Genomic DNA, 70,177 nt, shown 5'->3' with positions numbered 1-70,177 from the left:
TGGGCCAGGCAAGGTGGCACACGCCTGCAATCTGAGCACTTTGGGGGCCCAAGGTGGCTGGATTGTTGAGCCCAGGAGTTTCAAACCAACCTGGGCAACATAATGAAACCCCATCTCTACTAAAAAAAAAAAAAAAATTGGCCGGGCACAGTGGCTCACACCTGTAATCTCAGCACTTTGGGAGGCCAAGACGGGTGGATAATGAGGTCAGGTGTTCGAGATCAGCCTGACCAACATGGTGAAACCCTGTCTCTACTAAAAATACAAAAATTACGTGGGCGTGGTGATGCATGCCTGTAATCCCAGCAACTCAGGAGGCTGAGGCAGGAGACTAGCTTAAACTCGGGAGGTGGAGGTTGCGGTCAGCCGAGATGGTGCCACTGCACTCCAGCCGCGGTGACGGAGTGAGACTCCATCTCAAAACAAAACAAAAGTTAGCCAGGCATGATGGCATGCACCTGTAGTCCCAGCTACTTGGGAGGCTGAGGTGGGAGGATTGCTTGAGCCCAGGAGGTTGCAGTGAGCTATGATCGCACCACTGCACTCCAGCTCTGTCGCCCAGGCTGGAGAGCAGTGGCAAGGTCTCGGCTCACTGCAACCTCCACCTCCTGGGTTATGTATGTAAATATCTTTATAAATCTATATACAACTTTTACATGTGTATAAGCCCTTACATAAGTATATATTTTATATGTATATATATGCATATTTTACTTTATTGATTTCCTTTTTATTTGGATGTGAAGTCTTGCTTTATCACCCAGACTGGAGTGCAGTGGCACCATCTCGGCTCACTGCAAGCTCTGCCTCCCGGGTTCAAGTGATTCTCCCGCCTCAGCCTCCTAAGTAGCTGGGATTACAGGCGCCCGCCACCTCGCCTAGGTAATTCTTGTATTTTTAGTAGACACAGGGTTTCTCCATGTTGGACAGGCTGGTCTCGAACTTCTGACCTCGTGATCCGCCTGCCTCAGCCTCCCAAGGTGCTGGGAGTACAGGCGTGAGACAACCTAAGACAGAGTGAGCCTCTGCTAAAAATCAATCAATCAATTCATTAATATCAGCCAAGAAAAGAGGTGTCTAAGACAGAGTGAGACCCTGCCTCACAATCAATGAAACAATTAATTAAATTAAATTAAATAATATCAGCCAAGAGATGGATAAGAGAGTGAGACCCTACCTCAGAATCAAGCAATCAATTAATTAAATTAAATTAAATAATATCAGTCAAAAAAACAGATGTATAAGAGAGGGAAACTTTGCCTCAAAATCAATTAATCAATCAATGAGCATCAGTCAAGAAAAGAGACACCTAAGACAGAGGAGACTGTGCCTCAAAACCAATCAATCAATTAAATTAAATAATATCAGCCAAGAAAACATATGCCTAAGAGAGTGTGAGACTCGGCCTCAAAAGCTATCAATCAATTGACTTAACTCAATAATATCAGCCAAGCAAAGAGATGTATAAGAGAGTAAGGCTTTGTCTCAAAACCAATCAATCAATTGATTAATTAAATAATATCGCCAAGAAAAGAGATGCATAAACAGAGACCCTACCTCGAAGTCAATCAATTAATTAAATTAAGTAATATCAGCTAAGAAAAGAGGTGCATAAAACAGAGGCCCTACCTCAAAATCAATGAGTCATTAATTATATTAAATAATTAAATAATATCGGCCAAGAAAACAGATGCCTAAGACAGTGTGAGGCTCTGACTCAAAACCTATCAATCAGTTAATTTAACTAAATAGTATCAGCCAAGCAAAGAGACATATAAGAAAGAACTTGCCTCAAAACTAATCAATCAATTGATTAATTAAATAGTATCCTCCAAGAAAAGAGATGCATGAGATGCTACCTCAAAATCAATCATTAATTAAATTAAATAATAAATCATAGCCAAGAAAAGAGGAGCGTAAAACAGAGACCCTACCTCCATCAATCATTAATTAAATGAAATAATAAATTAAATAGTATCAGCCAAGAAAAGAAGTGCATACAACAGAGACCCTACGTGAAAATCGATCATTAATTAAATAATATCAGTCAAGAAAAGGGGGCATAAAACAGAGAACCAGCCTCAGAATCAATCAACGATTAATTAAATTAAATGATAAATAATAGCCAAGAAAAGAGGAGCGTAAAACAGAGACCCCATCTCAAAATCAATCATTAATTAATTAATATCAGCCAAGAAAAGAGGTGCCTACCACAGAGCCTACGAATAATATCAGCCAAGCTGAATTAAAATCAATTCAGTCATTGAAAAATCAAGGAATCCATTGATTGCCAATCAACAATCAATCAAGCCATTAATTAAATAATAAATTAATGAAAATCAATCAATCCATTAATTAAATAATAGCCAAGAAAAGAGATTCCTAAGACAGTGGGAGACCCTGCCTGAAGAGCAATCAATCAATTAATTCAATTAAATGACATCAGCCTAGCGAAGAGCTGAGACTCAGGCCTTCCACGGTCCCTGAGCTTTAGTCTCCAGCCCCTCCTGGAGTTGAAACTGATACTACCTGTCCCAAGAACCCCCCTTCCCCGCCGCCCCCGCCATAAATCACACAGTCAGACTCTCCAGGTGCCAACCCCCCGTGCAAACCAGAACACTCTTCTCCGTTAGAAGGTTCCAGGGGTCTTAACAGGACCACACCTGGATAACTTTTTTTTTTTTTGTAGAGACAGAGTCTTGGTATGTTGCCCAGACTGGTCCTGAATTCCTGAGCTCCAGTAATCCTTCCAGTTAAAGAGGTAGATCTCTGTTACTTTTTTTTTTTTTTCCTTTTGAGACAGGGTACAGTTCTGTTGCCCAGGTTGGAGTGCAGTGGCATAAAATCCTTGTTCACTGCAGCCTGGAACTGCTGGGCTTAAGAGATCCTAATGCCTCAGCCTCCTGAGTAGCTGGGACTGCAGGTGCACTGCCAGCAAGCCCGGCTAATTTTTTAATTTTTAGTAAAGATGGGGTTTCTCCAGGTTGCTCAGGCTAGTCTCGAACTCCTGACCTCCGATGATCCACCCACCTACAGGTGAGAGCCACCTCGCTCGGCCAGCTAATTTTTTTCTTTCTTTCTTTCTTTTTTTTTTGTAGAGACAGGATTGGGGATGGGGGGATCTCCCCATGTTGCCCAGACTGGCCTTGAACTTCTGGCTTCAAGCCATCCTCCCACCTCAGCCTCCCAAAGTGCTGCGATGCCAGGCATGAGACACTGCACCTGGCTAACCGAATGCTTCAACCTTCACTGCAAAAAAGCAAACCGCAAAACTGCTTCAGCTGACGATAAGCCGTTTGCAGAAAAACGCTGAATTAATAAGAAATGACTCGGGCAAGGGTGTGGTGTCCTGAGGATGACAGAGAGGGAATATTAAGTGGGGCAGATGAGAGTTTGTGGAAAGCAGTTAAGAAAGGCTGGGCCTACACAGTCGCGGTGGCTCACACCTGTGCGGATCACAAGGTCAGGAGTTCGAGACCCGCCTGACCAACATGGTGAAACCCCACCTCCACCAAAAATACAAAACTTAGCCGGGCGTGGTGGTGGGTGCATGTAATCCCAGCTACTCAGGAGGCTGAGGCAGAGAATTGCTTGAAACCAGGAGGTGGAGGTTGCAGGGAGGAGAGATAGGGGCACGGCACTCTAGCCTGGGCAACAAGAGCTAGACTCTGTCTCAAAAAAAAAAAAAAAAAAAAAAAAAAAAAAAAAAAAAAGCTGGGCTCTTGGAGCGGGGTTGAAAGTGTGCTTGGTGCAGTTTTCACGGAAGAGATTGTAGAAACCCTCTGTGCTGTAGAAGAATGGCATTGCCCTGGGTCTAGAGTAGTCTGTGAGTCAGACGTCGGCTCACAGCATTCAGGTACAGCCTGTGCTTGTGTTGCGCTGAGTTAAAAATCTGTTTTTATCTTTCATTTGCCTCTTGCTTGCATGGCCTGACACGTGATGGTGGAGAGAAATACCTGGTTTCAGGCCGGGTGTGATGACTCACGCCTGTAATCCCAGCACTTTGGGAGGCCGAGGCGGGTGGATCACGAGGTCAGGAGTTCAAGACCAGCCTGGTCAACATGGAGAAACCCTGCCTCTACTACGAAAAATACAAAAAGTAGCCAGGTGTGGTGGCCGGTGCCTGTGGTCCCAGGTACTGAGGACGCTGAGGCAGGAGGATCTCTTGAACCCAGGAAGCGGACGTTGCAGTGAGCAAAGATCATGCCACTGCACTCCAGCCTGGGTGACAGCAAAACTCCGTCTCAAAAAAAAAAAAGAAAAAAAGAAAAAAAATCAGCACTGACCCTGAGGATCCCTCAGCAACGCAGTTTTTACCTCCTGGGCTGCAGGGAGGGGACCCTCGCCGGCCATCGAGCCCCGAGAGCGCAATGAACAAAGGAAAACACGCACACGGATCCCTGACGCGTGTGGGGTCGTCCTTCCTGCCGTGTCTGAGCTCCGTGGGCCGGACCCAGACCTCAGCATCTAAACTCACACCCGACCGGCCGACAGCTGAAAACGTTTCTGAACAGGTGACGGCCACGGAGAGCGGGGACACGCCTGTGAGCACGTCCGGCGCGGGTGTCTCGGGGACAGTCCAGGGACACAGAATGTTCCACGTGCCTGTGAGCACGGTGGGTGTCACAGCTGCAGAGGACGGGGCCTCACAGAGTTATGGGCACAGTTATTCTTCAACAAGAAAGGACACTTTAGAAAGGGACTTTTCTACTTCCCACAGACCCGAGGCCCCGAGATGCCTGAATTTCTTCCCAGTGGGCACCGAGGGACTGGCGTGTGTCAGGAAGAAAGGAGGCTGGAGGAGAGGAAGGGAAGGGACGCTGCTGGCAGAGGGTGGATTTCCTGAGCTGGTCCTTCTCAAGTCACCACCATCTGGGGCTTAAACAGCAGGAATGTATGTTTCACCAGTCCTGATGCCAGGAGTCTGAGACCAAGGTGTGTCAGGAATGCGTTCCCTCCAGAAGCTCTAGGGGAAGGTCCTTCCTGCGTCTCCCAGCTCTGGGGGCTCCAGGTGTCCTGCCTTGTGGCCCCATCACTCCAGTGTCTGCCTCTGTCTCCCTGTGACCTTCTCCACTGTGCCTGTGGCCGCTTCTGTTTCTTATAGAGACAGCAATGATTGGATGCATGGTCCGTCTAATGCAGGATGATCTCCTCTTGAAATATTTCACTAATTGCATCTGCAAAGATCTTCTTTCAAAATAAACTCCCCTTCACAGGTTCTGGTGGTGAGGGTGTGGACCTATCTTTTTGGGGGAACATAGTTTAATTCATTATAATTGCAGGAAATCCCTCTGCTGCTTTCTCCAGAAGCTCTAGGGGAGAATCCCTCCTGGCTCTCCCAGCTCCTGGGGGCTCCAGCATCCCTGGGCTTGTGGCCCCATCCCTCCAGCCTCTGCCTGTGCCTCCACGTGGCCTTCTCCTCTGAGTCTGTGTCTTTGCTTCTGTGTGTTCCAATGACACTGTCATTGGATTTAGGACACACCCTAATCGAGGAAGATCTTGAGATTCTTAACTTGTTAAATCTGCAAAGTTCTTTATTTCCAATTAAGGTCTCATTTCAGGCTCTGGGCTCTAGGATGTGCATGTGTGTTTCCAGGAGCCAATCCCCAATGCATTACAATTGTACCCAGTTCCCTTTGGACGCTCCTTCCTGCCTCTCCCAGCTCCCCGGGGGCTCCAGCATCCCTGGGCTTGCGGCCCCATCATGGCAGCCTCCGCCTCCATTCACAGGTTCTTGGGTTAGAATATGAATATATCTTGGGAAGTGCCACAGTTCAACCCACTTCAGTTGTATCCAGTTCCTTCTGGAGGGTCTAGGGGAGGCTCCTTCCTGCGTCTCAAGCTCCTGGGGGCTCCAGCATCCCTGGGCTTGTGGCCCCACCACTCCAGCTTCCACCTCCGTCTTCACATGGCCTTCTCTTTTGCATCTCTGTCCCCTCGTCTGTCTCTTAGAAGGACACCCGCCATTGCATTTAGGGTCTATCTTTTCCTGTATGTCGTCATTTTAACCAATTAAATCTGAAAAGGCCGTACTTTCAAGGAGCTTCCTGGTGGACAAGAATGTTCAGGATACCCCGCTGGAGTCCCTACAGTTGGTCCGTGGAGAACCTGATTTGAGTGTGCCGTATTCTACCTAGAAGACAAGCCACGTTCAGAGCCGCTCACGGGAAGGGAGGGCGCTCATCACGGTGGCAGCATCCCGGACAATCAACCTCTCTGTGCGCTGCAGAACCTACCCTTCTGTGGGCTAAAGAGCAGACCCAGTGTCCTCTCTAGTCTCTCTCTTTCTTTTTTTGAGATGGAGTCTGCCTGTGTCACCGAGGCTGGAGTGCGGTGGCACAATCTTGGCTCACTGCAGCCTCCGCCTCCCAGGTTCAAGCAATTCTCCCACCTCAACCTCTGGAGCAGCTGGGATTACAGGCATGCAATGCCAGGCCAGCCTAATTTATATATATATATATATATTATTAGTAGAGACGGGGTTTCTCCATGTTGGCCAGGCTGCTCTTGAACTCCTGACCTCAGGTGATCCGCCTGCCTTGGCCTCCCAAAGTGCTGGGATTACAGGTGTGAGCCACCGTGCCCGGCTAATTTTTTGTATTTTTATAGAGACGAGGGTCTCACCATATTCACCAGGCTGGTCGAAAGCTCTTGACCTCAAGTGATCCACCAGCCTCACCCTCCCAAAGTGCTGGGATGACAGACGTGAGCCACCTTGCCTGGCCATCTCAGTTTTTTGAGATGGGGTCTCACTCTGTTGCCCAGACTGGAGAGCCGTGCTGTGCTCCCCACTCACTGCAGGCTTCACCCCTGAGGCACTACCAATCCTCGCACTTCAGCCTCCTGAGTAGGTGGGGTCACAGACACCTGGGACCGCATCAGGCAAATTTTTGCATTGTTAGTAGAGACAGGGGTGTTGCCATGTTGCCCAGGCTGGTCTTGAACTCCTGACCTCAAGTGATCCACCCATTTCAGCCTCAGAAAGTGCGTTATCTAGTCCGGTTTCTATCTGGGAGACCATGATGGCCAGGCTGGTCTTGAACTCCTGACCTCAGGTGATCCACCTACCTCAGCCTCCCAAAGTGCTGGGATGAGGCGTGAGCCACCGCGCCCGGCCGACAGGTGATTCTTATTAACACACAGGTGCTCTGTGTTTACTTGTCACGCAGGAGTGTATCAGGTAGGTAGCTGTTACCCACCTGCCGCTAATTACACACTAAAACGCATCCTCCACCAAGGAGCCACAGGGGCTGGGTGAGGTTCGTGTTTCTCAACATCAACCCACGCCCACCATCCACCCGACACCCGCCTTCAATCATCGGATCTACGCTTCCAGACCTTCCACCCCTACAGACGCTCTTCCTGCATCCTCACGAAGAAGAAACAGGGGTTCAGAGAGGTTGACTCACTTGCCCGGGAACCATGGAGCAGGGGTGTCCACCCAGTCCCATCTTTCACCACGGCCTGGCCTTGAGCTTCCGGGGTGAGCCATGTAGCCTGAGGCTGTCGGCTGAGAAGGATGAGGTCAGGGTGCAGTAGGGTGTGCCCCTCATCAGCAGAGCAGGTACCCTCGTAAGAAGAGGGGCAGAGTGTCAGGCTCTTCAGTCTGCGCCACCCAATTACAGAAACAGCAACAAGGGCAAACACATTGCTGAGAGAGAAATAACAAAGCGGGGTGGGAGGCGTGAAATGAGAAGGGAGGGCCGGGCGCGGGGCTCACGCCTCTCATCCCAGCACTTTGGGAGGCCGAGGCGGGCGGATCGCCTGAGGTCGGGAGTTTGAGACCAGCCTGACCAACAAGGAGAAACCCCGTCTCTACTATAAATACAAAGTTAGCTGGACGTGGTGGCTCATGCCTGTCATCCCAGTTACTCGGGAGGCTGAGGCAGGAGAATCACTTGAACCTGGGACATGGAGGTTGCAGTGAGCGGAGATCACGCCGTCGCACTACAGCCTGGGCGACAGGAGCGAAGCTGCGTCTCAAACAAAGAAAGAACAACAGAAACTACGAAAGAGAATAAACATACAACAAATACAGGAAAATATACATTAAAAAAAAGACGGCAGGTGGAGAGGCGGGTGGGGGATGCGGGAGAGGGAAGGGAAAAAGGGAGGGAGGGGTGCGGTGGCTCACACCTGTCATCCCAGCACTTTGGGAGGCCGAGGCAGGCGGGTCACCTGCGGTCAGCAGTTCGAGACCAGCCTGGCCAACGTGATGAAACCCTGTCTCCACTAAAACTACTAAAATGAGCCAGGCGTGGTGGCGGCCGCTGTAGTCCAAGCTACTCGGGAGGCTGAGGCAGGACAATCGCTTGAACCCGGGGGGCGGAGGTTGCGGGGAGCCGAGACTGTGCCACTGCACTCGAGCCTGGCGACAGAGTGAGACTCCGTCTCACAAAAAAGGGGGAAAAATTGTTAGTTATGTAAGCAGAGGAGGGAAGACATCTTCTGTGAGTCTAAAGACACATCGTCTCATGCAGTTAATTAGGGAGGAGGGTGTGTGTGCGTGTTCCAGGCGTACTAGCCAGTTATGACCGTATAACAAACTGCTCCAAGAACACTTTTAAAGAAGGTCTGGATTGTCTCACGCCTGCAATCCCAGCACTTTAGGTGGCGAAGGCAGAGAGAGCCCAAGAGTTGAACGGCCTGGACAACACAGCGAGACCCCACCTCTAAAAAAACATTTTAAACTAGCCGGGCTGTGGTTCTGGGTGCTTGGGAGGCTGAGGCGAGAGGATCCCTTGAGCACAAGAGTTGGAGGCTGCAGTGAGCTGCGATCATGCTGCTACATTGCCGTCTGGGTGACTGAGGGAGACTCTAAACAGATAAAAAGTAGAACTAGGCCAGGCTGGCCGGCCGCGGTGGCTCACGCCTGTCGTCCCAGCACTTTGAGGGGCCGAGGCGGGCGGATCATGAGGTCAGGAGATCGAGACCAGCCTGGCCAACATGGCGAAACCCCGTCTCTACTAAAAATACAAAAAAATGACCCCGGCATGGTGGTGAGCGCCTGTGATCCCAGCTCCTCGGGAAGCGGAGGCAGGAGAATCGCTCGAATGCAGGAGGCGGAGGCTGCAGTGAGCCGAGATCGCGCCACTGCGCTCCAGCCTGAGTGACGGTACGAGACTCTGTCTCAAAAACAAGAACAACAAATAAACAAACAGACAAAAGAAAGCAGGCCAGGCCATAAACAGTACTAACTTCTGACCCCCCCGCTAAGTCAGGCCTGGGTGAGCCTGCTTCGCCACTCTGAGTCTCACCAGCCTAAAATGAAGGTGTCGCCTGCAGTGGTCTCTGAAGCTTCGGACTCTCTTTCAAGCTCACTGCTAGTGGGAGTAACTCAGCCCCTCATGGCTGCAGAATTTCCTTTTTACTCTCCTGGGATTCATCCTCCTGAAACTGGCCTTTTCTGCAACAAGGCTGTTTGATCTCTCCAGGTAAACAGAAACTGTCCGTGCGGCCTGAAATCTCCCTGACCTCTTAAGTCTGCCTTCTAGACTTTCTCTGATTTAGTTTCAATTTTTTTTTTTTTTTTTTGAGATGGACTTTCTCTCTTGTCACCCAGGCTGGAGTGCAGTGGTGCGATCTTACCTCACTGCAACCTCCGTCTCCTGGTTCAAGCGATTGTCCTGCCTCAGCCTCCTGAGTAGCTGGCATGACAGGCGCCCGCCACCACGCTCAGCTGATTTTTGTAGTTTTAGTGGAGACGGGGTTTCACCATGTCGGCCAGGCTGGTCTCGAACTCCTGACCTCAGGGGATCCACCCGCCTCGGATTCCCAAAGTGCTGGGATGACAGGTGCCTGCCACCACACCTGGCTAATTTTTGAATTTTTAGTAGAGATGAGGTTTCACCGTGTTGGCCAGGCTGGTCTCGAACTCCTGACCTCAGGAGATCCACCCGCCTCGGATTCTGAAAGTGCTGGGGTGACAGGCGTGAGCTGCCGCACCCGACCAGGCCTGCCCAGTTTCAGTTTTTATCTTTATAGACAGAGTCTCCCTCTGCCACCCGGTCTGCAGTGCAATGGTGTGATCACAGCTCACTGCCGCCTTGAACTCCTGAATTCAAGTGATGCTCCCACCTCAGCCTCCCAAGTAGTGGGGACCACAGTCATGTGCCACCACGCCTGGGTAGTTTTAAATTTTTTTTAGACGTAGGTCTGGCTATGTTGTCCAGGCTGGTCTTGAACTGGAGGGCTCTTTCTGCCTTGAGCGCCTGAAGGGCTGGCATTGCAGGCATGAGACAAGCCAGACGTGCTTTAAACGTGCTCACCTGATAAAGCCAGGCCTACCCAGAGCACACGCTCCTGTTTGAGTACCTCGAAGTCAATTGGTTAGAGACCTTAATTCCACCTGGAAAGTTCCTGCACCTTTGCCATCATGGGAGTCATATCCCATAATATTTTTGTTGTGCTTTCATGTTCAATGCATGGAAATTATACTTGGGTGTACCCACCAAGAATCACGGATACCCCCCTGTGACGAAGAACTAGAGCTGCCGATATCAGAGAATGTTGTTTTTCGATTTCTGGGGTCCACTCAGGAGAGGGATGGTTTGCTCAAAAATGCTTCGTGAGGCCAAGCATTTTCCTTCAACATTTTCTAAATGATCATTAGCCTCCCTTGGTGTCTGCTGGCTCTCAAGGAGGGGGTGTCTCCTTCCGAATCTGGTTTGCAAACACCTTCAGGGAGCTAGCTGAGGGGCGAAGGGGTTTCCAAATCTAACAGCTCCCCAGGGAGACACACAGCCATGATATGCAAAGCAGCCGTTGGAGAATAATGTTAAATAGAACCCCGAATGCTGGGTGTCCCTAAGGAGGGCGCGCGGGAAGGCAGCAAAGGGGTGTGTCTCTCTGAGAAGCCCGCCTGGGTTCACAGAATGCTCCCCCTTCCTGGGGCACCTGGGACTTCATTTTCACCTTTGTCAAGTAAAGACTCCTGATCCCCAACACTAACCGTCACCCTTTATGGACACCCTGGCTCACACAGACCAAACGCCCCCCAAGAACCCACAAGCCCCTTTCTTTTCTTCTCTCTCCTTCTCTCCCCTCTCCTTTTCTCTTTTCCTTTTCTTTTTTTTTGAGACGGAGTTTCGCTCTTGTTACCCAGGCTGGGAGTGCAATGGCGCGATCTCGGCTCACCGCAACCTCCGCCTCCTGGGTTCAGGCAATTCTCCTGCCTCAGCCTCCTGAGTAGCTGGGATGACGGGCGACTGTCACCACGCCCGGCTAATTTTTTTTGTATTTTTAGAAGAGACGGGCTTTCACCACGTTGGCCAGGATGGTCTGGAATCCCTGACCTCAAGGGATCCACCTGCCTCGGCCTCCCAAAGTGTCGGGATTGTAGGCGTCAGCCACCTGTCCTGGTTACCCATTCCTCCCGTCCTCTCCCCTCCCCTTCCCTTCTATTCCGTCTCTCTCTATCTCTCGCTCTCTTTTTTTTTTTGAGATGGAGTTTTTCTCTTGCTGCCCAGGCTGGAGTGCAATGGCGCGGTCTCAGCTCACTGCAACCTACGCCTCCCAGGTTCAAGCGATTCCCGTGCCTCAGTCTCCCGAGTAGCTGGGACTACAGGTGACCGCCACCACGCCCGGTTAATTTTTCTATTTTTAGTAGAGACAGGTTTTCACCATGTTGGCCAGGATGGTCTCGATCTCCTGACCTCGTGATCCACCCTCCTTGGCCTCCCAAAGTGCTGGGATTATAGGCGTGAGCCATCGTGCCTGGCTACCTCTTTTCTTCTCTCTTTTATTTTCTTTTCCTTTCCTTTACTTAGACGGAGTTTTGCTTGTCACCCAGGCTGGACTACAGTGGCTCGATCTCAGCTCACTGTAACCTCCACCTCCCAGGTTCAAGTGATTCTCCCGCCTCAGCCTCCCAATACAGGTGCCTGCCACCATATCCAGGTAATTTTTGAATTTTTAGTAGAGCTAGCGGTTGGCCAGGCTGGTCTCGAACTCCTGATCTCAGGTGATCCAACCGCCTGGGCCTCCCAAAGTGCTGGGATGAGAGGCGTGAGCCACGGCGCCCAGCCTAAACCACGAAACTTTTCTGCCTGATGGTTCTGGGGGCTGGGATTGCAAGCTGAAGGCGTGGCAGGTTCAGTGTCTGCTGGGGACCTGCTTCCCGGTCACAGACCTTGCCTGTGTACTCACAGGATGGAAGGGATGAGGGAGCTCAGTGGGGCATCTCTTTTAAGGGCACAAATCCCACTCATGACTTTTACGAGGTGATTAACCTGCTAAAAGCCCCACCCCTGACACGATTTGCGGCGGGAACTGAGTTTGAACTTGACTTTTGGAGTAACACAAACATTGAAACCATAGCAACCCTCTCACACAGCCCGGCCCCTCTGAGCCCGCCTGGGTTCACAGAAGGGTCCCCCTTCCCGGGGACCCTGGTGGGTTCCTTTTCTCCTTTGTCACCAGATGATGTTGAGCAATGCAAGATTCCTGCTCTGATTCTCTGACCCTGGATTTCCAGTGTAGGGACTTGTGATATATTTGGGATGTCAGAAGTATGTGCCTCTCACAGAGAGCCTGGCATATTTAATAAATAATAAATGACAAGAAATAAAAAATGAATACTGCATTATAAATTGTCATTTATTATTTTATTCATTTTATTTATCTATTTATTATTTATTTATTTATTTATTTTGAGACAGAGTCTCGCTCTGTCGCCTAGGCTGGAGTGCAGTGGCGCGATCTCAGCTCACTGCAACCTCTGCCTCCTGCGTTCAAGCGATTCCCCTGCCTCAGCCACGCGAGTAGCTGGGATTACAGGCGGCCTCGACCATGCCCGGCTAATTTTTTGTATTTTTAGTAGAGACGGGGTTTCACCATGCTGGCCAGGCTGGTCTCGAACTCCTGACCTCAGGTGACCTGCCTGCCTCAGCCTCCCAAAGTGCTGGGATTCCAGGCGTGAGCCCCCTTGCCCAGCCTCATTTATTAATTTATAATTACATGATAAATTGTCATTCATTATTTCATGATCACAATATAAATGATCATTTTATAATTACATTATAGATTATCATTCATTTCAAAATTACATTATGGATTGTCGTTTATTATTTCATAATTACATTATAAATTATTTTAGACTACATTATAGATTGTCATTTATTTCATGATTACCTTATAGACTATCATTTATTTTGTAATTACATTGTAAATTATCATTTGTTTTGTAATTACATTACAAATGACCATTTATTCATTTATTTTTTGAGACGAGGTCTCACTCTGTCGTCCAGCCTGGAGTGCAGTGGCACGATCTTGGCTCACTGCAACCTCCGCCTCCCAGGTTCAGGCAATTCTCCTGCCTCAGCCTCCTGAGTAGCCGGCATTACCGGCGTTGAGCCACCGCGCCAGGCCGATCGTTTATTATTTTATAGTTACTTTGCAAATTATCATTATTTTCTAATTACAATATAATCATCATTGACTTCATAGTGCCATTATAAATTATCATTTGTTATTTCCTACTTGCATTACGTAATGGTATGCATTAATTATTAATAATACAATTCGTAATTACTAACAATTCAATTAACAATTACCTAGCAATGCACAGTATACAATTCTATTATTATGTCATAGAATAGGATATCGAACTTATGCATAAGTTATGTAAGTATATGACACATAATGGTATAGAAGCCCGTTGTCGGATCCTATGACACTTTGGAATTTTATTACATATATTTATGACTGTAATTGGAATCTGGACCCCACGCCGGACCCCGTCCTTTTTGGCTTAAGGGCGACGTCCGCAGACCCCGGCCCACCTTTGTCCCCTGGGTACCTGCAGGCAGGTGGCGGCGTGGGGGCGGGGTGGGCTCGCGCACGCGCAGTGCAGAAGCCGGGCTCCAGGAAGTCCCGCCTCCCTGGGGCGGGGCCAGGGCAAGAAGGAGAAACCCGGAGCCGCCGCGCGGCCGCTTCCGCGAGCCCGCTCACCGGAAGCGGAAATGCGTCACAGAGGGCGGGCGGCGACGGCGGTGGCGGCGGGCGGTGTCGGAGGCGCCTCCGGAGGACGGTGGCGGCGCCGGGCGGGTAGGCCGCGCCTGCCCGGGAGTCGTCGGGGGACGGCGGGAGCTCGGGCCAGCGGCGGCGGCGGCCTGGGACGCAGGCGGAGCCCCGCGCCGGTGAGCGCCGCCCTGGCCTGGGTGCAGCACGCGAACGCGTCCCTCCGCGGGCCGGGCCTGGGGCGCCGGGGGCCTGGGGGGCGGGGCCTGGGTGGTCTCGGAGGTGAGGGGCCTGGGTTGGGGGGCGTCGGGCGGCAGCAGGGCGTCGGGAGCGCCCGGGGCGGTACAGGGGAGCCGGGGGCTGGGGAGGGCTGGGGTCGGGGTCCGGGGGCCCCCGGAAGTAGGGGTGCGGGCTGGAGCTGTTCCTGGGACTCCACCGAAGGAGCCGAGAGGCCTGCAGAGGGCTGGGAGCTCGGGGGGCCGGATGGGGATCCCCAGAGTTCTGCGGGCGGCGGACTGGCCGGGCCTGGGGCTGGGGGACGGGGCGCTGGCGTGGTTTCTAGATCTACACCGGGCGGCAGGGGGTTCTAGGGGGTTTTGGAGCCTGGGGCAGTGCTGCGTAGGTTGGGGCACTGTGGCTCATCCAGGAGTGCGGCGCGTTGGGGGTGCTGCGGGAGCCTAGTGGCCCCGGGCCTGGGAAAGTGTGGGGCCCTTCAGGGCGTACGAGGGGCGGCCTGAGGCTGCGCTCGGGCGAGATGGGGCAGATGCAACCGGCAGGGACAGTGCTGGTCCCGGGGGCTGCGCAGCAGGGTGCACCGCGGTGGTCGCGGGGCGCAGGAGGCCAGAGTGGGGACGTTTCCTCGCTGGCGAAGTTGGCTGGGGCGGCCTGGGCTCTGGGGGAGGGCTCACAGGTCCCTACGCAGGCTGGATCCCCTCCCTTGTGCCCCACTGACCCTCTCCGGTGGCTTCTCCACGCTCCAGCACTTCTTTGACGCCACGCCCCTGGGGCCTGGGCGAGGAGGCGGTCTCCGGGGCCTGGCAGGAAGCCTCCAGGATGATGTGGTGGGCGGCGGGGCCGCAGGCGGTCACCTGGGATGTTGGGGTTTCTGTGAGTCAAGCTTCCTCTGCTCGCACTGGGCCTTCAGGAAGTGGCTGCTTGTCGGACCAGTAGGGAAGAGGTGGGTTGAGGAAGGCGCAGGTGTGCGAGCTCCAGGCCCCGACTTAAGGAAAGGCCCTTGTACTTTTTGGCTTGGAGTGGGTTAAAGCTAGGACGCGTTTGGCCGTCTCGGAGATTGTTGGGGTTCACGGTTCTGGGTGGTTTTTGTAGCCCGAGACTGCCTGTTTCCCCTTCGGTTCCCTTCCCCAGGGTCTTTCTGTGCACAGCCGAGGAGCTCGGCGTTTGTACCTTCTCTGTCCCTGTGTTACCCGCGCCAGGGGCCTGGTCGTGCCCAGCTTCCGGTCCCGCACGCCCTGGGAGCTGCTGGGTGTCGGGAGGGGCCCTGCGGCTTTGACACTGACCTGTTGTCTGAGGCTTTCTGTCAGCTCGGCTCTTTCCCCTGGAGTGTACTCAGTGGTTTCAAAAAGAAAACTCCGTTGCCACGGCTTTGGACCGTCTAGAAAGCAGTCTGGCGCGGCAGAGAGACACTGCAGTTTCTGTCCTCCGGGTCCAGAGTGCCGGTCTTCATGGGGTGCGGAGAGGGCGACGGGGAGGTGAGGGTGCTGGCACTCACCGTCCGCGCCTTACGTTTCAGGCCCCGGGTCCCAGAGGCTATGGCCGCGGCTACCATCGTGCACGACACGTCTGAGGCCGTGGAGCTGTGCCCCGCCTACGGCCTGTACCTGAAGCCCATCACCAAGATGACCATCAGCGTGGCGCTCCCGCAGCTGAAGCAGCCGGGGAAGTCCATCTCCAACTGGGAGGTGATGGAGCGGCTGAAGGGCATGGTGCACAACCACCAGTTCTCCACGCTGCGCATCTCCAAGAGCACCATGGACTTCATCCGCTTCGAGGGCGAGGTGGAGAACAAGAGCCTGGTGAAGTCGTTTCTGGCCTGCCTGGACGGCAAGACCATCAAGCTGAGCGGCTTCTCCGACATCCTGAAGGTGCGCGCGGCCGAGTTCAAGATCGACTTCCCCACGCGGCACGACTGGGACTCTTTCTTCCGCGACGCCAAGGACATGAACGAGACCCTGCCGGGCGAGAGGCCCGACACCATCCACCTGGAGGGGCTGCCGTGCAAGTGGTTCGCGCTGAAGGAGTCGGGCTCCGAGAAGCCCAGCGAGGAGGTGCTGGTGAAGGTGTTCGCCAAGTTCGGGGAGATCCGGAACGTGGACATCCCCATGCTGGACCCCTACCGCGAGGAGATGACGGGCCGCAACTTCCACACGTTCAGCTTCGGGGGGCACCTGAACTTCGAGGCCTACGTGCAGTACCGCGAGTACGCGGGCTTCATCCAGGCCATGAGCGCCCTGCGCGGCATGAAGCTCATGTTCAAGGGCGAGGACGGGAAGGCCGTGGCCTGCAACATCAAGGTGAGCCCCGGGCCCCTCGGCCCTCCCCTCCCAGGCTTCCTCCCGGGGGGCGGCCGGGCGCGCTCAGCTACACCCCCTAGGCTGCAGGGACTTCCCTAAGTAGAATGACAGCGGCCGCCCTGGACCCTGGAGAACTTCAGAGGCCCAGGCGTGAGGGCGAGGAGGGGGCTTGGGCTGTGCGTTTTCAAATTCTGCATCTCATCAAGATGAGGAGCAGCGACACCTCACGTAGTGGGTGAGGGGCGGGCCCTGGGGAGCCCTGTCACGACGTCGTGTGGCGGGTGAGGGGCGGGCCCTCGGGAGTCCTGTCACAATGTCGTGTGGCGGGTGAGGGGCGGGCCCTCGGGAGTCCTGGCAGGGATTTGAACCGGGACAGAACCAGGAGAACGTGGCCTTCCCTGAATGCGCCTTGAAACCAGGCCTTAATGTTCCCTTTAGCCTCGTGTGCTGTGCCCCGTGCTGGCTTCCGGGTGACACATGAGCCAGCCTCCAGGAGGGAGGTTTTGTGGCCTTAAGATGTGCCCCGTGGGTGTGGGCAGGGGGCCCTGTGAGCTCGTGTGTGTGCCTGTTTGCGTGTGTGCGCGCAGGCAGGCGTGTCTCTGCCTGTGAACTGGTGTGTGAACTCTGCATGTGGCGCGCTTGGTGACCGTGACCACGGGGAATGGTGGGGCCGGGTAGCGGAAGGGAAGGCGCATCTGGCAGTGATGGCGCGTCACTCGTGTTCAGTCACTGGTGAGGGCTGATTGCTATCCCTTGTGAGTTGTGGCTTTGTGGGACGAGCTAAGTCTTGGGCCCCTGACGGTGACTTGAGGCATGGGTCTCACTTCTGGGCCTGCCGTCTGGGTCTCCACAGGATGTCAGTGCTGAGCGGGTGCCGGCGGGAGCTCCCGGCCGTGTGTCTGGGGGGCTTTGGGGGCGGGAGAGGGCTCCCGGCCGTGTGTCTGGGGAGCTTTGGGGCGGGAGAGGGCTACCGGCCGTGTGTCTGGGGAGCTTTGGGGGCGGGAGAGGGCTCCCGGCCGTGTGTCTGGGGGGACTTTGGGGGAAGCCCATCTCACACTGTTTTTCGCTTTTAAAGGTTTCTTTTGATTCCACCAAACACCTGAGTGATGCCTCAATTAAGAAGCGGCAGCTGGAGAGGCAGAAGCTTCAGGAACTGGAGCAGCAAAGAGAAGAACAGAAGCGCAGAGAGAAGGAAGCGGAGGAGAGGCAGCGAGCGGAGGAAAGGTACGTGGACCCGAGTGTGTGTGCCTGTGCGTCCGTGCACATGCGCCTGTGTGCACCCCCATGAATGTGTGTGCCCGTGTGCATGTACGCATGTGTGCCCGCGGACCTGCGTGCCTGTGAAGCGGTGTGTGTGGTTTGCATGTATGCATGTGGACCCGAGTGTGTGTGCCTGTGTGTGTACATGTGTACCCCATGAACGTGTGCCTGTGTGTGTACATGTGTGTACCCCATGAACGTGTGTGTGCCTGTGTGTACATGTGTGTACCCCACGAACGTGTGTGCCTGTACATGTGTGTACCCCATGAACGTGTGTGCCTGTGTGTACATGTGTACCCCATGAACGTGTGTGCCTGTGTGTACATGTGTGTACCCCATGAACGTGTGTGCGCCTGTGTGTGTACGTGTGTACCCCATGAACGTGTGTGCCTGTGTGTACATGTGTGTACCCCATGAACGTGTGTGCCTGTGTGTACGTGTGTACCCCATGAACGTGTGTGTGCGCCTGTGTGTACATGTGTGTACCCCATGAACGTGTGTGCCTGTGTGTACATGTGTGTACCCCATGAACGTGTGTGCCTGTGCATCTGCACACGTGCCTGCGTGTGCGCGCGTGTGTGCCCACAGTGGTTGCCTGTGTCGGTGCACACATGAGCCTGTGAACCTGTGCGCGTCCTTGTGTCCACGTGCACGTGTGGGGGTGTGCGCGCGTGCACAGCTGTGTGCGTGAGGACCTGCGTGACAGCAGGTGTGTTTCTGTCTTCCCGTCGCACGTCGTGGTCTGACACGGTGTCCGCTGGCTTCCGCGACCGCGCCTTTCCCGAAGAGCCGGCGCTTCTCCCTGCACACGCTGCTCGCGGCTCCCGCTGAGACGAGCAGAACGCCTTGGCCGTTTGCAGTTTTGCATGTAGGAGGAGGCTGTGTTTACAAAAGGAAGTAGAGCATTGATGGTGTGGCCAGATTAGAAAAATGAAAAAAAGCAGCGATAGAGCCGTTTGTAGCCCGGTCCGTCTTAGCATTGCAGGTGGTGTGAGTGGGGGGTGCGGAGCCCTCCGTCTCCATCCCCCCTTCCCGCCCCGCCCCCTCCTGTGACGCCTGTGCGTCCCGCACGCTGGGCTCCATCTGACTTGGCCGGGGGACGGGGGGGGCTCCCGGACGGCCTCTGGGGTGGCCGACTTCGTTCGCGTCGTTCCGTTTCTCGTTGCTTTAACTGGCACTGTTTTGTGATACGAAACACGAAACGATGTGTTGACGCTCGTGGCTGATCTTTGCCGAGAGCCGCGGCACTGAACTCCGCATCCTGCAGGCGATTTGTTCTCCACACAGCCCCGGTGCCTCCACAGGGTGAGCTGGGCTGTTGGCTTCTGGAGCTGAACCCCAGAGGGCTCCTTAGAAGAGGCAGGCGCTGTGTGTGAGCGAGTGGCCGCGAATCGGCCGTGGATCGGGCCGGGGGTTGGGAGCCGGGACCCAAGGCAGGCAGTGCAGAGAGGCTGCCGCCCTGGGAGGGAGGGACGGGCTACTCCGTGGCCGCCCTGGGAGGGAGGGACGGGCTACTCCGTGGCCGCCCTGGGAGGGAGGGACGGGCTACTCCGTGGGCGCCCTGGGAGGAGGCCCGTCGGAGACAGTTTGATTGTGGGGTTGAGTCAGGTCCTCCGTGTCAGGCGCTGTCAGGCCGACAGGCACAGCGGGGTGGGAGGCTGTCCCGGGACATGACAGGGGCATCTTGCAGAGTGCACACATGGCGGGGCCGGTCCGCCTGCAGTGGGGCCTGGAGCCTCGGACCCCACAGCCTTTTGGAAAGCAGCTTGGGGGTCAGGAGCAGAAGCTGCATGGTGGCCTTGCCCTGCGGAGAGACGGACGTGGGAGCAGTGGAGTGTGTGTGACGGGAAGGGGCCCCGTCCGCCTGGCCAGAGCACAGAGGGTTTTTGTGGGCAGTGGGGTGAGGCCCTGTGGGCGGCGGGACGGGGTCTCACTGTGGCCGGAGCCCTGGCTTGGAGCAGGCCTGTGGTCTGGGGGTGCTGGCGGGAGGGCTCCAGGGGGGCCAGTGGGGCCACGCTTCCCCAGGCAGGCCCGTGCTGGCCGCACTGTCCTTCCTCAGGGCCTGAGCGTGGGGGAGGTCCAGGGCGGCCCCCCGCATTTTTACTGGTGGGTGGAGATGGTGCGTGTTTGCTTGTGGGGTCCCCACATGTAACTTGGAGTTGGTGAGAGCTGTCCTCGGAGGGCTGCCCGGCCTCGACGTATGAGTGTGAGTCCCGCCTACGGGCACACTTCTGTGCTGAGGTGAGTGTGGGCCGAGACAGCTCACAGGGCAGTTAAACCTTCAGCACACGCCCCACCCGAGGGCCTTCGTCCCCGCTGCCCACGGCTCCCGTTCCGTGTGGATCTCCGCCTGGGCCTCGCGCCTGGCCGGATCCCTTCCTGGGGAGGCGGAGCTCGGGGTGCCTTTCCTCCAGGCCCGCTGCTCCTCGTCCCCGCGTGTCCTCTCGGCGTCTGTGTTACCCCAGCGGGCTTCGCTGCCTCTCCAGGCGGTTGGAAGTCTCAGCCTCCGCGTCCTGTTCCGTAGGAGCGGCTGTGACCTGTTCTGGTGTCTGGTGGCGGTTTAAATACATGTGAGAGCCTCAGAGCCAAGGAGGGTGAGCTGGGGAGCTCCCCGTGGCTCCAGTGGACTCTCGGGGGGCTGTGCTGCTCCCAGCTGCGTCCATCCGCATTTCCAGGGTGTCTCTGCCTGCAGGACGCGTGTGAGGAGCTGCGTGGCGTGGCTCTGTTTCTTTAGAGGGCGGTTGCCCCGTGCCAGCGCTGTGCCGGGCCCTCACGGGATTCCTGCACGCACAGACTAACCCAGCGCGGCCCCTCCCCGGTGCGCAGAAACGGCCTCCCCCGTGCCACGTGCTTTCCGTGGCGGCCTCAGGCCGCTGCTGATTCCTCAGGCCTCAGTTCTCCGCTGCTGGCGAGAGCTGCACACACGGCTTCTGGGGTGCATTTTTTTTTTCTCTCTTTTTGAGACAGAGTGTCACTCTGGCCTCCAGGCTGGAGTGCCGTGGCAGGGTCTCGGCTCACTGCAGCCTCCCCTTCCCGGGTTCAGGCGATTCTCCTGCCTCAGCCTCAGGAGTAGCTGGGATTACAGACGCACGTCACCGTGCCCAGCTGATTTTCGTATTTGAAGTAGAGACGGGGTTTCACCGTGGTGGCCAGAACGCCTGACCTCGTGATCTGCCCGCCTGGGCCTCCCGAAGCTGTGGGATTACAGGCATGAGCCACCTCGCCCTGCCCTGGCCACTGTTAGGAGGTCCTGGGTTTTGCCGCCACTGGGCTGCTGGGACAGGTCCCTCTGCGTCCAGCTGCGTGTGTGTCGCCCCTCTGCTCGTTGAGGTCCCGGGTGGTCGTCACGCGGAGAACTGTGCTGGCGTTGGGTGCAGTGGGACGACGCCACGTGCCCCGTCACCTGGGAGGGGCCCCTCCGCCCTGCTCACTCGTCACCCTCTGCAGCTCCGGGCAGCCAGGCTGGTGGTTTTCCGCCGTCGTGGGTGTGCCCTTTCTAGAATTTCATGGAACATGGATGTGTGCAGTTCGTCGTCCTCAGGGCCGCATCGTCCACTAGGCTCTCCTGGTGGCTCTGCACGGCGCATGCGCCGCCGCCTCTCTGCGAGAGCCTCTGCTGTCTGGGGCTTCCTCCCTGCCTGTGCGCGTTCTGGGCTTCACGCGGGACTGTTGGAAAGCTTTCCCGTGGAGCGGTCACCTGTTTTCCTGTCGTTCGCGCGCGGTGCTGGGTTCTGGACCGATGCACTGGCCGAAGCCGGGCGCCTCACGTGGCTTCGTGGCCGTCGGTGTCCGTCTCCCATGTCTGCGTCCCCACTGGGCGCTGGCCTTCCGTCAGTGGCGGCCACAGATGCCACGCCCAGGACCGTCAGTGGTACCTCGCGTTGTTGCCGACGCTGTTCCCCCGTCTGTCTGTCCATCGCGTTTCCCCTGGTTGGGTGGGTGTCGCTTCTGATGTGGGGGTGTGGGGCTTTCCGGGCTCGGTCACACTTCGCAGGTCGGCGTTGGCAGGTCACGGAGGTCCTCGCCGGATTCACGGCTTCCTCTGCTGGGGCTGCTTGGCGCCAACGGAAGTCCACGCTGGGATAAAGCGTGGCGGGCCGGTACTCGCGCGTGGCCCGTCCCCGTGGTGTGAAAGGCTGCTGCCGTGGTGGGCGGTGTTGGCGGCCGCGCGCTGTCTGTGACGAACCCCCGGTGTGTCCCACGCAGGAAACAGAAGGAGCTGGAAGAGCTGGAGCGCGAGAGGAAAAGGGAAGAGAAGCTGCGCAAGAGGGAGCAGAAGCAGCGGGAGCGCGAGCTGCGGCGCAGCCAGAAGCGGCTGGAGAAGCTGCAGGCGGAGGAGCAGAAGCAGCTGCAGGAGAAGATCCGGCTGGAGGAGCGCAAGCTGCTGCTGGCGCAGAGGAACCTGCAGTCCATCCGGCTCATCGCCGAGCTGCTCAGCAGAGCCAAGGTACCCCCGCCGGGTCCCCCGCCGCCAGCCGCGCCTCCCCTGAAACGCGGGTGGCCACACGGCGCCGTCTCCCCGCCGGCCGCCGCGGCACACAAAGCAGCGTTGATGCCGAGGATGGCGGCTCTGGCCCGGTAGACTGAGGCGGTCCTCCGTCGTGCCCGATGGTGTCAGAGCTTCTGCAAAGCTCGTGCATCCAGCTTCCCCGGGTGCGGGCTGGCCGCCTCCGGGAGGGCCGGGGCAGAGGCTGTCCGTCGTCTCTGGGTCGGGGTGGTGACACAGAGTGCAGCGGCCGCTCTGGTCTCTGCCCTGTTGTGTGGTCAGCTGGCGTAGCTGCGACCTCCCCAGTGACCCAGAGCAGAGGGGCCAGGCGGGCTGGGCGGAGGGCTGGGTCCCGCCTCCGCAGTGTGAGCCTGCGGGTCTCCGCAGCGCCGACAGCCTCCCTGCCCGTCCTGCACGGGGGACTGGTGACCCCCACGAGCCCAGCGCCAGGGCTCACAGGCAGGCAGGTAGACCTCCGCAGGACAGGCCTCCCCAGCACGCTCCTTGTCCCCAGGAGGGCTGCGTCCCCCTGCAGTCCAGCGCGGGGCCACCCCATAACCTGTTGTCTGATTACAGTTGTGATAAGTCCCCGGGAAGGAGTCTGACGAGAGGCTGAGATGTGGCAGCCCAGTCCTTTCCTCATGGTGAATATTGAAGACACTAACCCAGGCTAGGCGGGGCTGGCCCCGCGCGGCGGCCGCGCGTGTCTGCAGCGTCGTCTCAGCTCCCTGTTGCTGGCGGCTGCTTGTGACCTAACTGCAGGCGCCTGTGTGCGACATGGCGGGGGCCCCGCAGCGAGGCCCGGCTCTGCCCCAGAGGCCCGCCCCGGGCTGTGCCGAGTCGCTTTGCCAAGGGGTTGCCTTGTGACTCAGAGGCATGATGGCCCAGCCGTGGCCAAGGGAGCTGAGGGATGGCCAGGTCGGACCTGGCTCGGAGGAGACGCCTCCACCCCGGGCCGGCGTCCAGCCAGGCGGCCACCCCCGCGCCCCCGACCACGGGGCCTGCGAACACCTGCGCAGCGTCTGTCCCGGCGTGCGGCGCGCTCCGGCGCGGGGCTGAGCTGCGCTTCCCTCTTCCCTGCAGGCCGTGAAGCTCCAGGAGCAGGAGCGGAAGGAGGAGAAGCTGCGGCTGCAGCAGCAGGAGGAGCGGAGGCGGCTGCAGGAGGCGGAGCTGCGGCGCGTGGAGGAGGAGAAGGAGCGCGCGCTGGGGCTGCAGCGGAAGGAGCGCGAGCTGCGGGAGCGCCTGCTGAGCATCCTGCTGAGCAAGAAGCCCGACGACGCCCACGCGCACGACGAGCTGCTGCAGCCGGTGCTGGACATCCTGCACACCGTGTCCTCCGGCTGCGTGGGCCCCGCCACGCTGCACCCCCTCGCGGGCCAGACCCCGGCCGGCGCCCCGAGGGAGGCCCCGGCCCCCGCGGAGGCCGACGGCGCCCCCAAAAGCGTGAACGGAAGCGTGGCCGAGGAGGCCCCGGGCAAGGAGGGTCAGAGCGCTTGTCGCGTGACCCCCGAGGACGGCTCCCCGGAGAAGAGGTGCCCCGGCGTCCTCTCCTGCATCCCCGACAACAACCAGCAGCCCAAGGGCCTCCCCGTCTGCGAGCAGAACGTCTCCAAAAAGGACTCCCGGTCGGAACAGGACAAGTGCAACCGCGAGCCCAGCAAGGGCCGGGGCCGGGCCGGCGGAGACGGGCTCGACGAGCGGCACAAGCGCGCCAGGAGCCGCGCCAGGCGGGCCGCCAGCCGGGAGGACGGGAGGCCGCGCGAGGAGCGGCGGACCCACAAGAAGCACGCGCACAAGGACGGCAGCCCCCGGCGGCGCAGCGCCAGCGCCGACCACACGCGCTCCCGCAGATCCCACAGCAAAGACAGGCACCGCCGCGAGCGCAGCCGCGAGCGCAGGGGCAGTGCCAGCCGCAAGCGCAGCCGCCATCGCCGCAGGAGCGAGCGCTCGCGCTCCCGGTCCCCGAGCAGGCACCGCAGCGCCTGGAACAGGTAATGAAGGCCGCGCGGCCCCCGCACGGCCCGTCCCTCCCGGAACGACGGGAGCAGCTCCAGCGCCCCGGCCGCTCCTCCTCTGCTGTCCGTCCACCCCTGCAAAGCCAAGACCCTTCCGCAGCCACGAGTGTCCACGAAGCCCGCCGGCAAGGACGGCGCCAGCCTTGAGCCCCCTCTGCCGTCCGCCGCCGCCGCACGCTTGGCGCTTCGGTTTCACACACTCGCCCTTCGGAACTCGATCCGATAGCTTTAACACGGCCAATCCTCGCTGTCAGGAAAACCGCGTAGACCCGCAGTGGTGAAGATGGCGGAGCTGCTGTGTCCCCCACGCACGTGAGGTTTCCGCGTCTGCTCGGCGGCCTCTCGGCGCGCAGGGCTGAGGATGTGAACGCGAAGCAGGAGGCAGCGGGGAGTCGCCGAAGGAGTGGAGCCGCAGACACCTGGCACTACAAAGAGGCCTTGGCCTGGTGATTTACCGCCGACGGTAACTTGAACTGTTCGGGAAGTGCAGTTTGGGTGGGGTGCCGACATGTGATAGGGTCACGTTGAGTCACGGATTAGGAAGGCGCGAAAAGTCGCGCGCTGCTCTGTGTTAACGTGTCGGTGTTGGGAGTGCTACGAACGGCCTGATGCTCCTTAACTTCAAAAACATTCACTTTTTACAACTTGAAGGAATTCAGCAGAAAGACGTTGGTTCGAAGCTTTGGTTTCCGGTAAAGGTTAGTGTGTGTGTTTTTTTTAAGAAGCTGTTTTGCTAAATTATTTTTACTGGAATGTTTCACACAGATTTAAGGCTGCAAACTTGTTAAGTTTTACAATCGGCTCCTCAAAGCGAGGCTGGGAAATACTTAAACAGCTGTAACGTTTGCGGTAGGAAAGATGTTTATTCCAATTTGCATTTTTATGGTGAAATAAAATCTTTTTCCAGTGACCTAAGTTTTCGCGCTGAACGTTGTCTCTCTGTTTCTTAGAGTGCCTCGTTCAGGTAAAGGTAGCCAAGCGCGTCTCACCCCAGTAGAAATCGTCGGTGTTTCCTAGAACTGCTGAGGCATGATCATCGCACAGCTTTTGCTGTCTCTACTGAAAATACACAAAAGGAGCCGGGTGTGCTGGCGGGCGCCTGTAGTCCCAGCTACTCGGGCGGCTGAGGCAGGAGAATCGCTTGAACCCAGGAGGCAGAGGTTGCAGTGAGCCGAGTCCAGTGTGGGTGATGAGTGAAACTCCTATCTTAAAAACAAAAAAAAAAGGGCTGGGTGTGGTGGCTCACACCTGCCTTACCAGTACTCTGGGAGGCTGCGGTGAGCAGATCACGAGGTCAGGAGTTCCAGAGCAACTTGGCCAACATAGTTAAGCCCCATCTCCACTAACAATACAAAAATTAGCCAGGTGTGGAGGCACACAACTGTAGTCCCAGCTACTCGGGAGGCTGAGGCAGGACAATCGCTTCGACCTGGGAGGCGGAGGTTGCAGTGAGCTGAAACCGCCATTGCACTCCAGCCTGGGTGACACAGTGAGACTCCCTCTCAAAAAAAAAAAAAAAAAAAAAAAAAAAAAAAAAAAAAAAATTGCAAGGACCAGATACTGCTCTTGGCACGTGGCATTTGGTGCTAGAAGATTCACTCCCTGCAACCCTGCAGACTGGGAATGTGCAGAGACAGGGATGAGAAGTCCCAGTGATAGCAAGGTCAGGGAAGGCTTCTCCCGTGAGCCGAGTGTGCAAGACAGAAGCGTGGACGTGCTGTGTCCGAGCTCCAGAAGTGAATGGGGCCGGGCAAAGCAATAGGCAGAAGAGAAGCGGAAAAGGTGGACCGGGACCAGAGCGCACAGATGAGACGGGTCCTCTCCAGAGTTTACACACTGATCCACTCCAGAGTCTGTAGATGGATCAACTCCGGACTTTATAGATTGATCTACTCCAGACTCTATAGATGGATCCACTCCAGATTTTACAGATGGATCTACTCTGGACTTTATAGATTGATCCACTCCAGATTTTACAGATGGATCTACTCTGGACTTTATAGATTGATCCACTCCAGATTTTATAGACAGATCCACTCTAGACTTACAGACCAATCCACTCCAGACTGTATAGATGGATCCACTCTGGACTTCATAGACGGACCCACTCTGGACTTTATAGACGGATCCACTCTGGAATTTATAGATGGATCCACTCTGGACTTTATAGACAGATCCACTCCAGACTTTATGGATGGATCCACTCCAGACTTTATAGACGGATCCACTCTGGACTTTCAGGGTGAGAGGCAGGGGGACTGTAAGCCGGGCATGTGATGAGGCTGGGGGCTTGTGGCAGCCGGCGTCCCTGTGGCATGCTGGTGGACTGGCGGATTGATGGGAAAGGAGAAGGTGGCTGAACTTGAATGCCTGTCACCTTGTGATACATTGGATGCAGGCTGTCTAGGCAGCTGGAGAGCACCACCCTCAGGGCTATAGAAATGGGTATCAGCTGGGCGAGGTGGCTCACGCCTGTCATCCCAGCACTGTGGGAGGCTGAGGTGGACAGATCATGAGTTCAAGAGATCGAGACCATCCTGGCCAACATGGTGAAACCCCGTCTCCATTAAAAATACAGAATTAGCCAGTTATGGCGCATGCCTGTCATCCCAGCTACTTGAGAGGCTGAGGCAGGAGAATCGCTTGAATTCGGGAGGTGGAGGTTGCAGTGAGCCGAGATCACACCACTGCACTCCAGTCCGTAAAAGAAAAAAATCCACAATGGGTTTGAATTCCACCTGGCAGAACAGAGCAGGAATGATTATTCCACAATAGGAGAAAGTGTGATTCTCTGATTCATACCGTTTTATGAGGCTTACCTCTGAACCAGTTTCTTGTGTTCACTTGGGATCTTAGGGTGTCTTTTACTCAAAAAAAAAAAAAAAAAAAAAAGAATCAAACTTCCGGCTGGGCACGGTGGCTCACGCCTGTAATCCCAACATTCTTGGAGGCTAAGGTGGGTCACTAGGTCAGGAGTTCAAGACCATCCTGGTCAACATGCTAAAACCCCATGTCTACTAAAAATACAAAAAATTAGCTGGGCATGGTGGCGCGTGCCTGTAGTCCCAGCTACTTGGGAGGCTGAAGCAGGAGAACTGCTTGAATCCAGGAGGCAGAGGTTGCAGTGAGCTGAGATTGTGCCACTGCATACCAGCCTGGGCAATAGAGGGAGACTCCGTTTCAAAAAAAAAAAAAAAAAATCAAACTCCCTTGTTGAGTATGGCCTGTGTCATGGTGACCATCCGGGCCTCCTTCCATGTTTTCACCTGTGAGTCCCGCCTCCCACGATACTGAGGTGGCCTGTGTCATGGTGACCATTCTGGGGTCCTTGTGTTTTCCTTTTCTGCACCCACTGTCTGTTGGGGCTGCCCGTGTTGTGGTTTAGCTTTCTCATGCCTTGCTGGTGTCTGCAGTGTGCTTTGCTTTTCCTTTTTTCTTTTGACTCAGAGTCTCACTCTGTCGCCCAGGGTGGAGTGCAGTGGCACCATCTCGGCTCACTGCGACCTTCGCTTCCCGGGTTCAAGCGATTCTCCGGCCTCAGCCTCCCAATGAGCTGGGATGACAGGCGTGCGCCACCGCGCCCGGCTAAGTTTTGTATTATTAGTAGAGACAGGCTTTCCCGATGTTGGTCAGCCTGGTCTCGAAATCCTGACCTCGTGATCGGCCCAGCTGGGCCTTCCAAAGTGCTGGGATGCCAGGCCTGAGCCGCTGCCCCCAGGGAAGAGTGTGTTTCTTGTCCTTTCTTCTGCTGGCCTCTGGTGAGGGGACGGAGGAAGACATTGGCAGTCCTGGGACATGTGGTGCCCTAGGGAGGCCACCGCGTATCCTGGGAATGCTCTTTAGAGAGGCCTCTGTGGGCGGTATCCTGTGGGTCTAGGGCTGAGGCAGAATGAGGAACCAGGGTGCTTTTACCCAAGGCTCAGAGAAGACCCACGCACTGCTGGCGTCTCCAGCTTCAGCAGAGCACCTCCAGACTCCCAGCGCGCCCCTTCTGTTCTACCTGTGACCTCCCCAGGAAGGAGCTCCTGCCAACGGTATCAGGGCTTTCTTGTTTGTTGGTATTGTATTTTTTTGTGTTTTGTTTTCAGATAGAGCCCGTCTCTGTCACTCAGGCTGGAGTGCAGTGGCGCCATCTCAGCTCACTGTAACCTCCGCCTCCCGGGTTCAAGCGATTGTCCTGCCCCAGCCTCCCGAGTAGCTGGGACTACCGGCGCCCGCCACCACGCCCAGGTCATTTTTGTGTCATTAGTAGAGACGGGGTTTCACTATATTGGCCAGGCTGGTCTCAAACTCACGACCTCATGATCCGCCCGCCTCGGCCTCCCACAGAGCTCGGATGACAGGCGTGAGCCTCCACCCCCAGGTGACATCAGGCCTCGGTATCTGGATTTGTGAAGCATCCACGGGTGAAGACAGTGTTTCTGTTCTACTCACTTCTTGGCCCGGTCTGTTCTTACACATTTGTCCATCTGTTGCTGCCCGGCTCAGTGGCCAGGTGGAGGGGTGAGGTCTTGTACGGGTGCAGGGCCTTGAGCGCCTTTCCCTGCGAATTTCCCATGCTCCGGCTGCGGAGCGTCCACTCTGGGCTTTCCCAGGCGGCCAGGAGTTCTGGCCACACCGCCAGGTTGGTGGGAAAGGCTGCGTTTCTAAGCCTTCATGTGACGTGTGAACCCCTTCTCGCACCCATGCTCCGGAGAAGGGCCTTCCCCATTTCTCCTTCCTTTTTGCCCCTCGCCCAGCTGACAAAAAGGCGTTTCTCTCTCTCTTCTTTCCTTTTCTTTTTTTTTTTTTTGAGTTTTGTTCTTGTTGCCCAGGCCAGACTGCAATGGCGTGATCTCAGCTCACTGCAGCCTCCATCTCCCGGGTTCAAGCGATTCTCCTGCCTCGGCCTCCTGAGCAGCTGTGACTACAGGCACCCGCCACCATGCCCAGCCAATTGTTCTGTATTTTTAGTAGAGACAGGGTTTCACCGTGTTAGCCAGGCTGGTCTCGAACTCCTGACTTCGTGATCCTCCCACCTCGGCCTGCCAACGTGCTGGGATGACCGGCCTGAGCCAGCGTGCCCGGCCCATTTTTTTTAAAGCTTTATATGTTGTTATAGATTTAGGGCATAGAAGTGCGGTTGTGTAACCCTGGAGGCCGTGACACACAGGCAAAGGCAGCCTGTTCTCACTTATAAGTGGGAGCTGAATAATGGGTTAAAAAATAAAAAGTTAAAAAGAAAAGTCTTTCAGAAGTGTCAATGTGGCCTGAACTGCTGTTAATTTGTTCACGCGTATGGTTTAAATGGATGAATATGGTAATCAGAATACTATAGTTCAAATTCCTTGGGCACCCAGCCTGCAGATGCAGCAAAGATATTTTGAAACATCATCTATGTGTAAAATAGCACCATCTGCATTTTTGAAACATTTTAGATGAATATTACACACGCACACGGTGGCTCATGCCTGTAATCCCTGCACTTTGGGAGGCCAAGGTGGGAGTCCTGGACTCACTTGAGTCCAGGAGTTCAACACCAGCCTGGGCAACATAGCAAGACCCCATCTCTGCCAAAATAAAACATTAGTCAGCCTTGGTGGTGACCACCTGTAGTCCCGGCTACTCAGCGGGCTGAGGCAGAAGGAATGATTGAGCCCGGGAGTTCCATACCAGCCTGGGCAACATTGTGAGGCCTTGTCTCTAGGGAAGATTCAAAACCTTTTCAGTTTTTAAACTAGCTGGGCATGGCCGGGCGCAGTGGCTCAGTCCTCTCATCACAGCACTTGGGGAGGCAGAGGCAGGTGGATCACGAAGTCAGGAGTTCGAGACCAGCCTGGCCAACACGGTGAAATCCCGTCTCTACTAAAAATACAGAACAATTAGCCAGGCGTGGTGGCGGGCGCCTGTAATCCCAGATATTCAGGAGGCTGAGGCAGGAGAATTGCTTGAACCCGGGAGGCGGAGGCTGCAGTGAGCTGAGATCGTGCCATTGCACTCCAGCCTGGGCAACACAGGGAGACTCCCTGTCCAAAAAAATAAATAAATAAATAAATTGCTGAGCATGGCGTTGCATGTTTGTGGTCCCAGCTATTCGGGAGGCTGAGGCAGGAGGATGGGTTGAGCCCAGGGCTTCGAGGCTACAGTGAGCAGTGATTGTGCCACCGCACTCCAGCCTGGGCGGCAGAGTGAGACCCTATGTCTAAAAGAGAAACCTCTGTCTCTGAAAAGGTAATTTAACAAATACAATAAAAAACAGGCATTGTATACGAGGCGGGGTACGCGAGAGACCCCGGCCGTCCGCCGCAGCCATGGGTGTCTAGGTGGTGACGTGTTTCCTGGGCTGGGGTTTCAGGGTCCCATTCATCGGGCCTGCGGCCTCTCCCACGGCAGCTTCCCCGGGGACTGCGGAGGCTGCGGCAGGACCGGCCACCCGGGGCAGGGGCAGGCGGAGTGGCATCGCCCCGGTGTCCAGGCTGGGACAGCCCCCCACACCTCCCTTCTGGGCACCTGCCTGACCTCCCTGGCTCTCCTTCCTTCCTCGCCTAGTGGAGGACAGGGGCGCCATGCTGGTTCCTCCAGGACACCCCGTCCCTCCTCCGGCCGAGACTCCAGGACACCCCCTCCCTCCCTGGCCAACACTCCAGGTCACCCCATCCCTCCTCCAGCTGAGACTCTAGGACACCCCATCTCTTCTCCGGTGGAGACTCCAGGACACCCCGTCCCTCCCCCAGCCAAGACTCCAGGCCATCCGTCCCTCCTCCGGCCAAGACTCCAGGCCACCCGGTCCCTCCTCTGGCCAAGACTCCAGGACACCCGTCCCCACCCCAGCCAAACCTCCAGGCTACCTGTTCCCGCCCCCAGCCACCCCTCCAGGCCACGCCGTCCCTCCCCCCGCCCAGCTTCCTGGCCGTCGCTCGCCCGAGTGGTACTGTTGCACTCCTAGACTTTCTGGCCGACTGTCCACAACATCCCGCCCCCACATGGCAGCTGCTGACCGTGTGCAGGCCACGCACGCCCCTCCTGACACCCTTCTGCCAGACTGTCCCAAGGTTGCGTGTGTGGGGGTTCCTGCAATGTCCCCGAGGGCTTCATGCTACGCTGCCTTCTGTCCACCGGCCCCTGTCCTCTCTCCGCCTTTCCAGGTGCTCCAGCCTTGCGGGGTGCTCAGCTCCTGCTCTTTCCGGGGAAAAACCAGCCTCGGATCTCAAAGACTTCCACAACCCCCTCCACCCCACAATCCCGCTCTTCCTCCCGGCCCCTTCTGTCCACCGCGCCGAGAACCTTCTAGCCTGTGGGCCTTAAAACCTGGATGACGGGTTGGTGGCTGCAGGAAGCCACCATGCCACGTGCATACCTGTCACACACCTGCACGTTCTGGACGTGTGTCCCAGAACTTACCGTAAAACACAAACGAAAACATGCTATACAGCTGGTGTCCAACCGAGTTACACTCACAGGACATAGGCACCAGGAAAATGTGTTTGTTTTTTTTTTCCTGATGGAGTTTCCCTTTTGTTACCCAGGCTGGAGTGCAATGGCGTGATTTCGGCTCACTGCAACCTCCGCCTCCCGGGTTCAAGCGATCCTCCCGCCTCAGTCTCCGATTAGCTGGGATTGCAGGCACCTGCCACCACACCTGGGTACTTTTTGTATTTTTAGTAGAGACAGGGTTTCGCCATGTTGGCCAGGCTGGTCTCGAGCTCATGAGCTCAGGAGATCCACCTGCCTCACCCTCCCAAAGTGCTGGGATGACATATGGGAGCCGCTGAGCCCAGCTGAGATCTGATGGTTTCATAAAGGGCAGTTTCTCTTCGCACGTGCTCTTGCCTGCTGCCACAGAACACGTGCCTTTCCTCTTCCTTGCGTTCCACCATGACCGTGAGGCCGCCCCAGCCATGTGGAGCTGGGAGTCCGTTCAATCTTTCTCTCTCCTTTTTTATTTTTTGTGAGATGGAGTTTCGTTCTTGTTGCCCAGGCTGGAGTGCAGTGGCGCGATCCTGGGTCACTGTAACCTCTGCCTCCCGAATTCAAGCGATTCTGCAGCCTCAACCTCCCGAGTAGCTGGGATTACAGGCTTGTGCCACCACGCCCGGCTCCTTTTGATATTTTCAGTAGAGACAGCATTTCACCATGTTGGCCAGAATGGTCTCGATCTCTTGACCTCATGATCCACCTGCCTCGGCCTTCCACAGTGCCGTGATTACAGGCATAAGACACTAATTTTTTCTTTTTCTTTTTTTTAATTTTTGGTAGAGAAAGGGTTTCACCATGTTGATCAGGCTGGTCTTGAACTCCTGACCTGCTGATCTGCCTGCCTCAGCCTCCCAAAGTGCTGGGATTGCAGGCGTGAGCCGCTGCACCCAGCTAAAGTTTCCTTTCTTTATAAATGATGCAGTCTTGCGTATGTGTTTATCAACACCAGGAAAACGGACTGATAGGCTTCCGAGCCACGAGTGTGTCTTCTTTTGAAGCGTGTGTGTTCGTGACATTTGGAAAAGGCTCCCCTCCGTCATGACCGTGTTCTCAGCCCTGCTCAGTTCCTAAGGCAATCGCCTTAACTCAGATCCGTGCGAAATCCCACAGCAGCAGGAGAGGATTTCACCTCCTGAGTCGCTGTGGGGTTCCATTAAACAAATGTGATCGGAGGCCAGCCCCTTCTGTCCCCTGGTAAAGTGTCCCTGACAATGCTTCATTGCCCTAAACTTCAAGGATAGGCTAATTTATTATTTATTTTTATTTATTATTTAGTTATTTTGGAGACAGAGTCTCGCTCTGTCGCCCAGGCTGGAGTGCAGTGGTGAGATCTCAGCTCACTGCAACCTCTGCCTCCCGGGTTCAAATGATTCTCCTGCTTCAGCCTCCCAAGTAGCTGGGATTACAGGCGCCCGCCACCACGCTGGCTAATTTTTGTATGTTTAGTACAGACGGAGTTTCGCCCTGTTGACCAGGTTGGTCTCGATCTCCTGACCTCAAGTGATCCTCCTGCCTCGGCCTCCCGAAGTGCTGGGATTACAGATGTGAGCCACCACGCCCAGCTAATTTTTTGCACTGGTGAGATCTCTGCTCACCGCAACCTCGGTCTCCCGGGTTCAAAAGACTCTCCTGCCTCAGCCTCCCGAGTACCTCGGATTACCAGCGCCTGCCACCATGTCCGGCTAATTTTTGTATTTTTAGTAGAGATGGGGTTTCACCATGTTGGCCAGGCTGGTCTCGAACTCCTGATTTCAACTGATCCACCCGCCTCGGCCTCCCAAAGTGCTGGGATTGCAGACACATGCCACCTCATCCGGGTAATTTTTGTACTTTTAGTAGAGACAGTGTTACGCTGTGTTGACCAGGCTGGTCTCGAACTCCTGACCTCAGGTGATCCGCCCACCTCAGCCTCTTACATTGCTGGGATTACAGGCTTGAGCCACCGTGCCCGGCCAAGCCTGTATTTATATCCCTCCCCTAGAAAATCGCTCTGGGTATGTTATGTTCCACTTTCTACCCAACCACAAAACAAACAGGCATTCAAGAATGGAGTTGAGCTCATGCTATGAACGTTTTCTTCGCCCCCCACACACGCCACGTGTCCTCAGAAATGGGGCAGAGACCTGCCACTATTAGCCAGGTGCGGGGGCTCCCACCTGTAATCCCAGCACCAGGGGAGGACGAGGCGGATGAATTACTTGAGGTCAGGAGTTTGAGACCAGTCTGAGCAACATGGTGAAACCCCGTCTCTACTAAAAACCTAAAACTTAGTGGGGCATGGTAGTGCATGCCTGTCATCCCAGCTACTTGGGAGGCTGAGACAGGAGAATTGCTTGAACCCAGGAGGCGGAGGTTGCAGTGAACCGAGATCGTGCCATTGCACTCCAGCCTGGGGTGATGGAGTGAGATTCTGTCTCAAAAACAAACAAAAAAAAATGGGTCTCACTGTGTTTCCCAGGCTGGGCTGCGGACATCTCGATATTAGTCTTCCAGCCTCTGAAAGTGTGGGCGAACCGGGTTTTGAGCCCCCAGTTAGTGGAAATTCCTAGCAGCCCCAGAAATGAACACAGAACCTGTTCCATCCCTAAGACGATTACTTAGGGCTCATGACTGCTGAGCATATTGGTTTGGGATGAGTTCTACACCCGATGACTCAAGGGTTCATAGAGACTATTTAGGGGTGCAGAGAGGTACGCAAGAAGCCAGGGAATTCCCATGCGCTTCTTGAGCCCCTAATAAGCTTAATGGAAATTTCTGGAGTGACCCGTGTTTGTTTCATTCGTGGGAAGCTGACGGGGAGCTTCAGGCGGCAGCCGTGAGCAGGTGGCTGGCAGGCTGGTACCAGCTTGGCCGTAGGCTCCGAGCGCCTGGAAGCCAGCGTTGCAGGGACTCCGGACGCCACGGCTGGATGGCGGAGAACATGAGTTCCCCGGAGGATCCCTGCTATCGCCTCCTCACTGACTACGCAAACGGCTTCATGGTGTCTCAGGTAGGACCTTGCTGCAAATACATGCTGGACCCAGAGGCTCGGTGCTGCAAAGACACATCAGCCCCGAGACAAAGAATCCCTCAGCAACACCATTTTTACGTCCTGGGCTGCAGGGAGGGGACCCTCGCCGGCCACCGAGCCCCGAGAGCGCAATGAACCAAGGAAAACACGCACACGGATCCCTGACGCGTGTGGGGTCGTCCTTCCTGCCGTGTCTCAGCTCCGTGGGCCGCAGCCAGACCTCAGCATCTAAACTCACACCCGACCGGCCGGCACCTGAAAACGTTTCTAAACAGGTGACAGCCACGGAGAGCGGGGACACGCCTGTGAGCACGTCCGGCGCAGGTGTCTCGGGGACAGTCCAGGGACACGGAATGTGCCACGTGCCTGTGAGCACGGCAGGTGTCACAGCTGCAGAGGACGGGGCCGCACAGAGTTATGAGCACACTTATTCTTTAACATGAAAGGACACTTTAGAAAGGGACTTTTGTATTTCACACAGATATGCTCTGTGCGACGTGGAACAGGGGACAGGCTTCCGTTCATCACACTCGCGTTCCGCTATTTGGAGCGTCAATCAAGAAAAATGACGAGTGTCCGTCATGTTAGCAGGTTTATGGGCCCATGTTAAAGGGGTGCGTCCGTCACGCAGCCTCAGGGGGTCCTGACACCATGTGCCCAAGGCGGTGGGGGCATAGCTTGGTTTTATACGCTTTGGGGAGACCTGAGAGATTGTGAGAAGCAGAAAAGTTCCTTTTTAAAGTTTCCTTTCTTCTTGAAGAGGACGTGTGCTCATACCCACCCGCCACCTTTGCCTCGTTTGAACAGCGGCGGCCCTCGGGGCTGCTGACTGCCGGTTCAAAGCCAGCCAGTGGTTCACAGTGGTATTCAGGGCGGTGGTTTGCTGGGTCCTTTTTTTAAAAAAATGTATTAATAATGCTTTAAGTTCTGGGGTCCATGTGCAGAACATACAGGACTGTTACATGGGTATACACGTGCCATGGTGGTTTGCTGCATCCACCCCCTCATCATCTCTGTTAGCTGTTGCTCCTAATGGTCTCCCTCTCCAGTTCCCCCACGCCCTGCTATCCCTCCCCTACCTCTCCCACCCCCGCTATTCCTCCCGTAGGAAATGCCCATCAATGATACACTGGGTAAAGAAAATGTGACACACACACACCATGGAATACTACGCACCCATAAAAAAGGATGAGTTCACATTCTTTGCAGGGACATGGATGAAGCGGAAAACCATCATTCTCAGCAAACTGACACAAGAACAGAAAACCAAATACTGCATGTTCTCACTCATAAGTGTGAGTTGAACAGTGAGAACACACGGACACAGGGAGGGGAGCGTCACACACAGGTGGGACCCAAATCTTGGGAGAAAAGTCACTTCAGTGCACACGATGCCACATCCAGGGAATGGCCACAAGGGTAACAGAACAAGCGTTAATGCGCCCTGAACACAGCAAAACTGAAGACCACCTTAAGAAAATCCATCTTTGTGCACTCGTTACACAAATAATTAGTGAATGCAAGTTTCCTAGACCAGGAGTGAACGCACCCATAAGAAGATACCATTTATTATCTCCGAAAAACAAAAATCGATTGGCTGGGCGCAGTGGCTCATGCCTGTAATCCCAGCACTTTGGGAGGCTGAGGCGGGTGGATCACCTGAGGTCAGGAGTTCGAGACCCGCCTGGCCGATATGGTGAAACCCCGTCTCTCCTAAAAATTCAAAAATGTAGACGGACATGGTGGCAGGCACCTGGAATCCCAGCTACTCGGGAGGCTGAGGCAGGAGAATCGCTTGAACCCGGGAGGCGGAGGTCGCAGTGAGCGGAGATCACACCACTGCACTCCAGCCTGGGTGACAGAGCGAGACTCCATATCAAAAATAAATAAATATATATATAAATAAATAAGGGAACAGTAATAAGTCGGGGTGGGGGTTACTTTTCCTCCGTTCCTGGTCACCTTTCATAAGGGGGGTGACTCCACCTCTCATAAGGGGCGTCTGACGGAGCCGGGTTCCGTCAGCCGACCCACGGCACCACGTCCTGGCAGGTGGAGGCTCTTCCCAAATGGGTCACCGGTTGCCGTGGCAACAGGAGGGATCCCTGATGGAGCCGCGTTGCCCAGATCTCACATCTGTGTGCACAGAGCATGCAAGCCCAGGCAGGCTGCAGGCCTGAGCCTGAGCCACGTTAGGGATCATCACCGTGGTTACGATATTTTTAGGGGCTGGGTAACGTACACACACGCGCAGAGGGATGGTCATTGACTCCCAGTGGGGTTACAGCCCCATAACGCCATCATGGCACAAAACATCCTAACTTAAAACGCGTTCCCTAGCCGGGCGCGGTGGCTCACGTCTGTCATCCCAGCACTTTGGGAGGCCGAGGGGGGCAGATCGCCTGAGGTCGGGAGTTCGAGACCAGCCTGACCAACATAGAGAAACCCCGTCTCTGCTAAAAAAGCAAAATCAGCCGGGCGTGGTGGCACATGCCTGTCATCCCAGCTACTCAGCAGGCTGAGGCAAGAGAACGGCTTGAACCCGGGAGGCAGAGGTTACAGTGAGCCGGTCACACCACTCCACTCCAGCCCGGGTGACACAGCAAAACTCCATCTAATAAAAAGTTAAGTATCTGTAATATCTATTCCATATGTTTTATGTATTCTATACTTACATACTTTATACATGTAAGTTATACATGTATATATACATATATACAAAACATGTCATACATGTCACACATGACATACATGTCATTCACATGCCATATGACGTACATGCCACACATGCAAGGTCACACATGCCATCTACATGTCATACATGTCACATGTCACGTGCCACACATGTTGCCTGTTATTTGTGATATAACATGTCACATATAAACACACCACACAGAATATATGCATGTCACATAACACACATGCTTAACATATATTGTGTTATGTGACATGCATGTCACAGCACATACATGTATGTGACATAACACATGTTATATGTCACATAACATCACATGTGCCATGCATACAGCACATGCCACACATTTCATGTTATCTATAATGTATGTCATACATGTCACGTTACATGTAACATCCATGAGGCACATATCGGGCTACCCATAACATACATGTCATGTATGTTGTGTTGCACATGTATGTGGTACATGTCACATCTCATAACACATACATGTTAATGTTATATGTGTGTTTTGTTACATATAACATTTTACATGTGTTACATATAACATTTTATAAATTGTGTTATATGTAACATGTTATACATGTTACATGTTATAGATGCTATAATGTTATAATTATATAACATTAAAATATAGATTACATTTTATAGAGATTTTTGCAAAATATACATTTTATATATTTTTATACAATATGTGTTTTATGTATATTTTATGTATATTATATATAATATATAACATATGTATTTTATATATTTTATACAATATATATATTGTATTATGTATGTGTAATTTGTATACACATAAACTACGATATATATGTTGCAGTTTAATCTAGAATAAACAAATTTATAAAGACAGAAAGCACAATAGTCACCACCCAAACGCCCATCAAGGATAGATTGGAGAAAGAAAATGTGGTAGATATACATTGTGAAATACCATGCACCCATGAAAAGGAACGAGATCATGTCGTTTGCAAGGACATGGATGGAGCTGGCAGCCACTATCCTCAGCAAATAACACAGGAACAGAAAAGCAAATACCACATGTTCTCGCCGATAAGTGGGAGTTGAAGAATGAGAACACATGGTCACAGGGAGGGGAACGTCACACACTGGACCCGTTTGTGGGGGCAGGAGGTGGGAGACTATCAGAAAAAACAGCTAATACATGCTGGGCTTCATACCTAGGTGATTAATTGATCTGAGTGGCACACCAGCATGGCACACCTTTACAAATGTCACAAACCTGCGCACGCTGTACATGTACCCTGCAGCTTGAAATGAAAATTTAATTGAAATTAAGAGAGTCTGCCGGGTGCTGTGGCTCACGCCCGTAATCCCAGCACTTTGGGAGGCCAAGGCGGGCGGATTACCTGAGGCTGTGAGTTCGAGACTAGCCTGACCAACATAGAGAAACCCCCGGCGAAAATACAAAATCAGCCAGGCGTGGTGGTGCACGTCTGTAATCCCAGCACTTTGGGTGGCTGGGGTGAGTGGATCACCTGAGGTCAGGAGTTCGAGACCCGCCTGGCCAACATGGTGAGAAAGCCCACCTCCACTAAAAATACCCAAATTAGCCAGGCGTGGTGGCGCGTGCCTGTAATCCCAGCTACTCGGGAGGCTGAGGCAAAAGAGTTGCTTGAACCCGGGAGGCGGAGGTTGCGGTGAGCCGAGATCATGCCACTGCACTCCAGCCTGGGAGACAGAGTGAGACTCCATCTCAAAATAAATCCGTAATTTTTAAAAGATGAGTCAAAATAAAAACGCCTGTTTTCCATGGCGGTGTAGTCTCGTTTGACTATGTCTCAAAAATAAATTAATTTAAATTAAAATTGAAAAATGCCTCCCTCCCCAGCCCGACATGGCATGCGTTTCTGCAACTCCGGTTCCCTGAGTGCTGAGTGCTGAGTGCTGAGCTTTTATTTCTGCCCCTTCTGCAAGGTTGTCTTTGCTGCCTGTGAGCTGGGAGTGTTTGACGTTCTCGCAGAGGCCCCGGGGCCCCTGGCCGTGGCTGCCGTGGCTGCAGGTGTGGGAGCCAGCTCCCACGCGATGGAGCGCCTGCTGGACGCCTGCGTGTCCCTGAAGCTGCTGCAGGTGGAGATGAGGGGAGGAGAAGGTGAGGTCACGGGCGTTCTGAAGGAGGCCTCGCAAGTGGGCACCCTGGGTGTCGCACGTGTTCTGTAAACAGCGAGACCAGGCCGGGAGCGGTGGCTCGGGCCTCTGGCCCCAGCCCTTGGAGTTCGTGGCGGGCGGGTCACCTGGGGTCCGGAGTTCGAGACCAGCCTGGCCAACACAGGAAATCTCGTCTCTAATTTAAAAAATACAAAAATTGGCCAGGCACGCTGGCTCATACCTGTGATCCCAGCAGTTTCGGGGGTCGACACAGGCGGATCACGAGGTCAGGAGATTGAGGCCATCCTGGTCAACGTGGTGAAACCCCATGTCTACCAAAATACAAAAACAAAACCCAGGCGTGGTGGCCTGAGTCTGTCATCCCAGCTACTTGGAACACTGAGGCAGGGGAATCGCTTGAACTCAGGAGATCGAGACCATCCCGGCCAATATGGTAAAACCCCGTCTCTACTAAAAATACAAAAATTGGCTGGGCATGGTGGTCGGCGCCTGTAATCCCAGCTACTCTGGAGACTGAGGCAGAGAATTGCTTGAACCCGGGAGGCGGAGGTTGCAGTGAGCCGAGATTACACCCGTGCACTCTACCCTGGGCAACAGAGTGAGACTCCGTCTGAAGAAATAAACTATACGAATGTTAACTGGGAGTGGTGGTACACGCCTGTGGTTCCAGCTACCCTCAAGGCTGAGGCAGGAGGATTGCTTGAGCCCAGGAGTTCAAGACCAGCCAGGGCAATGTAGCAAGATCCCATCTCTACAAAAAACACAGAATTAGCCAGGCATGGTGGCATGAACCTGTGGCCCTAATTACTCAGCAAAAGGCAGAGGCAGGAGGATCACCAGAGCCCAGGGGTTCGAGGCTTCAGTGAGCTGTGATCACACCGCTACACTCCAGCCTCAGTAACAGAGTAAAACCCTGTGTCAAAAGAAAAATCAAGAAAAACCGCCACAGACATTATGTGAATGATGGGGTTGGCTACATTTCTTTTTTATTTGTATTTTTTTTTGGTGAGATAAGTTTCAGTGTTCTTGCCCAGGCTGGAGTGCAGTGGCACGATCTCGGCTCACTGCAACCTCTGCCTCCCGGGTTCAAGCGATTTTCCCGCCCCAGAATCTAAAGTAGCTGGGATTACAGGCATGCGCCACCATGCCCGGCTGATTTTTTGTGTTCAGTAGAGACGGGGTTTCTCCATGTTCGCCAGGCTGGTGTGGAACTTCTGACGTCAGGTGTTCTGCCCACCTTGGCCTCCCAAAGTGCTGGGATTACAGGCGTGAGCCACCGTGCCTGGCCCAAACGCATTTTTGACTATTTGACTTCTTTCTGTAGTATCTCTCTTTTTTTTTTTTTTTTTTTTTTTTGAGATGGAGTCTCACTCTGTTGCCCAGGCTGGAGTGCAGTGGTGTGATCTCAGCTCACTGTGCAATCTCCACCTCCTGGATTCAAATGATTCTCCTGCCTCAGCCTCCCGAGTAGCTGACACTACAGGCATGTGCCACCATGCCCGGCTAATATTTGTATTTTTAGTAGAGACGGGGTTTCGCCATGTTGGCCAGGCTGGTCTCGAACTCTTGACCTCAAGTGATCTGTCCGCTTGCCCTCCCAAAGGGATGGGATTACAGGTGTGAGCCGCCGTGCCTGGGGTCACTAAGTTATTTTAAACATTCTGTGGAGTATAATGTATGTTTTCTCTCATGGCTGCTTTCTGTTTGTGCTTGCTCCACCCAAACTTGCAATAGGATTTGTAGATGTTGAAACCAGTGTGGGCAGCAGCTGCCCGGGGTCCCCTTTGTGCCTTCCGTGGAAGGCCCTGGCTGTGGGTAGGGGTGTCAGCGCTCCCAGGTGGGGATTACGTGGAAGTCCCTGTGCTGCCATGCTGGGGAGCGTCCGCACAGCAGGGACTTGGAATCTCACTGCTTTTTCTGTTTTCTTTGTGTGTGTTTCAGCTTTCTATGGAAACACGGAGATGTCCAGAATCTACCTGAGCAGGGTCAGCCCGACCTCACAGTGCAATATGCTGCTGTACATGGCCAAGACCACTTACCACTGCTGGGGCCGCCTGGCACAGGCTGTGAGGTAGGGATCGTGTCCAGGCAGTGACCGAGTCTCAGGACTCCCCTGGGGGGGGGGCTCGTGAAGGGGCTCATTGCAACCTCCACCTCCTGGATTCAAGAGATTCTCCCGGCCGGGTGCGATGGCTCATGCCTGTAATCCCAAAACTTTGGGAGGCCGAGGCGAGTGGATCACCTGAGGCTGGGAGTTTGAGACCAGCGTGATGAACATGAAGAAAGCCCGTCTCTAGTAAAACTACAAAAATTAGCCAGGCGTGGTGGTGCATGCCTGTAATCCCAGCTACTTGGGAGGCTGAGACAGGAGAATCGCTTGAATCTGAGGGGTGGAGGTTGCCGTGAGCTGAGATCACGCCATTGCACTCCAGCCTCGGCAAAAAGAGCAAAACTCTATCTCAGAAAAAAAAAAAAAAAAGAAAGAAAAAGAGAGAGAGATTCTCTCGTCTCGGCCCCCTGAGTAGCTGGGATTACAGGCACCCGCCACCATACCCAGCTAACTTTTGTATTTTTACTAAAGACGGGGTTTTGCCGTGTTGGCCAGGCTGGTCTCGAACTCCTGACCGCAAGTGATCTGCCCGCCTTGGCCTCCCACAGTGCTGGCATTGCAGGTGAGCGCCTGGAGGAGGTAAAATGGCAGGTTTCTTGCAGGAGCAAACATGAGCTTGGTAGAATTGCTTACCCAGACCAGATGGTAGAAATCACTTTGGTGCTGGCTGACAGAGCTCACCCACTTCTGCAGGGATGTGCCCCCAGGCGAAAGTCATTCGTGCTGCTTTGGCAGAAGAAGAAAGGAAGAGAAGGAAGAGGATTCACATCAGGGATTGAGGATTGAGGATTCAGAACAGAGGTGCAGACCAAGAACCTACTGGCTTGAATTGTATTAGGCTGGTGCAAACGTAGTTGAGTTTTTTCCGCCACTGTAATTCCAGCACTTTGGGAGGCTGAGGCGGGTGGATCACCAGAGGTTAGGAGGCTGAGACCAGCCTGGCCAACATAGTGAAACACTGTCTGTACCAAAAACACAAAAATTAGCCTGGCGCGGTGGTGGGCACCTATAATCCCACCTACTTGAACTCATGAGGCAGAGGTTGCAGTGAGCCGAGATCTCAAGATCTCACCACTGCACTCCAGCCTGGGCGACAGGATGAGACTCTGTCTCAAAAACAATGTAATTGCATTTTTTTTTTTTTTTTGGCCCTTAAAAGTAATGGTAGGTCCGGTACAGTGGCTCACACTTGATATCCCAGCACTTCGGGAGGCTGAGGTGGGTGGATTGCCTGAGGTCAGGAGTTCGAGGCCAGCCTGGCCACCATGGTGAAACCCTGTCTCTACTAAAAACACAAAAATTATCGGGGCGTGGTGGCAGATGCCTGTAATCCCAGCTGCTCGAGAGGCTGGGGCAGGAGAATCGCTTGAACCCAGGAGGTGGAGGTTGCAGTGAGCCGAGATGGTACCACTGCACTCCAGCCTGGGAGACAGAGCGAGACTCTGTCTCTACAATAAAATAAAATAAAATAAAATAAAACCTGTCTCATAGGATGTCGATGTTATGGTTTATAAGGGGTGACTGTACAGGCCCCTTAGACAGGAATATGGGGAAGGAAGAAAAAGATCAGACTTCGTCTTTAGGTTGAAACAGCCAACCCCATTTTCTCTCTTTTCTTAGAGAAGGCAAGAACCAGTATCTTCAGACCTTCGGCGTTCCCGCAGATGAGCTTTTCTCCGCCATCTACAGGTAACGTCCGTCACTTCAAAACCCACACCTCCGATGAGACTGTGTTAATTTGGCCGGGCGCGGGGTCTCACGCCTGCAAGCCCAGTGCTTTGGGAGGCCGAGGCGGGCGCATCACGTGGTCGGGAGGTCGAGACCAGCCTGGCCAACATGCTGAAACCCCATCTCTACTAAAAACACAAAAATGAGCCGGGCGTGGTGGTGAGCGCCTGTAATCCCAGCTACCCGGGAGGCTCAGGCGCGAGGACCGCTTCGAGATGGGAGTCTGAGGTTGCAGTGAGTTGAGACTGTGCCACTGCACTGCAGCCTGGAGACTTAGCAACACTCCGTCTTAAAAAAAAAAAAAAAGGGCGGGAGTGATGGCTCAGGCCTGTAATCTCAGCACTTTGAGAGGCTGAGGTAGGTGGAGCCCGAGGTCAGGAGTCCCAGGAACTCTGGGGAGGAGAAGGAGGAGGCGCTCCCAACAGCACAGCTCTGTCCACCTCTGGGTCCACCCGTCCTTCCGGGCTCCGGCTCACCTCCATCCGTTCCTAGTTCCTGCCTTTTCTCTCTCTTGCTCTCTCTCTCTCTTTTTTTTTTTTTTTTTCACACGGAATTTCGCTCTCTCGCCCAGGCTGGAGTGCAGTGGCGCGATCTCAGCTCACGGCAACCTCTGCCTCCGGGGTTCAAGCGATTCTCCTGCCTCAGCCTCCCGAGTAGCTGGGACTACAGGTGCCCACCACCACGTCCAGCTATTTTTTTTTTTAATTTTTATTTTTAGTAGAGACGGAGTTTCACCATGTTGGCCAGGCTGGTCTCAAACCTCTGACCTCAGGTGTTCTGCCCACCTCAGCCTCCCAAAGCGCTGGGATGACAGGTGTGAGCCATCGCGCCCGGCCATGCTGCCTTTTCTCTAGCATCCTCCCTGCGCCCTGAATTCCCACTTTCTGGGACCCGTGCCCCAGGATGTACAGACTCTCCCCCGTCCCGGATTTGTCCTCTGGAGCTGAGCTCTACGGGTGGGTCGTTGGGGGTCATATTGTTGACTTTCTTCTTAAATGTTGGAAATACATGCTCAGTGCCACACACACACACACACAAATCAGCCCTGAGACAGAGGATCTTTCAGCAACGCCATTGTTACCTCCTGGGCTGCAGGGAGGGGACCCTCGCCGGCCACCGAGCCCCGAGAGCGCAATGAACCAAGGAAAACACGCACACGGATCCCTGACGCGTGTGGGGTCGTCCTTCCTGCCGTGTCTGAGCTCCGTGGGCCGGAGCCAGACCTCAGCATCTAAACTCACACCCGACCGGCCGGCACCTGAAAACGTTTCTGAACAGGTGACAGCCACGGAGAGCGGGGACACGCCTGTGAGCACGTCCAGCGCGGGTGTCTCGGGGACAGTCCAGGGACACGGAATGTGCCACGTGCCTGTGAGCACGGCGGGTCTCACAGCTGCAGAGGACGGGGCCGCACGGAGTTATGAGCACACTTATTCTTGTTTTTTGTTTTGTTTTGTTTTAAGACGGAGTCTCACTCTGTTGCCTGGCTGGAGTAAAGGGCGTGATCCTGGCTCACTGCAACCTCCGACTCTCTGGTTCAAATGATTCTCCTGCCTCAGCCTCCTGAGTAGCTGGGATGACAGGCACACGCCACCACGCCCAGCTAATTTTTGTATTTTTAGTAGAGACGGGGTTTCACCATGTTGACCAGGATGGTCTCGATCTCCTGACCTCATGATCCACCCGCCTCGGCCTCCCAAAGTGCTGGGAGGACAGGCTGAGCCATTGCGCCTGGCCAGCACACTGACTCCTTAACAAGAAAGGAAACTTTAAAAAGGAACTTTTCTCCTTCCCACGGTAAACATCCTAACTCCTCTTTGGATAGAAATCGATACCCATGGCGGCTTCCGGAGAACTGTGGTCCGTTCTGACGCGACTCCCGGTTCTCTCGGAGCTGGGTACATTTTGGTGGCTGACCTAGGCTTTCCCCATCCCTGGTCACTTCCTGCTCTGTGTCACATGCAACGCTGCCAGGCGCACGTGCATGGCGCGGCTATGCAAGGCTGCCAGGCGCACGTGCATGGCACACAGCTCTGTTCGTGGCAGGGGGTTCTCCACATCTGTGCTCTGGGCGCTTGCCCGAATCTTCGCCATCTTTTACAAGCCTGCTTCCTTCTGCACCGCAGGTCCGAGGGCGAGCGAGTGCAGTTCATGCAAGCTCTCCGAGAGCTCTGGAGTGTGGACGGGAGAAGCGTGCTGACCGCCTTCGACCTGTCCCTGTTCCCGCTCGTGTGCGACCTTGGCGGTAAGTGTCCTCCACGCAGAAGACCTCAGAGCTGTGTGTCTGTTTCTGTGTGGGCAGTGTGCTCACCGTGTCGGTTATTTTCTGCATTTTTTTTTTTTTTGACAATAACCCTTGCTTGGTTTCATTCAGTAGAAGTTTTCTTATTAAAAATTCAAAGTACGCTGTGTTTTCAGACCTTGCAACAGATGAGACGATCTTCATCCTTTCACAGACACAGGGAAAAGCCTTTTGGGATTCATTTATTTTACTGATTTAGGATATTGCTAAATCAAAAATTAATTTTGACTCTGTAACTATGTAATAGTTATCAAACACTCTCCTTAACTGGACAAAGGAGCAAATCAACTATGTTTTCCTTTATTGACAAGAAAAAAATGCCTAGAACTATATGATGATTGGAAGATTTTCCTGAATTTTTCTGAGACCGAGTTTTGCTCTTGTTGCCCAGGCTGGAGTGCAATGGTGCGATCTCGACTCACTACAACCTCCGTTTCCTGGGTTCAAGTAATTCCCCTGCCTCAGCCTCCAGAGTAGCTGGGATTACAGGCACACAGCATTAAACCTGGCTTTTTTTTTTTTTTTTTTTTTTTTTGTATTTTTAGTACAGATGGAGTTTCATCGTGTTGGCCAGGCTGGTCTCGAACTCCTGAGCTTGTGGTCTGCCTGTCTCGGCCTCCCAAATTGCTGGGATTACAGGCGCTAACCACCACACCCGGCCTCTTTTTCTTTATTTATTTTTGCCTTTCAATGGAATCTCGCTCTGTCGCCCCGGCTAGAGTGCAGTGGCGCGTTTTCAGCTCACCGCAGCCTCCGCCTCTTGAGGCCAACCGGTTCTCCTGCCCCAGCCTCCCGAGTAGCTGGGATTCCAGGTGCCCGCCACCCCACCTGGGTAATCGTTGTAGTTTTTTTAATAGAGACGGGGTTTCGCCACATTGGCCAGGCTGCTCTCGAACTCCTGACCTCAAGTGACCAGCTCGCCTCGGCCTCATTTTTTTTTTTTTTGACACGGGGTCCTGTTTTGTCACCCAGGCTGGAGTGCAGTGGTGTGATGATAGCTCACTGCAGCCTTAAACTCCCAGGCTGGGCCCCCTCCCCACCTTCCCTCCCCTCCAGTCACCTCTGCTCCCCTGCCCTCCCCTCCTCTCCCCTCCCCTCCCCTTCTCTTCTCTTTTCTGTTCTTTTTTGAGACAGAGTCTCACTCCGTTGCCCAGGCTGGAGTGCAGTGGCTCGATCTCGGCTCACTGCAACCTCCACCTCCCAGGTTCAAGTGACTCTCCTGCCTCAGCCTCCCGAGCAGGTGGGATGACAGGCGCCCGCCACCACAGCCGGCTAACTTTTGTATTTTGTAGTAGAGACGGGGTTTCGCCATGTGGGCCAGGCTGCTGTCAAACCCCGACCTCAGCTGATCCGCCCGCCTGGGCCCCCCGGGGCGCTGGCATGATCGGTGTGAGCCCCTGCACCCTGCCTGAGCCTGCTTTTCAAATTCAAACCCCGCAACGCTGAGCTCACACCTTAAGTCCCTAGTCCAGTTACACTCTGGGCTGTGATCCACCTGCCCTGTGTGTGTCCTCTTGGTCCTCGGGTCCCTGGGAGCAGCTCCTGCTGGTGGAAGGCTCTTTGCAGGGTGGGTAATGATCATGAGTCACTGTGAGGAGAGGGAGATAGAGTTCAAGGTGCCCCTTGCCTGGGGACCAGCTTGCGAAGAAAATCACAGAGAAGGAGCCCGGGGCTGGAGGTGTCTGTGGTCCTCCGTGGACTTTGTGTACCCGGGGCTTGCCACGGCGTCCGTCACTTAGCTGCTGGCCGTGGTTGGCCGGACAGGCGCGCCAGCCACAAGATCACACGGTCACTCAGCGTCCACGTGGCGGCCTGGAGCAATGGGTCAGCGCAGCCAGGGAGACCCGCTGAGTTCAGGGGCCTGCAGACGGTCACGTCACCATCAACCCCACACGTGGCCGAAGGACCCGTGTCCCAGGTCGGATTCCTCACGGGCCCGTGGCGGATGGAGGGTGAGCAGCGTCTCACGGGCTCACCTCTGAGGCTCAGACACACCTTGTCCACTTGGCCGCAGGTGGGGCCGGGGCTCTGGCTGAGCAGTGCCTTTGTCTGTACCCCGGATGTCACGTCACCGTTTTCGACCTCCCAGAAGTGGTGAGGACAGCAAAGGAGCACGTCTCAGTCCCGGAGGAAGAGCACATCAGCTTCCAGGAAGGTGGGTTTGTGTCTCGGCGGCAAGCGCAGACGTGTCTGAAGACTTCTTTTATTTTTGTTTTTTTTTAACACAGTCTCTCTCTGTCGCCCAGGCTGCAGTACACTGCTGCAATCTCAGCTCACTGCAGCCTCCGCCTCCCGGGTTCCAGCGATCCTCCTGCCTCAGCCTCCCTAGGAGCCGGGATTACAGGCGCACGGCACCACGCCCCGGTAATGTTTTTGTATTTTTCGTACAGACAGGGTTTCTCCATGTTGGCCAGGATGGTCTCGAACTCTTGACCTTGCGATCTGCCCGCCTCATCCTCCCCAGTCAGCCAGGCTTTGCTGCAGGCACCTGGGGCCTCACAGGTGCCCGGGAGGCTGAGGCAGGACAATCGCTTGAACCCCGAAGGCGGAGGTTGCAGAGAGCTGAGATCACGCCACGGCACTCCAGCCCGGGCGGCAGAGCGAGACTCCGTCTAATAGAAAAAAAAAAAATAAAGAAAAAAAGTCATTTTGGCAGGGTGCGGTGGCTCACTCCTGTCATCCCAGCACTTTGGGAGGCTGAGGCAGGTGGGTCACCTGGGGTCAGGAGTTCGAGACCAGCCTGGCCAACATGGTGAAACTTCCATGTCTACTAAAAATACGAACATTAGCCGGGCGTGGTGGCGGGCGCCTGTAGTCCCAGCTCCTCGGGAGGCTGAGGCAGGAGGATCGCTTGAACCCGGGAGGCAGAGGTTGCAGTGAGCGGAGATCGCACCACTGCACTCCAGCCTGGGTGCCAGAGTGAGAGTCTGTCTCAAAAACATAAATAAATAAGCAAAAGTCGCTGTGCGTTATACAGCCGAGGCCGGCTTTCTGTACCTCCGTGGTTGGTGAATACAGGAATCCCTGTGGGACGGGCGTTGTGGTTGATTTCATTTTTGGTGTCCACGCTAAGCTGCTCATTTTTCCAGGGCGGTGCTCAAAGGGATCCTGAGTTTGTTTTTCCTGCTGGGTATCGTATAAGCCTTTCAGATGACCGTAGGATGATGACTGACTGACTTAGTGAACAGCTTTGATTGCAGATGCCAGCCTACTAACAGGCTTCCCCGAAGCAGCACCACCCACTCTCACGGGAATCTTCAGACTTTTTCTAGAACGATCCATATGGCACATGTTGTATCTTTTGCAGCCCCAGAGGCGGAACTGAGAAGAGTAGGTAGCTGCTTGTAGAAACGAGAGAAAACACATTTCTACCCCCCTTTTTTTTTGAGACAGGGTGTGATTCTGTCTCCCAGGCTGGAGGGCAGTGATATGACCATTCGCTCACAGCAGCCTCCATGTCCCAGGCTCAGAAGTGACCCTGTCACCTCAGCCTCATGCGTAGCTGGGATTACAGGCATGTGCCACCACACCTGGCTAAGTTTTCGTATTTCTGGTAGAGATGGAGTTTCATCACATTGACCAGGCTGGTCTCGAACTCCTGACCTCATGATTCACTTTGGGAGCGCTGTGATTGCAGGCGTGAACCACCGCGCCCAGCCAATAACATGATTTTTTAAAGAAGGAGGAAAGAGTCCATAAGTACCATTCTGTATTTTCTTTTTTAAAATATATTTTTAATTTATGTTTTATTTTTTGAGATGGAGTCTCACTGTGTTGCACAGGCTGGAGTGCAATGGCGTGATCTCGGCTCACTGCAATCTATGCCTGCTGGGTTCAAGCGATCCTCCTGCCTCAGCCTCCGGGGTAGCCGGGATTACAGGCGTCCACCACCAGGCCCAGCTAATTTTTGTGTTTTTGGTAGACACGAGGTTTCACCATGTTGGCCGGGCTGGTCTCAAACTGCTGACCACAGGTGATGTGCCCTCCTCGGCCTCCCGTGGGGGATTACAGGTGTGAGCCCCCGTGCCCGGCCCGTAACATGATGTTTTAAAGGAGAAGGAGACAAAGGACACACGTATCATTGAGTTTTTCTGATTTTTCTTCTGAGCCTTTTTGTTTTTGAAGGCTAGCTCTGCAGGTCACTAGCCTGGAAGACCTGAGGGGGAAGGCATGACCCGTGCAGGTGACCTTTGGCACCTGGAAGGGGTTTAGTCACACGGGGTTGGATTATGGGCTGACGTTGGGGCGCCTGACATATGTTCCAGGGGATTTCTTTAAAGACCGTCTTCCGGAAGCAGACCTGTACATCCTGGCCAGGATCCTCCACGACTGGGCGGATGGAAGATGCTCACAGCTGCTGGAGAGGGTGTACCACTCCTGCAAGCCGGGTGAGCGGTGGGGCTGCGTTTCAGCATGCGCTGTGACTCGGCGGAAGGGCAGGAGTGGTGTGTAGAAGGCAGGCACTGAGTTCATCCCACAGGTCAGCGCAGACATCTTGCCCATGGATTGCTTTTTAGATGACAACCTACCGTAGATAGGCTCCTGATCTCTGTCTGTTGAGAGAACCACAGAAAGATGGAAGAAGTGAAACGATCTATGAAATGTCAGTGGTCTGACTTGGCTGAAATTCTTTCAGAATTCGGATAGTATTTGTGTGTGTGACGGGGACAGTGCCCCGTGTCCTGAGAGGTCCACCCATCCTGATGGTCCATGAGGACGTGGGCGCAGCCTCTGTGTGTGTGACGGGGACAGTGCCCCGTGTCCTGTGAGGTCCACCCACCCTGATGGTCCATGAGGACATGGCGCAGCCTCTGTGTGTGTGACGGGGACAGTGCCCCGTGTCCTGTGAGGTCCATCCATCCTGAAGGTCCATGAGGACATGGCACAGCCTCTGTGTGTGTGACGGGGACAGTGCCCCGTGTCCTGTGAGGTCCATCCATCCTGAAGGTCCATGAGGACATGGCACAGCCTCTGTGTGTGTGACGGGGACAGTGCCCTGTGTCCTGTGAGGTCCATCCATCCTGATGGTCCATGAGGACATGGCACAGCCTCTGTGTGTGTGACGGGGACAGTGCCCCATGTCCTGAGAGGTCCACCCACCCTGATTGTCCATGAGGACATGGCGCAGCCTGTGTGTGTGACGGGGACAGTGCCTCACTGACTTCTGAGATCCACCCATCCTGATGGTCCACGATGTGCAAAGAAAGAGGCTTTCTGTCTCTCTCTCTCTGCCTCAGACAGTCGTATCCGCGTCTCCCGTGTGGGACCCTCCCTATGGCTGACAGACCGTAAGGATGGCCAGACCTCAGAGGAAGGTGGGGCGCTGTCCCCGTCACACACTCAGAGGCTGTGCTCCGGTCTTCATGGAATATCAGAATGGATGGACCTGACAGAATAGACAGCACAGACACTGTCCCCATCACACGCACAGAGGCTGTACCCACATCCTCATGGACCATGAAGATGGGTAGACCTCAGATGTCACTGGGGCACTGTCCCCATCACACGCACAGAGGCTGTGCCCACGTCCTAATGAACCAACAAGATGGGTGGATATCTGAAGTCACTGGGGCTCTGTCCCCATCACACGCACAGAGGCTGTGCCCACATCCTCATGGACCATGAAGATGGGTGGACCTCAGATGTCACTGGGGCTCTGTCCCCATCACACACACAGAGACTGTGCCATGTCGTCATGGACCATCAACGTGGGTAGACCTCAGATGTCCCTGGGGCACTGTTCTCATCACACACAACTTGCCGTGTGTTTGTGTGTGATGGAGACTGTGCCCCTCCGTTTCTAGGTGGAGGCATTCTCGTCATCGAAAGCCTCCTGGATGAAGACAGGCGAGGCCCTCTGCTCACACAGCTCTACTCTCTGAACATGCTTGTGCAGACGGAGGGCCAGGAGAGGACCCCCAGCCATTACCGTGCACTCCTCTCTTCTGCTGGCTTCAGAGACTTCCAGTTTAAGAAAACGGGGCTCATTTACGATGCCATTTTAGCCAGGAAATAACTTTCCTTGTGACCTGGAATGACCATCTGCTGGGAAAAGGCCTTGACGTGTGTGTGATGGATTGCATATTGTGTACTGAGAAATGATGTCAGGGAACGCTGCATGTCCCCAGGCAGAAAACTGCTCGGGGCGTCCTAGGACAGTGAACTGTATGTACCAGTCAGGCACTTGTTCAGCTAACTCCCAGCACTCAGGATACATGGTCTTGTCCCCATTGCTGACTGGCGAAGAGTGCTTTCTAGCTGATTTCCATGTGACTAGTGAACAGGTACTATTTGCCTACTGAGTCCTTGTTCTGTGAAGAAACACTGAGCACCTGCTTATTAAAGATGATGACTTGTTCACGAAGAATCAGTGCATGCGTCAGAGTCTGCTCTGGAGTGTCAGCTGCGAAATGCTGTCAGTCCCCTGACGTCCCACCCTGATTCCCACTTCTGCTGTGTATGTTCGTGTGTTTCTTAATCCCTTCAGTGCCGCCTGGGTTGGAGTCTCCACGACCGAGCAGGGCTCGGAAACCGTTGACGTGGACAAGCCATAATAATAAAGAGATGTGTCTCCACTGCCTTCTTCTTGTTGGTGTTGACATGACGAGTGACAGGAGGTTTCTATGGACAGGGTGTGACTGCCTCTGCTTTGTAGGTAATTTCTTGGGCTTCAGTCAGGACCACAGTCATGGGGGTGGGGGTGTGAGTTCCGCACTGGCATTGACTGTAGGCAAAGTTTTGGTCTTCTTGCTGTAAGGAGGGGCTCCTGTGTTCGCCTTGGTGGATGTCTGTTAGAAGCTTCACACTGAAGCCGGCCAGGGTGACTCATGCCTGTAATTCCAGCACTCTGGGAGGCCGAGGCAGGTGGCACACGAGGTCAGGAGTTCGAGACCAACCTGAGTAACAGGGTGAAACCCCATGTCTACTAAAAATACAAAAATTAGCTGGGCGTGGTGGCACAGGCCTACTCAGGACGCTGAGGCAGGAGAATCACTTGAACCTGGGAGGCCGTGGTTTCGGTGAGCCAAGATCGTGCCATTGCATGCCAGCCTGGGCAACAAGAGTGAGACTCCGTCTCAAAAAAAAAAAAAAAAAAAAAAGCAGCACCTTCACCCTGCACAACCGAACTTTGGCACCAGTCAGTGCTGGATGTGGTAACCGTGGGTATCCATGAAGCATAAGCCTCTCCTTTCAGGCTGCCTTGTACAGCTCTGTGACTTATTACTGATGCCATTTCTTCTTTCTTTTAACAGACAGAGTCTTGCTCTGTTGCCCAGGCTCGAGTGCAGTGGCACGATTTTGGCTCACTGCAACCTCGGCTTTCTGAGTTCAAGCAATTCTCCTGCCTCGGCCTCCTGAGCAGCTGGGACTACAGGTGCATACCAGCATGCCCGGCCATTTTTTCGTATTTTTAGTAGAGACGGGGTGTCAGTGTTGGCCAGGATGGTCTCGATGTCCTGACCTCATGATCCGCTTGCCTTGGCCTCCCAAAGTGCTGGGATTACCGGCACGAGCCACCGTGCCCAGCGTAGTGATGCCATTTCAAATGTGACAAGACACGTATATGTGACTATAGCATGTGTGGCATGTATGGCGTATATGTAACGCATGACACATAACATGCATGGCATGTATATGCTATATGTGATGCATACCATGCATCCTATATGTAACATAACATGTATGGCATGTATGAGTCACACATGACACATGACACACACACAAATAACATGTATAGCATGCATGTATATGTAAAGAATAACATTCGTGTATGTATATGTGACACGAAACACACATGTCATGCCACACGCAACACATGCATGTCATGCATGTTGTGTGCCACAAATAACATGTCATGCGTATCACATGTGACATACATGCCATATGTTGCCTATGACAGCAAATAACATACATACCACGCATGCTATCCTACACATACATGTCATATATGCTGTCACACATAACATACATGCTGTCACATGCCACATATACGTCATCTATGCCACACATCTTGTCACACACGTCATACATGTCGCACGACACACGACATGCATGTGTGACATACATGTTGCATGCCACATATAGCATATGCATGCCATACATGCTACACGTTATGTCACAGATACATGCCATAATGCATGTTACATATAAAGCATGTCATACATGTCATCTATCACATATACACGCTATACATCACATATGACGTCATATGGGCCATGTGTGACATATGACATGTTTGACATGTACTTTGCATGCGACATAACATGTATGACATGTATGTGACATGTGACCATGTGTATAGTATGCATATGCTATATGTGACATATAACATGTATGACGTGTCATGTGACAAGATGTATGAAATGTATACATTATGTGTGACATGTAACATGTATGACTGTTTTATATGTTATACATGTATCTATGTTATACATTTATATATGTAGAAATGTATAAAATACGTAAAATATATAATATATTGTATATAAAATAAACATAAAATATGACATATGTATTATGTAGACATAATTTTTTATTAGACGGAGTTTAGCTCTGTCAGCCGGGCTGGAGAGCAGTGGTGTGACCTCCACTCACTGTAACCTCTGCCTCCTGGGTTCAAGCAATTCTCTTGCCTTAGTTTCCCTAGTAGCTGGGATTACAGGCAGCCACCACCATGCCTGGCTATGTTATTTTGTATTTTTAGCAGAAACAGCGTTTCACGATGTCGGTCAGGCTGGACTTGAACTCCCGACCTCAACCTCCCAAAGTGCTGGGATTACAGGCATGAACCACCACACCCATCCAACTGCAGTATTTTAATAATGAAAGTGTATGTATGCATACAGATATAGATATGGTTTCCAACTTACGATGGTTTGATGTACAACTTTTCAACTTTATGAGCAGTTTATCAAGATAGTCAATGCTTTTTTTTTTTTTTTTTTTTTTTTTTCTGATGGAGTTTCGCTCTTGTAGCCTAGGCTGGAGTGCAACGGCCCCATCTCAGCTCACTGCAACCTCCACCTCCCGGGTTCAAGTGATTCTCCTGCGTCAGCTTCCTGAGTAGCTGAGATTACAGACATCCACCACCACGCCCGGCTGATTTTATATTTTTGCCAGAGTTTCTCTATGTTGGTCAGGCTGGTCTTGAACTCCTAGCCTCAGGTAATCTGCCTGCCTCAGCTTCCCAACGTGCTGGGATTACAGGCGTGAGCCATGGTGCCCGGCCAACTGCAATAGTTTAATAATGAAAGCATCTGTATACATACATAGATACAGCTGGTTTCCAGGTTACGATGGTTGGATTTACAAATTTTCAACTTTAAGATCAGTTTATCAAGATAGTCAACTGATATTGTATTATTTTATTTTATTTTGCTTTACGTTCTGGGATACCTGTGCTGAACGTGCAGGTTTGTGACATAGGTATCCATGTGCCATGCTATAATTTTGTATTTGTAGTAGAGACAGGGTTTCTCTATGTTGGTCAGGCTGGTCTCGAACTCCCGACCTCAGGCGATCTGCCCCCCTCGGCCTCCCAAAGTGCTGGGATGACAGATGTGAGCCACCGCGCCCGGCTAGGGAACGCGTTTTAAGTTAGGATGTTTTGTGCCATGATGGCGTTATGGGGCTGTAACCCCACTGGGAGTCAATGACCATCCCTCTGCGCGTGTGTGTACGTTACCCAGCCCCTAAAAATATCGTAACCACGGTGATGATCCCTAACGTGGCTCAGGCTCAGGCCTGCAGCCTGCCTGGGCTTGCATGCTCTGTGCACACAGATGTGAGATCTGGGCAACGCGGCTCCATCAGGGATCCCTCCTGTTGCCACGGCAACCGGTGACCCATTTGGGAAGAGCCTCCACCTGCCAGGACGTGGTGCCGTGGGTCGGCTGATGGAACCCGGCTCCGTCAGACGCCCCTTATGAGAGGTGGAGTCACCCCCCTTATGACAGGTGACCAGGAACGGAGGAAAAGTAACCCCCACCCCGACTTATTACTGTTCCCTTATTTATTTGTTTGTTTGTTTATTTACTTATTTATTTTTGAGATGGAGTCTCGCTCTGTCACCCAGGCTGGAGTGCAGTGGTGTGATCTCGGTTCACTGCAACCTCCGCCTCCCGGGTTCAAGCGATTCTCCTGCCTCAGCCTCCCGAATAGTTGGGATTCCAGGTGCCTGCCACCATGCCCGGCTACATTTTTGTATTTTTAGTAGAGACGGGGTTTCATCATGTTGCTCAGGCTGGTCTCGAACTCCTGACCTTGTGATCTACCCGCCTCGGCCTCCCAAAGTGTGCTTTGCCCTTTTAAAAGTTGGGTTTCACTAAAACAATCACAAGTCCAAAACCACCTTTTTATCATTTTACCCCGTCAAGGGCAGACACAGTGAAACATCAGAGGCTGGCGTGGGGAGGTGCCTCACGCCTGTAATCCCAGCATTTTGGGAGGCCGAGGTGGGAGCATCATCTGAGGTCGGGAGTTCAAGACCAGCCTGACCAACACGGAGAAACCCTGTCTCTACTAAAAAATAGAAATTTAGCTGGATGTGGTGGTACATGCCTGTAATCCTAGCTACTCAGCAGGAGGCTGAGGCAGGAGGATCGCTTGAACCTGAGAGGTGGAGGTTGCAGTCAGCCGAGATCGTGCCATTGCACTCCAGCCTGGGTGACAGAGTGAGACTCGGTCTGAAAACAACCAACCAACCAACGAACCATCTCCTGTCCGAAAATAACTTTTCATCATTTTCCTCCATCAAGGGCAGACACATTAAATCATCAGAGGCTGGCCGGGTACAGTGGCTCATGCCTGTAAACCCAGCATTCTGGGAGATCCAGGCGTGTGGATCACTTGAGGTCAGGAGTTCAAGACTAGCCTGGCCAACATTGTGAAACCGCATCTCTACTAAAAAACAGAAAAGGAGTCGGGCGTGACGGTGGGTGCCAGTAATCCCAGCTAGTTGTGAGGCTGAGACAGGAGAGTCGCTTGAATCTGGGAGGCGGAGGCTGCCGTGAGCTGAGATCATGCCAGTGTACCCCAGCCTGGTCAACAAGAGTAAAACTCCATCTCAAAAAGCAAAAAGCAAAACCACAAACAAACAAAAAACAGAGGCTGAAATTTTCTCAATTTTTTTTTTTTTTTTTTTTTTTTTTGAGTCAGAGTTTCGCTCTTGTTACCCAGGCTGGAGTGCAATGGCGCGATCTCGGCTCACCGCAACCTCCGCCTCCTGGGTTCAGGCAATTCTCCTGCCTCAGCCTCCTGAGTAGCTGGGGTTACAGGCACGCGCCACCATGCCCAGCTAATTTTTTGTATTTTTAGTAGAGACGGGGTTTCACCATGTTGACCAGGATGGTTTTTTTTTTTTTTTTTGAGTCAGAGTTTCCCTCTTGTTACCCAGGCTGGAGTGCAATGGCGCGATCTCAGCTCACCGCAACCTCCACCTCCTGGGTTCAAGCAATTCTCCTGCCTCAGCCTCCTGAGTAGCTGGGATTACAGGTGCGCACCACCATGCCCAGCTGATTTCTGTATTTTTTTTTTTTTTTTTTTTTAGTAGAGACAGGTCTTGATCTCTTGACCTCGTGATCCACCCGCCTCGGACTGACAAAGTGCTGGGATTACAGGCGTGAGCCACCGGGCCGGCTAAATTTTCTCTTGCTGAAAAATGTGGGGAGGGATAGTTTTCCACTTTTTCTTTTTGTTTCTTCCCTAACAAACTTGTAGCTTCAAGTTTCTTCTCTGTCCTTTTCAAATGTATGTAAATCTTTTTAAGAAGGCCCCAGGGCCCACCTCACCAGAAGGTTTCCTGCTGTGTCTGGGTTGAAACTCTTTGAAATCTGATCCCTCCCGAAGGGGAGGGGGAAAAAAAAGCCTCATTCCCCAGAGCAGAGCTTAATTTAAGCTGCCGCCTGACTCCAAATGGCAAAGCCTCTACCTGCTGTTGCAATGAGTCATTGTTTCATTTCAGAAAGTGAATGGAAAGGGGTGTCACCACTTTGCTGAATGAGAGGGTGAGGTTTCTTTTTGGGTTTCCGATCTGGGTCACTGAGGGCCTGAGTTGGGTATCACATTCTAATTTAATGCTTGTTTCATAATAAAATAGTTTTCTTTTTCTTGTACCCTTGAGGAGGGGATTTCTGGATTGGAAGGAGGAAGTGGGTTCCTGGTTTGGGAAGGAGATTTTCGGTTTTTTTTTTTTTTTTTTTTTTTTTTTTTTTTTTTTTTTTGTCTTTTTTGAGACAAGAGTCTCCTAGCTACTTGTTGGGAGGCTGAGGCAGGAGAATCGCCTGAGCCTGGGAGGTGGAGGTTGTGGTGAGCCAAGATCACACCATTGCACTCCAGCCTGGGTGACAGAGCGAGCCTCCGTCTCAAAAACAAATAACACAACAATCCCACGTCCCAAAAAACCTTTTCATCAGACATTGAAACATCAGAGGCTGTTTCAGTCTAGAGTTCAGCGGATGATCTCACTCACTGCAACCTCCGCCTCCCGGGTTCGAGCGGTTGTCCTGCTTCAGCCTCTTGAGTACCTGGGATTTCAGGCACCAGCCATCACCCCCGGCTTATTTTTGTATTTTTAGTAGAGTCAGGGTTTCGCTGTGTTGGTGAGGCTGGTCTCGAACTCCTGACCTCAAGTGATCCACCTGCCTCGGCCTCCCAACGTGCTGGGATGACAGGTGTGAGCCACCGCGCCTGGGAGAGATTTTGCTTTTAAAATTCGGCTTCTGTCACACCAGGAACACATGTAGTTTGGGCTGTTCATCATCCCTGGCTTCTGTTGTGATTTGATTGACTTCAAATGAGTACCTTATTTAAAAGCAGACAGGAAGAGGGGATTGTGCAGTTTTCTGTTTTTCTTTTCTTTTTTTATTTCTTCGAGTTTCACTGTTGTTGCCCAGGCTGGAGTGCAATGGCACCGTCTCGGCTCACTGCAACCTCCGCCTCCCCGGTTCCGGCGATTCTCCTGCCTCAGCCTCCCCGGCAGCTGGGATGACAGGCACGCGCCACCACGCCTGGTTAAGTTTCGTGTTTTTAGTAGAGACGGGGTTTCACCACGTTGGCCAGGCTGGTCTTGAACTCCTGACTTTGTGATCTGCCCGCCTCGGCCTCCCAAAGCGCAGGGATGAGAGAGGTGGCGTGAGCCCCCCTGCCTGGCACAGGTGCCCTCTTTGTCACGTGTCAGCGTTGAACCCTGAACTGGAATGTGATGAATTAGCGAGGCGCTCTTTCTGCATGTTTCCAGAGCGTAGCTCTGGACGAGACAGGACGTTCTCCTGATTGCCACTAGGGGTAGCCAGCGTCCTTCTGTCACTTCAGACTGGACCGCGGAGCGCCTGGGAGGCGGGTCTCAGTCCGTGGAGCAAGCAACCTTGGTGACTTTGCCAAGGCTGAGGACGCCAGGACGTGTGCCCAGGGTGGTCGGCGGCACGGCTTGGCTTGCTTTTATACATTTTAGGAAGACGCGAGGCATCAATCCATACATGTGAGATGTACACTGGTTCGATCTGGAAGCGTGGGATGATTCCAAGGGAGGGGAGATTTGAACACATTCTGGGCCGGGCGCGGTGGCTCACACCTGTCATCCAGCACTTTGGGAGGCCGAGGTGGGCGGACCACCTGAGGTCAGAGACGAGCCTGGCCAACCCGGTGAAACCGTCTCTACTAAAAATACAAACTTAGCCGGGCGTGGTGGCTGGACCCCGTCCTCCCAGCTACTCGGGAGGCTGAGGCAGGAGAATCACCTGAACCGGGGAGGCGGAGGTTGCGGTGAGCAGAGATCACACCAGGGCACTCCAGTCTGGGCAACAAGAGTGAAACTTTGTGTCAAATAAATAAACAAAATGGTAACCTGGGCAATAGGAGGAAAACTTTGTCTCAAATAAATAAATAAATGAATAGGCCAGGCAACAGTGGCTCACGCCTGTCATCCCAGCACTTTGGGAGACTGAGGTGGGCGGACCACCTGAGGTCAGGAGTTCGAGACCAGCCTGGCCCACATGGTGAAACCTCATCTCTAGTAAAAAATCCAAAAATTAGCCGGGCGTGGTGTTGGGCACCTGTAGTCCAGCTACTCGGGAGGCTGAGGCAGGAGAATCGCTTGAACCTGGAAGGCGGAGGTTGTGGCGAGCCGAGATCTCGCCAGTGCACTCCAGCCTGCGCAACAGGAGTGAAACTTTATCTCAAATTAATTAATTAAATGGCAACGTGGGCAACAAGAGCAAAACTTTGTCTGCAATAAATAAATAAATAGGCTGGGCACGGTGGCTCACGTGGGTCATCCCAGCCCTTTGGGAGACTGAGGTGGGTGGATCATGAGGTCAGGAGTTCGAGACCAGCCTGGCCAGTACGGTAAAACCCCATCGCTACTAACAATACTAACTTTAGCCAAGTGTGGTGGTGGGCGCCTGCCGTCTGAGCTACTTGGGAGGCTGAGGCAGGAGAATTGCTTGAACCCCGGGGGGGGGGGACGGAGGTTGTGGTGAGCGGAGATCACGCCAGGCTGGGTAACAAGGCTGAAACTTTGTGTCAAATAAATAAATACATAACAACATGGTAAGCCAGACAACAAGAGCGAAACCTTGTCTGAAATAAATAAATCAGTAAATAAAATGGGAAACTGTGTGTGGTGTGAAGTTCCCCAAGGTCAGAAGGAAGCAGAGCACAGCGAGGTCCTGTGTCACCCTGGGGGCTGCATCTTTCTTCCTCCTCGCTGTCTTCCCCTCCTCCCTCTCCTGGCGCTGAGACAAGCCCAGGCAGCTGTCCCCGTGTCCCCTGGCCGTCTGGATGCCGGCCTTCCCGTCCTGGGCGCGTCTGAGGTCAGTCAGTCTGGCTGGAACCTCAGGGCCTCAGCTGTGCGCTACGTCCCCTCTGCAGCCGCGTTGTGTGTGACCGGAGTTTTCGTCTGCGTTGGGACATTGCCGGGCATCACGAATTCACGGCAGGGTGTGCTGGCCGGCTGGTCTGCACCCGCAGGTGTCAGAGCGACAGTGGGAGGGGAGACTCCCTCCCTCCTTCTGGGCCTCCACCTCCTCCCTCCCCTCCCCTGCATGAAGGAAGGAGGGTGAAAAACAAAAAGCAATTCCGAAGAGCTGCGAAGATGACTCCCTTGGTGGTTGCCAGCGTCTCTGCCATGCTCAGGCCTTGAAAGGGGGGCCGGGAGCGGCGGCTCAAGCCTGTCATCCCAGCACTTTGGGAGGCCGAGGCGGGTGGATCACAAGGTCAAGAGATCGAGACCATCCTGGTCCACATGGTGAAACCCCGTCTCTACTAAAAATACAAAATAATTAGCTGGGCATGGTGGCGCGTGCCTGTAATCCCAGCTACTCAGGAGGCTGAGGCAGGAGAATTGCGTGAATCCAGGAGGCGGAGGTTGCGGTGAGCCGAGATCGCACCATTGCACTCCAGCCTGGGTAAGAAGAGCGAAACTTTGTCTCAAAAAAAAAAAAAAAAAAGAAAAAAAAAGAAAAAAGAAAGGCCTACACATGAATGTCCTCCCTGCCGGCTGGAGCCCGGCGGCTCTGGGTCAGGCTCCCAGGTCTGCATGGCCCGGGGTCCCTCCTGGAAACGTCTCTGCCAGCTGAGCATTCACTGCCTTCTCCTGTCTCTGTACCTGCCCTGCGGGTATCCGCTCACACTGCATGGGAACTAGCACATCAATGAACCCAAAGGACGTCGGACGTCCAGCCCGTGGACAGTGACATCGTCCCGCCTCAGTTTCCCCTTCAGCGCCGTAAGCCTATAAAAGGGGAGAGAAGCTGCTTCCCGGGGAGCTGGGGCATGAGGCTGCAGCCCCTGCAGCTCCTGGCGGAATAAAAAGCCCCTTCCTCCCTCCGTTCGGTGTTGGAGACGTTTGTGACTCGTCCCTCCTGCTTCCAAAGGACACTTGTCTTTATTCCTTGAAAACACATTTATCAGGGGATTGCTTTCCACAGCTCACGGTCAGCACCTCCCAAAGGAAGTTTCTGTCACCCGCGGCACCTGCTGCCTTTTCCGTTACACACGGCGAACCCCAGGATTCTCTTCCAAGAATCCGTGTGTCGGTATGTTCACCTCTCTTCTTCTTTAATTCTGTATCTTAAACTTCAGCCACCTTGTAGTTTCCGTAAACGCCTTTCCCACCGCTTCTAATCGGTCGTTCATGTCTGTTTCCCCGGTCCCCTGCCCTGTGCTGACTGATCCCGGCCACCTGCTCCGCCCACCTGGTCCGCCCACCTGGTCCGCCCACCTGCTCCGCCCACCTGGTCCGTTCACCTGGTCCGCCCACCTGCTCCGCTCAACTGTTCCGCTCACCTGGTCTGCTCACCTGCTCCGGCCACCTGGTCCGCCCACCTGGTCCGCCCACCTGCTCCGCCCACCTGGTCCGTTCACCTGGTCCGCCCACGTGCTCCGCTCACCTGGTCCGTTCACCTGGTCCGCCCACGTGCTCCGCTCAACTGTTCCGCTCACCTGGTCCGCCCAGCTGCTCCGCCCACCTGCTCCGCCCACCTGCTCCGCCCACCTGCTCCGTTCACCTGGTCCGCCCCCCTGCTCCGCTCACCTGGTCCGCCCGCCAGCTCCGCCCACCTGCTCCGCCCACCTGGTCCGTTCACCTGCTCCGCCCACCTGGTCCGTTCACCTGCTCCGCCCACCTGGTCCGTTTACCTGGTCCGCCCACCTGCTCCGCCCACCTGGTCCGTTCACCTGGTCCGCCCACCTGCTCCGCTCAACTGGTCCGCTCACCTGGTCCGCTCACCTGCTCCGCCCACCTGCTCCGCCCACCTGCTCCGCCCAGCTGGTCCGTTCACCTGCTCCGCCCACCTGCTCCACCCACCTGCTCCGTTCACCTGGTCCGCCCACCTGCTCCGCCCACCTGCTCCGCCCACCTGGTCCGCCCACCTGCTCCGCTCAACTGTTCCGCTCACCTGGTCCGCTCACCTGCTCCGCCCACCTGCTCCGCCCACCTGCTCCTCCCACCTGCTCCGCTCACCTGCTCCGCTCACCTGCTCCCCTCACCCGCTTCGACCCCGTTTACCTGCTCTGACCTGCCGTCACTGTCCTTCCTGCTGAACTGCGCACCCCACACCCCGGCTGGTACCCGTGTCCCCTGTAAAACGGTTCGTCAGAGTTAGACTACACTGTGCGGCCTCCCTGGCCTTTCCGAAGCTACGCTGTGCTCCTGCATTAAGGAAGATTAGCCGGCACTCCAGGAGGACACGCGGAGAAGGTTACGAGATGACAGAGAGCCCTGGGGACCTGTCGTGACAGTCCCAAAGGGATGAGTCCAATAAAACTGTAAAAACGGCAGGTGGTGCCTCTCACAGCGGCGGCGCCCCAATCTCAGAGCCAGAAATCTCTGTCTTCTAGGTAGAAAACCCCAATAACGTATGTTGTCCAGTGTGGTCTGCAAGCCCCAAATAAAGTCTCACTCTGTCCCCAGGCTGCAGTGCAGTAGTGTGATCTCGGCTCACTGCAACCTCCGCCTCCTGGGTTCAAGCAACTCTCCTGTCTCAGCCTCCCTAGTAGCTGGGATTACAGGTGCGTGCCACCACGCCCGGCTAATTTTTTTGTATTTTTAGTAGAGACGGGGTTTCACCATGCTGGCCAAGCTGGTCTCGAACTCCTGACCTCATTATCCACCCGCCTCGGCCTTCCAAAGTGGTGGGATTACAGGTGTGAGCCACCGCGCCCGCCCTCTATTTTTCTTAACTAAGAAATGTGTATGTGTCTGCACAGGCTTGTCTGGCCAGGAGCAGGGGAGAGCTTCATGAGTGTGTGTGTGTGTGTGTGTGTGTGTGTGTGAGATATCTGTGCTTCTCCTTATGTTTGTGTATGTACATAGGCGTGTGTCTTTGTGTATGCGTGTTTGTGTCTGTATGACTGGCTGTGTGTTGGCCTGCTTGTGTATGCATGTGAATGTGTGTGTTTATATTTTTATATTCGTGTCTGTGTGTGTATGTGTATTACGTGTTTGTGCACAAATGAGTTTGTGCATGTGTATATATGGGTGAGCGTGTGTATATTTGTGAATGTGTGTGTGCATGTGTGTGTGTAGACATGGATATGCATGACTGTGTGTGCCTCTTAGCGTTTGTGTGCATTTGTGTGACTGTGTTTGTTCGTGTGTATATTTGGGTGTGCGTGTGTGTGTGTGTGTGTGTGTGTGCCTGTTAGTATCTTCCTTTGTTCATTGTACTCTCTTGGCAAGATGGCTAGCAAGGGGGCCCTTCCTGCCGTCCGGGAAGTAAAATTCCTTTGCTGAGGAATCCGCAGTCAGTGCTGATTTTTCTTTGTGGCACCGAGCATCTATTTCTAGCAACAGTCAACACTGTATTCTAAAACAGTCTTTGTGTTAGGTGATTTTGCCCAACTGTAGACATATGTGTGTGCTTTGTTTAAGGCAGGCTGAGCTGTGATGTTTGCTAGCTTAGCTGTATTAAATGCCATTTCAAGTAAGGATATTTTCAACTTACAACGGGTTTATCAGGACGTGAGCCCTTTTACGTCAAGGACTATTTGTATTTTGTTTTCATGGACATTTGACTATTCAATCATTTTAAAGTGGTGCATTTGTGTGGCCGTTTCAGAGACATTAAAAAAACACAACACAGTTCTCCGATCGACTTCAGGTTTTGTGAAGCAGGCATTTAAAATACGCTCTAGGGAATGGCAGGTCAGGTTAACAAAACCCCACATTCAAATACTACAAATCGACATTGAAGCTGGCGGGGGATGGTGGGTCACGCCTGCACTCCCAGCACTTTGGGAGGCCAGTGTGGGTGGATTGCTTGAGGTCAGCGACTCAACACCAGCCTGGACAACAGGGCGAAACCCCATGTCTACTAAAAATACAAAAATCAGCTGAGTGTGGTGGTGCACGGCTGTAGTCCCGGCTACTCCGGAGGCTGAGGCAGGAGGATCACCTGAGCCTTGGGAGGCTGAGGGTGCAGGGAGGGTGAGCAGGCCACTGCACGCCAGCCTGGGTGACAGACTCAGACCCTGGCTCAAAATAAAGAAACCTTAAAACCACCCACTTGACAATGTGTCTTATGACTCTCGTTTCCTTATCCCTCTGTTTTTGTTTTTTTTTTTTTTTTTTTTTGAGATGCAGTCTCGCTCTGTCACCCAGGCTGGAGTGCAGTGGGGCCATCTCAGCTCACTGCAACCTCTGCCTCCCGGGTTCAAGTGATTCTCCTGCCTCAACCTCTCGAGTAGCTGGAATTATAAGCATGTACCACCACACCTGGCTAATTTTTGTATTTTTAGTGGAGACGGGCTTTCACTGTGTCGGCCAGGCTGGTCTCGAACCCCGGACCTCAGGTGATCTGCCCTCCTTGGCCTCCCAAGTGGGTGAGAATCCTTTGCAAGCTCTAAAACTCAATTCTTTTGATGTTTTCAGGGGCAGATAGTAATCTCACAGTCACTTACTTTGGACCTGGCATTCATTCCTCGCACTGGGGCAGAGTGGTAGGAAAAGTCATAGCCCTGACGACGTTCACCTCCAAATTCCTGAGTGCCTGCAGCTGTGAACATGTGACCCCACATGGCAAAAATGAATGTCGCACGTGCAATGAACTCAGGACCTTGAGATGGGACGTGATGCTGGATGATGGGGTGTGCCCAGTCTGTCACACGTTCCTTATAAAAGGGGGTGGGCTGCCTGTTAGAATGGCGAACATGAACAAGTCAGGAAGCAACGGAGGCCGGAGAGGATGTGGAGAAAAAGGAACGCTTTCACACTGTTGGTGGCAGTGTCTATTAGTTCAACCATTGTGGAAGACTGTAACCTCTGCCTCCTGGGTTCAAGCAATTCTCTTGCCTCAGTTTCCCTAGTAACCGGGATTACAGGCACCCGCCACCATGCCCGGCTATTTTAAAAATTACTTTTAGTGTAAACAGTGTTTCACCATGTCGGTCAGGCTGGACTTGAACTCCCGACCTCAGGTGATCCACCCACCTCAGCCTTCCAAAGTTGTAGGATTATAGGCATGAGCCACCACACCCAGCCAACTGCAATGTTTTAATAATGAAAGTGTGTGTATACATGCAGATATACAGATGGTTTCCAATTTATGATGGTTTGATGTACAACTTTTCAACGTTATGATCAGATTATCAACGTAGTAAATGCTTTTTTTTTTTTTTTTGATGGAGTTTCGCTCTTGTAGCCTAGGCTAGAATGCAGTGGCCCGATCTCAGCTCACTGCAACCTCCACCTCCTGGGTTCAAGGGATTCTCCTGCGTCAGCCTCCCGAGTAGCTGGGATTACAGAGGTGCACCACCACGCCAGGCTGATTTTGTATTTTCACCGGGGTTTCTCTATGTTGGTCAGGCTAGTCTCGAACTCGCAGCCTCAGGTAATCCGCCCGCCTTGGCCTCCCAAAGTGCTGGGATTACGGGCGTGAGCCACAGCACCCGGCAGATTCTCTTAATTTCAATTAAATTTTCATTTCAAGCTGCAGGGTACATGTACAGCGTGTGCAGGTTTGTGACATTTGTAAAGGTGTGCCATGCTGGTGTGCCACTCAGATCAATTAATCACCTAGGTATGAAGGCCAGCATGTATTAGCTGTTTTTTCTGATAGTCTCCCACCTCCTGCCCCCACAAACGGGTCCAGTGTGTGACGTTCCCTTCCCTGTGACCATGTGTTCTCATTCTTTAACTCCCACTTAACGGCGAGAACATGTGGTATTTGCTTTTCTGTTCCTGTGTTATTTGCTGAGGATAGTGGCTGCCAGCTCCATCCATGTCCTTGCAAACGACATGATCTCGTTCCTTTTCATGGGTGCATGGTATTTCACAATGTATATCTACCACATTTTCTTTCTCCAATCTATCCTTGATGGGCGTTTGGGTGGTGAGCATTGTTCTTTCTGTCTTTATAAATTTGTTTATTCTAGATTAAACTATGACATATATATTGTAATTTATATGTATACAAATTATATATAATACAAAATACAATATAATATATATTATAAATAATATTCTATAGATAAAATGTATGTATAAAATATATATTATATAAAAATATCTAAAATATATTATGTAAAAAAATATAAATGTAATGTATATTTTAATATGTTATATAATTATAGTATATATATAACATGTAACATGTATAAAATCTGTTACATAATATATATTATATGTTATATACAACATATAACATGTGTAAAATATGTGTTATATGTCACATATAAAATGTTATATGTAACATAACATATAAAATATGTTATATATAATACATAAAACAAAATATGTTATGTGTAACACATAACACACATCAAATCACTTACATGCACGTTACCTGCAACACATGACACACATGCATGTTATATGTAACACATGACCATTACACGTGACACATAACATGTATGGCTGGTGTTAACTGTAACACATAACATACATAACATGCATGTATTGTATGCAACATCTAACATGTATGTATGCTATGTGACATGCACACACGTCATGTCGCATACAACAAATACATGTCACACAGTATTCTATACATATATGTATATGTGATATATAACAATATGCATGACACATGTATATATATTATATATAAAGTAAATATATGAAATATGCATTACATATCCATAATTTCTTACTAGACAGAGTTTTGCTCTGTCACCCGGGCTGGAGTGCAGTGGTGTGATCTCGGCTCACTGTAACCTCTACTTCCTGGGTTCAAGCAATTCTCTTGCCTCAGTGTTCCTAATAGCTGGGATTACAGGCACCCGCCACCATGCGTGGCTATTTCTTTTTGTATTTTTAGTAGGAACAGTGTTTCACCATGTTGGTCAGGCTGGACTTGAACTCCCGACCTCAGGTGATCTGCACACCTCAGCCTTTCTTGGCTGGGCGTGCTGGCTCACTCCTGTCATCCCAGCACTTTGGGAGGCCCGCGTGGGTGGATCATGAGGTCAGGAGTTCCAGACCAGCCTGGCCAATATGGTGAAACCCCGTCTCTACTAAAAATACAAAAAATTAGCTAGGCCTGGTGGCAGGCGCCTATAATCCCAGCTGCTCAGAAGGCTGAGGCTGGACAATCGCTTGAAACTGGGAGGCAGAGGTTGCAGTGAGCCGAGATTGCGCCATTGCACTCCAGCCTGGGCAAAAAGAGCGAAACTCTGTCCCTTTCACATGGGCCCGTGTGTCTATCACAGCCAAAGACCCAACACTTGTCTTTAAAATTTCCGTCTTTCTTTCCTCGCCACTGACCCAGCCTTAGAGAGCTCCTTTGTGGACTGACGTGTGTGCCTGAGAGATTTTGAGACGAAATAAGACGCAGGCGAGAGGGAAGCTGAGAACTTGGTATTTCCGTGAGCACTGATTGCTATTTTCTGGGATCCCACCAGAGTGGCCCCTATCTCTTGGTAGACATTCGATAACTGGGAAAATGAATGAGTGAATGAATGAATGAATGAAGACTCTAAATGTCTTGCAAACACTGATGTCTGGCTTTTATTGATTATTTCAGACACAGGATCTTGCTACATTGGCCCGGCTGCAGTGTAGTGGTGCCATCCACCTGACTGCAGTCTCAAACTCCTGGGCTCGGGCAGTCCTCCTGCCTCAGCCATCTCAGTAGCTGGGATTATAAAACACATGCCTGGGTGGGTGTTTTTAAAAGTTTTTTGACTGGGTGCAGTGGCTCATGCCTGTAATCCCAGCACTTTGGGAGGCCGAGGTGGGAGGATAAGCCTGGGAAGTTGAGGCTGCAGTGAGCTGGGATCGTCATATTGCACTCCAGCCTTGGTGACAGAGCCAGACCCTGTGTGACATGAAATTTAAATACATAAAATAAAATCATTTTTTAATAGGCAGGATCTCACTATGTTGCCCAGGCTGGTCTCAAACTCTCTTGGAGTTCAAGTGATCCTCCCTCCTCGGCCTCCTGAAGTGCTGAGATGACAGGCGTAAGCTCCTGTGCTGGCTCTGAGTCCTAACTTTCATAAGAACAATCCGTGTGTGTGTGTGCGTGTGTGTGTGCGTGTGTGTGTGCGTGTGTGTGTGTGTGCGTGTGTGTGTGTGTGCGTGTGTGTGTGCGTGTGTGTGTGTGTGCGTGTGTGTGTGTGTGCGTGTGCGTGTGTGCGTGTGTGTGTGTGTGATGGAGTCTTACTCTTTCCCAGGCTGGACTGCAGCGGCACCACCTCCGTTCACTGCCACCTCTGTCCCCGGAGGTCCGGCGGTTCTCCTGCCTCAGCCTCTTGAGTAGCTGAGATTGCAGGTGTGTGTCACCACCTGCAGCTCATTTTTTGTATTTTTATTTTATTTCTTTTAAATTCTTGGATGGAATCTCAGTCTGTCAGCCAGGCTGGGGTGCAGTGGCGTGATCTCAGCTCACCGCAACCTCCGCTTCCCTGGGGTAAGCAATTCTCTGCCTCAGCCTCCCAAGTAGCTGGGACTACAGGCATGCACCACCACGCCTGGCTAATTTTTTGTATTTTTAGTACAGACGGGGTTTCACCACCTTGGCCAGGCTGGTCTCCAACTCCTGACCTCCTGATCCACCCGCCTCGGCCTCCCGAAGCTGTGAGATCACAGGCGTGAGCCGCTGTACCGGGCCTTTCATAAGAATAATTCGTATGAATATTATTTCATAAGAATAATTCTGAAAATTATTTCCTAAGAATAATTCTCCCCTCACTTCGTGTCCAAAGGGAATTCACAATCTGCACTCCAGGCCTTGGGCTCAGGCCGAGACTCAGATCTTTTGGGAATCTGCAAATGCTTTGAAAACGTGTGATGGGAACAGGTGGATTCCTGGGTGTAATCTTCTCAATGGACATCACGTGACGGTGGTGAGGGGCCAGCCAGGCACAACGTCTTCAAGAGTGAATTGCCTGGAAGGGTGCATTTTGTGTGCACCATCCCTGAAATTTGGTCAGACGCTGGGCTACGTGGTCCTGTTTTCTTCAGGAGAGTTTTAATGAAGTCGGGGACCACATACAATATGGGTGGGCCTCGTCCAATCAGTTGAAGGTCTTAAGAGCAAAGACCGAACTTTTCCAAGAACAAAGGGATTCTGTCTCCCTGGCTGGCCACTGTGGCTCAGGCCTGTCACCCCAGCACTTTGGGAGGCTGAGGCGGGTGGATCAGTAGGTCAAGAGTTCGAGACCAGCCTGGCCAATGTGGTGAAACCCCTTCTCTACTAAAAATACGAAAATTAGCCGGGCGTAGTGGCAAGCACCTGTCATCCCAGCTACTCGGGAGGCTGAGGCAGGAGAACTGCTTGAACCCAGGAGGCGGGGGTTGCCAGGAGGCGGGGGTTGCCGTGAGCCGAAGTTGCGGCACTGCACTCCAGCCTGGCCACGGAGCGAGACTCCATCTCAAAATAAAAATAAAACACAAAAACCAAAAAGCCTGTTTGTCTCTCTGTCTCTCTAATCTATCTATCTATCTATCTATCTATCTATCTATCTATCTATCTATCTATCTATCTATAACTGTATGTAAGTGTCAATAAAGCCAATATGTACCTCTTATATGGACAGTTCCTTAAAT

The 70,177-nt window shown here is 53.4% G+C and overlaps 2 protein-coding genes across 2 annotated transcripts; both read left to right on the top strand.

Moving 5' to 3' along the window:
- The first annotated feature begins 13,972 nt into the window (after positions 1-13,972).
- AKAP17A (A-kinase anchoring protein 17A) lies at positions 13,973-24,330 on the top strand. Its single transcript, XM_039475612.2, has 5 exons — positions 13,973-14,141; positions 15,713-16,493; positions 17,569-17,717; positions 21,960-22,200; positions 23,323-24,330. The coding sequence occupies exons 2-5, from the start codon at positions 15,732-15,734 to the stop codon at positions 24,232-24,234; spliced, it is 2,064 nt and encodes a 687-aa protein (XP_039331546.1). The 5' UTR covers positions 13,973-14,141; positions 15,713-15,731; the 3' UTR covers positions 24,235-24,330.
- A 69-nt stretch (positions 24,331-24,399) lies between these two features.
- On the top strand, positions 24,400-52,358 carry ASMT (acetylserotonin O-methyltransferase). Its single transcript, XM_039475613.2, has 8 exons — positions 24,400-34,698; positions 39,359-39,533; positions 41,492-41,621; positions 43,281-43,349; positions 45,515-45,633; positions 47,705-47,845; positions 49,956-50,078; positions 51,495-52,358. Exons 1-8 carry the CDS (start codon positions 34,618-34,620, stop codon positions 51,704-51,706), a joined length of 1,050 nt encoding a protein of 349 aa, XP_039331547.2. The 5' UTR covers positions 24,400-34,617; the 3' UTR covers positions 51,707-52,358.
- Positions 52,359-70,177: the final 17,819 nt, after the last annotated feature.

Source organism: Saimiri boliviensis, chromosome Y (genome assembly GCF_048565385.1).
Source record: "Saimiri boliviensis isolate mSaiBol1 chromosome Y, mSaiBol1.pri, whole genome shotgun sequence".
In the NCBI taxonomy this organism is placed as follows: Eukaryota; Metazoa; Chordata; class Mammalia; order Primates; family Cebidae; genus Saimiri; species Saimiri boliviensis.
Note: the sequence above shows the minus strand (reverse complement) of the source record. Positions and strands in the feature narration are given on the sequence as shown.

What these genes read in the sequence shown, in the direction of transcription:
- AKAP17A (XM_039475612.2), top strand. Translation starts at nt 15,732, where the DNA reads ATGGCCGCGGCTACCATCGTGCACGACACGTCTGAGGCCGTGGAGCTG. An exon ending in CCGTGGCCTGCAACATCAAG is followed by an intron (nt 16,494 to 17,568) that starts GTGAGCCCCGGG and finishes TCGCTTTTAAAG; the next exon opens with GTTTCTTTTGATTCCACCAA. An exon ending in AGCTGCTCAGCAGAGCCAAG is followed by an intron (nt 22,201 to 23,322) that starts GTACCCCCGCCG and finishes TCTTCCCTGCAG; the next exon opens with GCCGTGAAGCTCCAGGAGCA.
- ASMT (XM_039475613.2), top strand. Translation starts at nt 34,618, where the DNA reads ATGGCGGAGAACATGAGTTCCCCGGAGGATCCCTGCTATCGCCTCCTC. An exon ending in GGAGATGAGGGGAGGAGAAG is followed by an intron (nt 39,534 to 41,491) that starts GTGAGGTCACGG and finishes TGTGTGTTTCAG; the next exon opens with CTTTCTATGGAAACACGGAG. An exon ending in GCACATCAGCTTCCAGGAAG is followed by an intron (nt 47,846 to 49,955) that starts GTGGGTTTGTGT and finishes CATATGTTCCAG; the next exon opens with GGGATTTCTTTAAAGACCGT.